Source organism: Cannabis sativa, chromosome 7 (assembly GCF_029168945.1).
Source record: "Cannabis sativa cultivar Pink pepper isolate KNU-18-1 chromosome 7, ASM2916894v1, whole genome shotgun sequence".
NCBI lineage: Eukaryota > Viridiplantae > Streptophyta > Magnoliopsida > Rosales > Cannabaceae > Cannabis > Cannabis sativa.
The window spans coordinates 46,133,894-46,205,982 of record NC_083607.1 but is presented as its reverse complement, the minus strand read 5'-3'; the positions used below and the strand labels follow the sequence as shown (position 1 = coordinate 46,205,982).

Genomic DNA, 72,089 nt, shown 5'->3' with positions numbered 1-72,089 from the left:
GAAATCTTCGAAGAAGAGCGGGAAGGGCATGGCCACTCTGGAGGAGGTTTCCCTGGGACCCGTTGCCCAGGAGGGGTACAAATCACGAGCGACCGGGTGGGAAGCGGCTGAGCTTCGTTCCACCCTAACTTGTCCTCACCAGCTCGAGAATATTATAGACGTTGCTGGGATCAAACCTTCCACTTCAGGGACTTATCACCGGCCACCTCGTGACTCGGAGACGCCTAATCACAATTATGACGGCTTCAAGGCTTGGAGTCAGACTCACCTGATGGCCGGTGCCATGCTCCCGCTTCAAGATTATTTTGTTAATTTCCTTGTATTTGTCGGCCTTGCGCCATACCAACTCATTCCTCAAGCTTATCGCCTGCTTTCAGGCTTATTTATTTTTTATACCGCCCGCGGATGGGGATCTCCCAGCCCGGCGGAAATTTTATATTTTTACGAACTTGTATCCGTCCCCAAGAAAGGGGACAAACTTAAGGACGGTTTCTACGGGTTCCGGATCCATCCCGCTAACGAGGGGGTGGTTCCGTATAATAGGCAGACTCACGTTAAGGAGTATCGCCATCGCTTTTTCTTTTCCTCCGGGTTCAGGGCTGTGGACCACCCGGAGCTTCTTACTGAGTGGGTGCGGATCCCACCTTACCAGCGGACGCCCCCTACTCAGACCTTCCTCCGGAGGGCCCAAGCCTTTGCCTCCTACGACCGCGCCGATCTCGATGTTGGGAGTTTAGTCACCACGGAGAACTGCAGGAAGGCCAAACTTATCCTTCCTCATCAATCCGTGGAGGACTCCAACCTCTCCCGGGTCATCTGTCCCAACGTGAGGGCGCCGGTTGCGGAGAAGGCCTTCTGGGATGAGCTCATTGCCACGGCTGAGAAAAAATACCAAGATTATCTCTACCGGAAGGCCCAGGAGAAAGCATACTCTCAGGCCCAGGCTGCCTCTGGGAGGGGACTTCGCGTGGGGAGTCCGGTGGTGAGAAGGAGCCAAGCAATTGCCGGGAAGTCCGAGGCTAAATTTTTTGACAAGATTCTTCAAGAAGAGATTGGGGATCGTCCTGCCAGGAGGCCCCTTCGTATTGAAGATTCTTCGGAGAAGCAAACTCCCCGGCCACAGCCTCCGGTCCCAGAACCAAACTCGGGGGCTCCTGGTGCTAGCACCTCCGGTGCCGGCGGTAAGTCTCCCTTGATAATTCGTTATGTTCCTTTCGTTGGTGAATACGCCAGTCATAGGCCTGTAGGGTTCGACGAGCGTCTTCGTAGGTTTAGGATGCCATCGACCCGGTGGGGGGATCGTTTGAAGGAATTTTATTTTTCGAACTTAGGAGATTACCTAGGTCGGTCCCGGATGGGCTCCGGCCCTCCGAAACCCATTCCCTTAGGTCCTTCAGCTTACATAACGTCCAGCTGGTTCCGGCCCTCGGACGGTTATCTCGGAGATGACGCTGCCAGCATTAAAGTTCAGGACTTTGCTAGGGCCGAATTAGGAAGTTCGGGTAGGAGTAGCTTATTTGTTGTATCTTGTATAAGTGGTTCCTCACGGACATCTAACACTTGCTTATTTTGTGAAACAGGTGTCTCCATGGATGCCATTTTGGAACAGTTTGCCGGAGTTCATACTCCCGTGGCTCCTCCGGCCTTTACCTCTTCTCCCTCGGCCCCTTCCCTGAAGGTTTCTTCCAGCGCTCCCCCCGACACTATTGACTTAGTGGATGACGAGGAGGTACTTCCGGGAGAAGGCCAAGGGAAGCGGTGGGACTTCTCGGAGGAAGTCGCTGAGGGTGCGGGAGAGCCCCGAGCCCTTCCGGAGGAAGCTGAGGAAGGCAAAGAGGAGCCTGAGGTGGCTCTGATTCGTAAGCGCAAGGGCAAAATGATTGCCCAGGATGAGCCCAAGAAGCCTCGGAGAGCCGACACTCCTGCTCATGGTCTGGACGGCGGGGTCTCCCCCATGGAAGAAAATCCTGCTCCTCCCAACATCGTGCTTACCCCGGTTCCGGGGGACGAGGTGAGGCGAGAGCTTCGGATAGCCAAGCATAACTATGCTCTGGACGAGTACTCCCGGGGGTATGCCGAAGTGGAAGCCCTTAGGAGGATTCTGCGGGCGGAGGTTGAGGCGAGCAACAACCACCCGGAGTACCAGGATCCGTGGGACCTTAATCTGGACCCCTTATCGGACTGGTTCCGTCGCTTCCTAGGGCCCACCTTGGCTCCTTTTGCCGCGGAGATGACCGGCGAGTTCGCTTCTCAGCTCACCCGATGCGCGCCTAAGCGGTTCGCCACTTGTGCTTCCCTGAACTCCATCTTCCAGGTCCAGGACCTCAGTCATTCTCTCACGGTGGTAAGTACTTCGCAATTTTTGCTTTTCCTTTTATTGTTTATATTTTTTTTCTTTGAGAAACTTCTCCTTCTTACCCTTGCATTATGGTTCAGCTTGCTGCTGAGGCTGGCCGCCTTTCCAAGAACATCATAAATCATGGCTTCGTTCTGTCCGACTTTGGGGACATGAACGATGTCAGGAAGGTCCTTCAGGACCTCACAGCGGAGAGGCAGATCTACCAGGAGGCTGCCGAGCGCCAGGAGGTGGCTGCCAAGGCCAAGGAAGAGGAGGCCAAACGGAGGGAGGCTCAGGCAGAAGCCATGATCCGGGACGAGGCCCAGCGGAGGGACAGGATGGAGGCCCAACACCAGGAGGAACTGAGGGCTCAAAGCGAGGCTGCTGATAAGGCCAGGCGAGACCTCCGGGAGGCCAGGGAGGCTTTGGATGAAATGGTCGCCAAGGTGAGATGTTTGGAGGAAACTCACCAGGCGAACATAGAGTCCAAAGCCGCTCTAGCTGCGGAGCTGAAGGAGCTTAGGGACTTCAAAGAACAATCCACCAAGAAGGCCAAAAGAGCCGAGCTCCTCTCTCCTGTTTCCTGCGCCCGGTGTCCGAAGCGCTTTGATGATGGAGTCTACATGGCTTGGTCCACCAACGACCAAAATATCAAGCTTACTTTTTATCCCAAACCCGAGGAAATGATTGCCAAATTTCGGGAAAAGAAGAAGAAGCTTGATGCCGTGCTAGATGCACGTATCGGACCTCGCCTTCCTCCGCGGCCGACCGAGCCGCCGTACAACCGGACCCAGTATGACCAAGATTCCACCCGGTTCTTTTATTATTCTTCTTTCTTTTTTTTTTTGTACATATTTGCTGCTGCCTTAGAACAATATATATATATAGGTAGTAGCTTTTATTCGAAGGGGAGACAATTATATTTTAAGGCCTGTCCCCGGGCCATTTATATGTATATGACCTGCCCTTTGGGCCAGGATATTTTTTATGTGATCTTTCTTTTGTCACACTTATGTTTTTTTAACCTGTCCTTTGGATCAGGATTTTTATGCTTATGCTTTTTATTTCTGTGCATACTTTCTGACCTGCCCTTTGGGTCAGGATATTTTACTTAGTTTGTTTTTCTGTTTGTCCGTGCAGTATACCCTAGTACCCCCTGAGTGGCATAGAAACTTTGTTTTTAAGGCACTCAGTTTTATTTAATATAGAGGAGGTATACATTTGGACGATACAAACCCTTTGAACAAAGTCTAAGTTTTATTTCGCTACTGGTAATATTTTCTGAGGTGATCAGCATTCCAGGCTCTTGGGACGGTGGTTCCGTCCATTCTTTTTAGTTTGTAAGTGCCGGAACCGATCTCGTCCTCGATCTCATATGGTCCTTCCCAATTTGGTCCAAGTACCCCTACTCCGGGTTCTTGGGTGGCTGGGAAAACCCTTCTTAGGACCATATCCCCAATAGCGAATTTTCTGTTTTTAACCTTAGAGTTAAAATACTTGGTCACCTTCTTTTGATAAGCAGCCATCCGTATTTGAGACTCATCCCGGAGCTCTTCGACTTGATCCAAAGCTTCTTGGAGCAGTGCCTGATTAGTGGCAGGATCGTAAGTCGTCCTCCTGTGGGATGGGAATAATGTTTCTACCGGGACCATTGCTTCACAACCGTACGCCATTGAGAAGGGCGAGTGGCCGGTTGTGGTTCTGGGGGTCGTCCGGTAGGCCCATAATACCCTTGGCAATTCTTCAGGCCAGTTATTTTTGCAGGCCAGCAGCTTCTTTTTCAAGGTGACCTTTAGGATTTTATTGACCGCTTCCGCCTGGCCGTTTGTTTGAGGCCTGGCTACCGCGGAGAAGCTTTTTACTACTCCGTGTTGGTTGCAGAAGTCAGTAAATTCCTCGCAATCAAATTGCTTTCCATTGTCTGAGACTATTTTGTGAGGCAAGCCGTATCGACACACTATGTTTTTGATAACAAAGTCCAATGCCTTCTTGGCAGTTATTGTCTTCATAGGCTCAGCCTCTGTCCATTTGGTGAAGTAGTCTACTGCTACTATTGCATACTTTACCCCTCCTTTCCCTGTAGGTAGAGACCCGATGAGATCTATTCCCCAGACCGAGAAGGGCCAGGGACTGGTCATCAGGGTGATCTCGTTTGGAGGAGCTCTCGGTATGTTCGCGTACCTTTGGCACGAGTCACACTTTTGGACATAGTCTATACAATCTTTTTTCATTGTTGGCCAAAAGTACCCTTGCCTCAATATTTTCTTTGAGAGGTTGGGCCCTCCCGTATGATCTCCACAGAACCCTTCATGGATCTCTAGCATGATTTGTCTAGCTTCAGGGTCTGATACACACCTTAAATAAGGCATGCTGAGTCCTCTTCGGTAGAGAATCTGGTCCATCATTACATAACGATGAGCCTGATACTGAATCTTTCGAGACAGTGCCCTCTCTTGGGGCAACTCACCTGTGGTTATGTATTTTATGATGGGGACCATCCAGCTGGGTTCTTGCCCAACCGTTAGTGTGGTCTCTTTTATTTTGATGCTTGGCTCTGCCAAGCGTTCCACTGGTACTACCCCCAGCTCTTCGATTTCGCTATCTGAGGCTAACTTAGCCAGACAGTCCGCGTGAGCGTTCTTTTCTCGGGGGATCCTTTCTATTTTATAGTCCGTGGACTCGTGGAGCAGTTCTCGGACTATTGTTACGTACGCGGCCATCCGCTCGCCGCGAGTTTGGTATTCTCCGGAAACCTGGTTTACAACCAGTTGAGAGTCACTGTAGACTTCTACTCTTTTGGCTCCTACAGCTTTTGCCAATTTCGGTCCTGCTATCAAGGCTTCATATTCGGCCTCATTGTTTGAAGCTGTAAAGTTAAATCGGAGTGCTGCCTGGAGCCGCAGTCCAGTTGGTGATATCATAGCCACTCCGGCTCCCGAACCGTTCTCATTAGAAGCTCCGTCTACAAATACCCTCCAGGTGGGGATTGGTGGTACCGGTGCATTAGCTGTTGCCTCGGCTTCATTGCATTCGGTAATGAAGTCTGACAAGGCTTGGCCTTTTATGGAAATTCGGGGGACGTAGTGTAAGTCGAATTGACTTAGCTCCATTGCCCACTTGAGGAGTCTTCCGGATGCTTCAGGCTTCTGGAGAACTTGCCGGAGCGGATGATTGGTTAAGATTTTGATCGGATGGGCTTGGAAGTATGGCCTCAGCTTCCTTGATGCCATCAGGAGGCAGAATACTAATTTTTCAATGACCGGGTACCTTGTCTCGGCCCCTATCATGCGCTTACTGACATAGTACACGGGGTGCTGAATTTTTTTCTTCCTCCCGGACTAGGGCAGCGCTGACCGCGTGCTCGGAGACGGCCAAGTAAAGGAACAAGTCTTCTCCAAGGACGGGTTTCGACAGGATAGGAGGTTTGGCCATGTGGTCTTTTAACCTCTTGAATGCCTCCTCGCATTCATCCGACCATTCAAACTTTTGGCATTTCTTTAGTATGTTGAAGAAGGGTATGCACTTGTCCGTGGATCGTGAGATAAAGCGGCTCAGTGCGGCTACCTTTTCGGTCAGGCTCTGCACGTCTTTATGCTTCTTGGGGGATGGCATGTCCAGGAGAGCTTGGATTTTCTCCGGGTTTGCTTCGATCGCCCTTTGGCTGACTATGAAGCCCAGGAATTTTCCTGACTTGACCCCAAAGGTGCACTTTTTTGGGTTGAGCTTCATACCGTATCTCCGGACGACTTCGAAACATTCTTCTAAGTCGCTTGCATGGCTGTTGCATGCTTTGGATTTGACGAGCATGTCGTCCACATATACCTCCATGTTTCGTCCCAGGAGGCTTTTAAACATCCGGTTAACCATTCTTTGATAGGTTGCTCCGGCGTTTTCGATCCGAAAGGCATGACTAGGTAGCAGTATACCCCCTTATCGGTCCTGAAGCTAGTGCACTCCTGGTCTGCCGTATGCATTTTTATTTGGTTGTACCCAGCATAGGCATCCATGAAAGACAGCAGTTTAAATCCGGACGTGGCGTCTACCATCTGGTCGATCCTGGGTAGCGGGAAGCAGTCCTTTGGACAAGCTTTGTTTAGATCTGTGAAGTCTATACAAACTCGCCAAGTCCCGTTCGGCTTGGGCACCAGGACCAGATTGGCCAGCCATTCCGGATAGTATACATCGCGGATCATGCCGCTGGACAAAAGTTTGTCCACCTCTTTCTCTAAGGCCTCGGCTTTCACCGAGTCGAGCGGGCGTCTCTTTTGCTGTACAGGGGGCATGTCCGGGTTGACATTGAGTACATGTGTGATGACATGAGGGCTTATGCCGGTCATGTCTTCTTGGCGCCATGCAAAGATGTCGATGGCGCCCTTCAGTGTTTTTATTATTTTGTCCTTTTCCTCCGGATCCAGGCTCTTCCCTATCCGGAGTACTTTGGTGGAGTCGTCGTCGCACACTGGTATTTCTTCGACGTCCTCCATTGGTTCCACGACCCTTTCGGATCCTATGCGAGGATCCAACTCATCCTCTTCAGCCTTCTCTATCTCAGGAGACTCCCGGACCATGAGTACAGGTAGGTGGGTGGCAACATTGTAACATTGCCTGGCTTCTCCTTGATTTCCCCTCACAGTTCCGACTCCGACTTCCTGGGTAGGGAATTTTAGGCACAAGTGTCGGATTGAAGTAATTGCACCAAATTCCACTAGGGCCGGCCGGCCAAGGATCGCGTTGTAGGCTGTCGGACAGTCTACCACCACGAAGGTGCAATATTTAAATGTGCTTTGGGGGTATCCGGGCACAGGGTAATCGGGAGCCTTACTTTTCCCATTGGGATAAGCGTCGTCCCGTTAAACCTTGTGAGCTGTGACCCACTAGGCGAGAGGTCCCGGTCGGTCAACCCTATCGCAGTGAAGGCCTCTTTGAAGAGCAGGTTCACGGAACTCCCATTGTCAATTAAGACCCTAGCCACCACTTTATTTGCGATGGGAGTCTCTATGACCAGCGGGTCGTGGTGAGGAAAACGCACCGTCTTGGCGTCTTCTTCCGTGAACGTGATGGGTTGGTCCATTAGCCGAGGCCTTTGAGCTGGGAGTTGAGTAACTTCCCATACCTCGTCGTGCTTCGCGGCCTCGGCGTATCGTTTTCGCTCCTTGCGAGTGTTCCCTCCGATATGGGGACCTCCGGAGATCATGGCTACCCGCCCATTAGGCCGGGGCGGTAGCCCGGGAATATGCTGGGCGTCACCTGCGGGAGCAGCTGGAGCCAATACTCCTGCTGTACCCCCTGGTGTTCCTGGAGGCATACCCCCGGCCGCCTGCCCTGGATTAAGGTGGGGCAACCTATTTTTGATCCACTCATAGAGGTGGCCCAAACAGATTAGATTTTCAATCTCGTCTTTGAGATTCTTACACTCATTGGTGCTATGACCAATGTCGTTGTGGTACTCGCATCTTTTGTTCGGATCTCTCCGGGAGCTGTCTTTGTACAATGGCTGTGGTCTCCGGTAGTGCGTATTTTGCCTAGTGGCGAAGTACACACGTTCCTGGGAGTCCGATAGCTCCGTGTACTGAGTATATTGGGGCGTGTACCCCTTCTTCTAGCGCTTCTCTCCCGTTCGGGTGCTGCCCTTGGAGGACCTTTTGCTCCTCGACCCCTGGGTAGGGCCTGTTAAGCTAGCAGTCGGGGCAGCCTGTGAAGTAGCTTGTCCATTCACTCCGGACGGGCTGCCATAATGGGAAGATGCTGGCGCCAAGGGCTGGCCCTGGCTGTACCCGGGGGTAGCAGAGAACTGTATGTCACTCACTTGTGGAGTTGCGGCCGGGGTAGTACCCGAGGGCGACACTCCTGGCATGTACCCTGCTATCCCGGTGGGATAATAGCCTCCATAAGCCACGATCTGGGCTTCTTCGAGGTTAATATACTTTTGGACTCTTTTCTGGAAGTCCTGGAGGCTAGCAGCACCTTCTTGCTGCAACTCATTCCAGAAGGGAGTCCCAGTGCGGATTCCTGCTAGGAGAAGTGCAAGCTGTTGTCCGTCATCAACCTTCTTGGTCTTCGAGGGTTCCTCTCGGAACCTCTTGATGTAATTCTTCAAGGTCTCCGTGGGCAGTTGCTTGATGTTGGTCAAGGCACTAACCTCCAAGTTAACCTTTCTGGCGGCGACAAACTGTCTCCGGAAGTTGGTTTGGAGTTTGTTCCAACAGCCCACGGATCCTGGTTCCAGCTTTTTGAACCATTCCTCCGCTGATCCGCTCAGAGTGAGGGGGAAGCATAGGCATTTGGCATCATTGCTGACCCGCATGACTGTCATGACACGGTTGAACCGTGGCAGGTGGTCACTGGGATCGGAGTTCCCGGTATATGCCGCCATTTCGGGCATCTTGAAATTTTTAGGGAGCTCCGCCTCCAGGATGTGCTTGGCACATGGCTCCCGATCCTCGCTGTCCGAGTCGGAGTCGTCTCCCTTCTGCCTCCAGGAGACTCGAGCAATGTCTTTTCGAAGTATGGCGAGTTCCGCCATGATCCCTTCGTTTAACGTACCCGAGGAAACCACGGGCCTGTATCTTTTTTGGTCAAGGTGATCATGGAGGTCACCTTGATTCCCATTGATTTGATTTCTCAGATCAATGGGAGGACATCTCTGTCCTCTTCTTCCTCTACCCCCTGGTTCCTGGTGCACAGAAACGCTTTTTCGGTCCCCTCGATCCTGAGGGCCAAGACTCCCTTTTTGGGGCTTGCCCCTCTGCGGACCTTTCCCTTTAGGGAAATCCGAGCGGACCCTTCGCGGATCCTGCACCTTTTTCTTTCGCCCAGGGGTAGAAGTAGGGTTTTTTTGTTTGATTTTCCTCAGCAGGGTACCGTATAAGGCTAGGTTCCCTAGATTTTTGCTGCTGGGAATTAGGCGAAGACGTCGCTGGCTCTCTGTTGAGCCCAGCGGGCATTGCCTTGGGGTGCACGTGAATACCAGCTGCCTCCATGGCTTTCTGCATGGCTAGCATCACTTCCTGCATTTTTTGGTTTTGCGCTTTCTGAGCTTCGATCTCGGCTTCATGATCGATAGCTTTTTGTCTGAGGAGCACCAGCTCTGAGTAACTTCCTTCGTCATAGGCATACTCGTCGAGGTTCCCCTCGTAGTCCTCGTCGGGGACTATTTCTTCTTCTTCCTCGGACTCCTCTGCCGCTCTTGAGGCCACATCTTGAGCATCTTCTAGAGGGCGAGGATGACGTGTACTTCTTGTCTCCACCATTCTTGTGAAGTCAAATGCTTGTTATGTAGCAGCTTTCCTCAGCTCTCAATGAAAGCACCAAAATGTTGACCGAGATTTTCGGCAACTATTAAAATATGATTATAGTAGTGAGCTGTAAGGAAGCGAGATGAGGATTTTTTACGTGGTTGGGGCGTTAATGAGCCTTAGTCCACGAGTCTTTGTTATTAATGGATGTATTTAATACAGATTCCACACTTGAGGGAATGTTGTCCTCATAAATACAGAGAATGTTCTTGGTGAGTCTTTGCTCTTCTTGCTTATATGCAACCCAAGATTCTCGACCCCATTAAATGAGCTTTGAGGGGGTATTTATAGTGTTTTGGCGGGGTAATCCCTAGAACTGTTCTTACAAATGTATCTGTAAGTATCCATAAAGTTGGGTATTCCCAATGAATATACCATGGGTGATGCATGGTCAAATCCCTAGGTGCTGTAGGATTTTTATGAGGAATGTCCTTTTTGCCTTGTGATTGACGTGACTCTTCGCAGAGTAGCCGTCGCTAGACTTAAATGATCATTACTGTGGCGCTGCTGTTTGGGGGTTGTCTTGAGTCGGACTTTATTGCGTGTTACAGTCCCAACACGCTTCCTCCCATGCGGCATTAAATGCGACTTGATTGCTCAGGAGAGGCCTGACACATCCCGGAGAGGCTTCATGCTATGCGAGCTTCCGGGAGTACCTTGTACTCCGGGTGCCTCCTCCGGGACCTATGCCCAGGGTGCTTCCTTGTGGCGTACAAAGACTTATCAAATATTTACAAGTTATCTGATCCACGTGTCCCTATTCGACTGGTCCACGTATTTTGGGCGAATTCAGGGGCAACAACCCTCTAATAGATGATCTACATTGAAAAGGCACTAAGTTACCATTACACCTTCAATGTATTTTATCCTTAAAATACTTAGCTCCGTATAAATGATATTTCAACAAAGTGAAATGAGATCTCCACCATTTATCTCTGTTTAGCCAAGCTCGAAGGATATCATCGTTTCACTTCTAAATTCCTATAGAAGTTATAGATTCCATATTTATGGTAGCACTCCCACTCAATTATACTATCATGTTCCCAAAATGTACGTACCACCCTGACCCAAAAGTAGGCTTAACTAAAAAATCAAAGAACATGTATAGTACTCTTGAGATCGAACCTAACCATATCAGGATTAAGATCATTTGATCTAGGATCAACAGGTGATATTGAATTGAATAGATATTACGGTAAATTTTAATATATCTAATCAAAGTTTAATATCGGTCACTTCCGATGTATACTCCATACATCCGATACTGGTAAACTTTGCCAATGTCCTGGAAAGGACATAACACTTTTCCAAGGTGTAAGAATACCTATCGCTGATTATACCATGTCAGTCTAAATCCAGTGTTCTGACAAATCAGGGAATAAACTTTCGAACATATAATTAAGATTATATTCCACTGTGCTGACAACACTATAATCATTAACAAATTCATATGTTCTGGACTTAAATAGAATTCATACATTATATATATATAATCATGAAATAAATCATGTGAACCATGCAACATAAAATGTTATTTCTGATTTTTATTAATAAGTAAATCTGATTATATTGAAATGGGTTTTATTTAGGGCACAAAATTCAACAACCCTAGGTGTTCCTTTACAATTATTAAGTAGTATTTTGGGATAAACACTTATTGGTTTATCATCGTTATGACATAGGGCCGGGATGATCGATCGTTCTCCAAGCAGGTCAACCAACGTATGTTGGATTTTGTGCCCTAAATAAAAACCATTTCAAAATAATCAGATTTGCTAATTAATAAAGATCATAAATAATTTTTTGTTGCATGGTTCACATGATTTGTTTCATGATTATATTTAATGTATATATTCTATTAGGTCCAGAACATATGTATTTGTTCATGATTATAGTTAGGGGTGGGCATCATCCAATCCAATCCAATTAAACCGAACCGATCCAATCTAATCCAATTACAAAAAGTTGGATATCCAATTACAATTGGATTGGATTGGATGCTAAAAGTTGGATTCGAATTGGATTGGATCGGTTATTGGATGTCAATCTAAAAATCCAATTAAAAACCGATCCAATCCAATTACATTTATATATTATTAAAAAATTATTTATATAATAAAAAATATTGAAAAATATAATAAATATTTATTATATTTTTATTAGATTTTTTTTGTATGTTGAATTTGTAACACTTGATATTTTGGTGTATTTATTTTCATGATGTTTTGTTCTATTTTAATACTTAGAAATGTTGTTGTTTTAATTATTTAAAACTTTTAACTACAATACACTTGTAAGAATATTATGTTTATGAAGTATTAAACTTAAATAAAAAGTACTTACCAAAAAAAAAAACTTAAATAAAAAGTGATACTTAGTTTTTTACATATTTTTCTTTATATTTTTAAGCTAAATATTGAAATTTAAGTGTGTAATTGGATATCCAATTAAAAAACCGATCCAATCCAATTAGTAATTGGATTGGATTTTGAGGTCTAATTGGATTGGATCGGATGAGGAACAAAAGGTTAGATTGGATCAGATGTCCACCCCTAATTATAGTGTTGTCAGCACAGTGGAATATAATCATAATTATATGTTCGAAAGTTTAATTCCCTGATTTGTCAGTTCACTGGATTTAGACTGGCATGACACTTAGCGATAGGTATTCTTACACCTTTCATAAGTGTTATGTCATTTCCAGGGCATTGGCAAAGTTTACTAGTATCGGATGTATGGAGTATACATTGGAAGGGACAGATATTGAACTTTGATTAGATATGATAAATTTACTGTAATATCTATTCAATTCAATATCACCTAGTTGATCCTAGATCAAATGATCTTAATCCTAACATGGTTAGGTTCGATCTCAAGAGTGTTATTCATGTTCTTTGATTTGTTAGTTAAGCCTACTTTTTGGTCAGGGTGATACGTACATTTTGGGAACATGGTAGTACAATTGAGTGGGAGCGCTAAACATAGATATGGAATCTATAACTTCTATAGGTATTTAGAAGTTAAACGATGATTTCCTTCGAGCTTTCTAAATAGAGATAAATGATTGAGATCTCATTTTAGTGATTATTTTATTACACTAAAATATTATTTATAGGTGGCCAAGTGTTTTAAGGATAAAATACATTGAAAGGGTGTAACGGTAATTTTATCCCTATGCAATGTAGATCATCTATAGAGGATCATTGATTATTGGGATTATAAAAATGGATAATTGATAACGTATCTATATCGTGAAACATATAGAGCGTTCTATATGACTGAGAGTGCAATTTCAAGTTCTATGTGTGGATGCAACAAGGAATTAATATGTCAGTGAATTTACTTGATAAATTCTGGGTCTGCTTATTGGAAGCTCGGTTCTATAGGCCCATGGTCCCCATACTAGTTGAAATCATGCTTCTTGTAAGACTCAGTTAATTGATTTTAGTTAATAAATTATAATTCTAAAATTAGACTATGTCTACTTTATGAATTTTCACTAAGCAAGGGCAAAATTGTGAAGAAAAGAGATTCTAGGTTTTATTTATTAATTAAGAGACTTTGATTAGTCTAATTAATAAATATATTAAATGACAATATTATTTAATAATAAATTTTTAGTTATTAAATAATTAGAATTGGCATTTAAGTGGTTAAATTGGAAAATTGGCGTTTTTGAGAAAATAAGATGGAAAAATGACAAAATGGCAAAATTGCAAAGTGGGGCCCAATAAAAATCCATGGTCGGCCACACTAGTGTAATTTACCACTTATTTTTCAATTATTTTAATGCTAATTAAATCTAACCTAAACCTAGGTGGTTACCTATAAATAGATAGTGATGGCTCAGACTTAAAGATGGATGAAATTTTACTTTCAGAAAACTTTCCTAAGCCTTCTTCCTCTCAGGCCAAAACCACCTTCTCTTCTTTTCTTCTTCAAATTTTTTATACCTTGAGTGATAGAGTGAGTGTCCACACACATCAAGTGGTATCTCAATCATAGTGTCGAAGACTGTGAAGAATCCAATCAACAAGAAGGAGAATCAGGCTCAAGAAGGAGAGAAAGAGATCCAGGTTCAGATCTTGATAATGCTCTACTACATAAAGGAATCATGGGCTAGAGATCTGAACGGAATGAGTCATTATATTCCGCTGCACTCAATGTAAGGTTTCTTAAACTTTATACGTGTTTATTTACATTGTTTTAAAAATTCATACTAGGATGTTAATGAAACATACTTGTTAGTAAATCTAGATCCTGGTAAAATAATTCCAACAACATGCCTAAATCAGAACTTGAGGTAAGAAAAGTGTTAACCCTATTAATTGTTAATGATATGATTGTTATGGTCTCGATTATGATCGAGATCTCGATATGTATTTGTTGTGACTCAATCTTGAACGAGATTAATAATATGTATTTGTTGTGACTCGATGGTAATCAAGGTAATGATGTGAAGCGATTATTGTCGTTTATGAATTGTTTATAAATGAGGGAAAAATAAGGTTATCACTGTTGTTGTGAATGAATTAAGATACGGTCATTACCGTTATGAGTAATTACTCTTGAAACTGTAGATAGGTTTCTTACTTATCGTTTGCTTTACCGGACAACGATAGTGACATACGCAGCTCGTGGATCACGAGTGGTGAGGATCGGTAACGGTCATTACCGTTATGAGTAATTATTCTTGAAACCGCGGATAGGTTTCTTACTTATCGTTTGCTTTACCGGGCAACAATAGTGACATACGCAGCTCGTGGATAACGAGTGGTGAGAATTGGTAACGGTCATTACCGTTATGAATAATTATTCTTGAAACTGCGGATAGGTTTCTTACTGACTATTTGCTGTATCGGGCGACGATAGTGACATAAGTAGCTCGTGGTTAACGAGTGGTAAGGGTACTCTATAAAGTACCAGGATTGTGTGATTATGAAGTTGTGAAATGACTTAAGTATATTATTATGTGATGAGTTTTAATCGGATACATCTTTGTTATAATGTGAATGAATAGATTTTATATTACTTAAGAAATTAGTTTCTTTTCTTGTAGAGTCTTAGTGACACACGGAATGTAAGAAATCGTGTTTATAGAGATGTAAGATTAGAGTGCTTTATGAAGCACTGAGATTATGTGGTTATGGTAATGTGTGAATTAGAGTGTTTTATGAAGCACTGAAGGTGAGTATTTATAATGATGTATGTTTAGGGTGTTGTATGAAACACAGATATTGTTGATTATGAATAGCTATAAATATTCTTGATTATGTAATAAGTGTGCTCTCATAGACGTGAAGTTATTTATGCACCTTGAATGTGTATGACCTATTGGTATGTATATTACATTGTAATGAAATTTACTAGCACTTTCTATAATTTTATTTAGTAGCTTTTCTTGCTGAGTCATTGTGACTCACGGGTGCTTCGTGGTGCAAGTAAGGAAGTTAGAAGCTGTGTTCGGCCATGAGTCAGAGGTCTTCCAGCGATGTACATATCAGCCATGGTGTCTTAGCTTCTGGGAAGCAGGATCGAATTCTTTTCTATGTTTGGAAATGTAACCTATTGTAAAAGAATTTTTATAAACAAGGGATCCCCGTATTATGGTGTATTTAGTATATAAGTTTTATTTCAATTTAATCAAGGAAAAAGTTTTTAATTAAACCACACTTTTTCTAAACTAATAGATTAGTATGAAATAAGTTTGTAAAAGCACACACATGGCATCCCTGAGGGTCAGGGCGTTACAAGAGCAGTGTGATGCCGAATTTCAAAAGAGAAGCTGTGATAATTATTTATTGTGTGAAGGAACAAAGAGAAGAAAAATATGATGATAAATAATAATGGCAGTAGACTAAGGAGCTATATAATTTTTTTACGTTCATTTTAGTTTTTTATTTGACTTTTTATTTAATGAAAATCCTATTCTTACGTTGATGTAGGTGATGGAATATTTGAGTTCCACCTTTTTTTAAGGAGTGAATATTACACCCTTTCAGGGTAGTTAGAATACCACCGTATAAGTATTAATGGGTTTAAAAAATTTAAAACTTCATAACAAACAGGGTAATATTTAAGATTACCTTTGCCCTCCTAATATTACTCTATTCCAAACACCCATTTAGTTCTTTGCCTGCATTAGATATTTTACATGTAGTAACCATCTATATTTTAAAATTAGGTGTATAAAACATGATATTAAAAGAAGAATATCTTTTATTTTGCTAAAAAAAGTAAAACAACAGAATTTAGCATGTATAGACAAATTGTAGAAGATATATGTCAATGTACATTAAAACATTAGCTAAACAACTCAAGCCATCTTTCTTTGTTGGTACTGTCTAGTTCATAAATAAAATTTGTAACAATACAATTTCTAATTTATCAAAAAAAGAGAGAAGAAATAATAAATAATTAATAAAAAGAATCTTAATGTATGAAAAAAAAAACATTAAATTCATCTTGTCACAGTAAAAATTATTTTTTAATTTTTTTTAACAAAAAAAAGTAAAATTATTAGTCACAAAGTAAAAAAATAAATTAAAAAAAAAATTATAAAAAATTTAATGATAAAAAATAAAACTCTTACCAAGAGTATGTTTAGTATTGTAATGGTCTTCAAGGAGCTTGGGATCACCAAAGAAAACATCAGATAAAATGGATTGAGCACATGATTCAAACTTTATATAATAAGAATTTAAAATAAATACATAATGAATATATATTATTGCAAGTCATGATTATATATTAAAATCTCTCATAATAAAAACTAAAGATATGTGTATGTTATGTGTATCTTTTTGAGAAAAAAAAAGTACTAAAAATAATTATATAGAAAGGAAATATAATAAAGTTTAGAAAGTATCACATGAGAATGAGAAAGAAAAAATTTCAATAACCTTTTAATTACTTTTCATGAATGTCTATAATTAAAAAAATAACTTTTTCTACATTAAATAATTCATGCTAATGAGCAAATCATGAATAATTTGAAATTATCGATGACAGCAAAGTTATCGACATAAAAAAAAATTATGTCTAAATAATTATGGAGAAATATTTTAATGAGTGAGAAAAAAATATCTATCTATCTATATTTATATATAAATAGAAAGAAAAAACAAAGAAATAGAGTGAATATTGACAATACCAATTAAAAATTGAGGTCTTAATGATATGAACATTAAAAATACTATTGTTGAATAAAACATTAACATAGCATGCTCTCTCCACTTTATAATGCTAATCCTTTGATCAAATTATGAATAAAAATCAACCAAAGCATAGCAAAACATCATCATCATTATCTGTTAGACATTTAAATGTATAATATAAAATATATGTATGTGTATATAACATGCGGAATAAATAAACATATACACTATATGAATATAAGGATCGAAATACCTCCAGCCATTGATTCTTTGAGTATTAATCCCACATAAGCTTGATCTGCAAAAGAAACCGATTGATGTGGGTAATCGGGCTTCCTCGCTCTCTCAACTCTCTTTAGATGGAATTTTGCTGTTATGAACAGAATGAGTGAGGAGCTCGGGGACCGAGACCCTATATTTATAGGTGAGATACTCCATCAGTATCTGCGCCACATTAATTGTCAGAATATTTTGATAATTAATTTAGGAAATCAAATCAGGTAATGAATATAGAAATCTGACCATATATAGAATATTACATAATTGATTTTGTCAAGATTTAATGAATATAAAATATTCATTTAACAGAAAATCAACTATTTATTTATTTCCTTAAATAGAAAATCATTTCCTTAATTAGAAAATAATTTCCATAAATAAAATATTCTAATATTCTCCCACTTGGTCAGCATTTAAACTAAAATATTCAAACCTAACGTTGCTCATTATATAATAAACATACGAATCATAGCGACATGTCCTCATTATGAATCGAGTATTATCTTCCATGTATTACGATATATTTATTATATAACAATGTAATTTATGTGGCAATGTACTTAAGTGAATAAACCCTAACCCTTATGTTTATTCAGGTCCTCTTACGATAATTTTCTCAGATGAAATTAAGGTGCACATAATATGAGAAAATATCGAAATTAGAGTTTCATTAAATAATTTTTGATTGTACAAATAAAAAAAAAAAACTGCATATGGGTTAACTGAATCCCATATTTACTTTATGATCCTTGAATTTGTGTTGCGGCATGCCTTTAGTCAAGGATCTATGCGATCACCCAATTCAGTTTGCGTGATTAATGACCACTTATCACGCCTTTTTATGGCTAAATACTTAATGTCGATATGCTAGCTTCGACTAGTACTCTTAGAGTTATTAGCCATAAATATTGTAGCTGAATTTATCGCAAAATTTTCTTAATGGCCTAATGAAACTGTAATTCTGAACTCTAGGCCTACTATGAAACTCTATAATACATCATACGAGATGTATCCTCAAAACAATAAATGAATTTGACTTCTATAGTGGAAATAACAATCAAGATTCTCTACAATATAACTTACTGGTAATCTTAAGGATGTAATAAAATATTGACTTACGTGAATCAATATAACCAGTGAAGTGTGTTAGAATCTAATTGGTTAACTATATTTCCAGATGGTCAATTCATCTTAACAAAATATGTATGAATATAATTTTAGTATCTTAAAGACACCTCATCACTTTGTATGAAGAATAAAGTGGTCTTAACTTTAGTTATTCTGATACTACTTAACGATCCTGAAACAAATGTAATGCAAAGTCTTATTCAGACTCTTAGGCATACATTAGGCTTCTAAAATAGAAGCAAATGAATGTTCTTAATTTATTCTCACTCCAGATCATTTTTCAGATGCTGGTTCGAGTTGAATTTATCACACTTAAAGATAAAGTTATATCTGATGAATAATACATAATTTTATTTAATCAGAGATGCTGTGGCTACTCTCTAATTAATTAAAATTATATATATTATTTATATTCCTTATCTCAAAATAATAATTTGAGATATGAATTATTTCAACTTATATAGAAAACTTTTATCATCATTTGCAAGTAACATATTGTCTACGTATAAAACAAATATTACTCCCACTGACCTTCTGGTATATAATTATTTCCATAATTCTCTTTTCAAGTCTAAATGAAAAGATGATATAATACCAATTTGTGAGATGTTTGTTTTAATCTATAGGTAGACACCTTAAGCTTGCATATGTTCACCACTATTAGAGGAGAATCTTTATGGCAATCTGTATATTCTCCTCTAGTTCACTGTTTGGAACTGATTAATGAATTGAAACGAGCAACAAATGCCAAGGTCTATAATAGAATCATTTATAAAAACAAGTGAGAATGTAAATCTCTTTTGTTATTGATTCTTAGTTCAAAATGAACTTCTTAGCAATGAATATTCTTTTATATCTTTATGTTTCTCAATGTTGCCTAATGAATATTATTGGTGAAAAAACTTATGCTTAATTAATGTTCTCCACCCCATTAGGCAACTTTACTAAAGATAAATTTTATTGCTCTTTAAGATATTCATTTCTTCATTCATGGCATGTTGTACTACAACTTCAATTCTTTATCATCCTATAATTTAATTTGTGTCTCAAATTAATATTGTAGTTGAACTCTTATTGTACAAAATGTAATCACTAGAAAACATTGATCTTACTGTTCTAATAAGTCATCTTAAGGATGGACCAACAAACTCTTAAAAGAGCAAATGGTTCAATATGCATGTTATTTTAAAAATTGTTAGCAATTACTAAATAACATAACTTATTAGAATTTTATCAATGACTTGTAGATTATTAATGATTAGTTATGAATTCTCAATAACCATTAATCTTAAGGGTTGTTGTGAATCATAATTAATCTAACACTTGAGGTGAAAGTTTGAGAAAATATGAATGATCTTTCTCAGAAACTAGGTTCCTAGATTGATCACTCCCACTGATCAAGTCAATTCTTAATTCCACAGTTCTAGTGTTGTGAGATGGATAATAAAATATGTAACCCTTAAACCTTATAGCTTTTCAAATGAAATATGCTCATATATGGTTTTGGGCCCAGATCTTTTCTTTGACAATTTTACTCTAACTATATATGGGTATTTATAAAATGTGTACATGTCATCAAGTCGGTTTTTAACCTTATCACAACTCAAAATATGTTTGAGAAACAACTTTGGTTAGAACACGATTCGATATGTACACCCCATTGAAGAGTATCAATAGAGAAAGATTTAGGAAAGTTTGGAGTTTGCTATGTAGGCTCCACCCCATGTCCAAAAATGCTTAGTTTCTTAAATTTGTCACACACTATGATTTAGGTGTACCAGGCATATGTATTGGGCAATGAACCCATGCTTTTAAAGAAACTTTGCAAATGGACTGGGAGTTTATCCATACTCATGAATTTTAATGTAGTATTCTCCATTTTATAATTGATCTCACTATCTTAATATGCAAAATGCACTATTTCTCTACTTAAGATTTAAATGTCTTTGAAACATATAAATCTATACTTTTGTAGAAAAATAATTTATGTGAGTAATCGTTAAAAATGAGATGCAAAATTTGAGTCCATGTCTTCAAAATTAATTGACTTGTATGATTTCTAATATGATAGAATTCTAATATGCACCGATTTTAACTTGTTGGAATACATATTCTTAATGAATTTCACACAAGTTCTAAATAAAGTTAGTAAAATCAGTGTAATGAATATCCCCACCATTTACTAACATTTATTCTATTAATGGATATATGTTCCATAATTTTTGGTGCTATAATATAGAAGAATTCTTATTAACAACACAATTTTTATTGTCAGATTGAACTTGCATATCTTTATGAGTGACATCATTTTGTAGTAAAGACCTTTAAATGTGTCTAAATCAAGTTTCAAAAGAATCTTGGAACATAAAGGTCTTTGTCAATTTTAAAACAAAGTCACTACTATATTGCTTGTTCCTTAAACTTCTAAATGTGAGAACTTATCTTGTCTGTGGATAAGATTTGCTCACAGTTACTGACTTTCTCAGGTTTATTTGTAAACCTTGCAAGAAATTATGAATGTGGAATAACAATCTAAAATAATCCACTGTGTGTTAATAATCACATTAACTATATTAGAATGTATTCATACACAATAAATTAAAATTTATTGGTGATAATAAAGTGTGATTTATTTTTCTTAATTATACAGTAAAAACTGTACATTTTGGATGAAGTTATCAGAATAAATCTTGGAAATTTCTACTGGTATAGAAGAAATTTATGAATAGTGATGTAATAAAATTACATATATAGTTTTGAGGTTTAAATGAATCATGTTTTTACCAATGAATAAACATGCTTAAATATGAAATCTTATTAAACAAAAAATGCCTGTGGGCTAAATTTTTAATTTAATAAGATTAGATTTAGATGTAGATTATGATAGATTTACACAATTTATGAAAAACTTAAAGTTTAATATTTCTATCTCAATGAAAGGTATGAAACACTTAATTATTTATAAATGTTTCAAAATTTTATACTTTATGATAAAATTATTAAATTAAATCTACATAATTTCCTGTGGGATAAATTAAGAGAATTTAATTTAACATATTAATTATGTAAAAATAATAAAATCCCTGTAGGGTAAGATTATTATGTTCACATAATTCATGTCCATTATGTGATCTTAATCCACTTAATATATATAATTTTATATAATTAAGGATGCTGTGGCTACTCCCTAATTATTTAAAATTATGTGGTTCACTAGACACCAAAGTATAAACTGAAGATTAAAATTTTACTAAATCTAAAATTGCATGTGGGCTAAATTTTAAATTTAATAAAATTAGATAAACTTTATGATAGATTTAATTAAACAATTAGTTTTGAAAAATGAAGGTTTATTATCTATCTTTAATTAAATTTGTGATAACACTATTAAATTAAATCCCCATAACTCCCTGTGGGGTAAATTAAGAGAATTTAATTTAACATATTATCCTAATTAATTATACAAATATAATAAAATCCCTGTGGGGTAAAATTATTATACTTATATAATAAATTACAAGTTATGTCCATTAAGGTGAATTTTAATTAATATATAATTTTATACAAATAAGGATGCTGTGGCTACTCCCTAATTATATAAAATTATATTTTCACTTTGACATTAGGTATTGGGCTCTACCTAAAAGTAATTTCGTTATTAACATAGTAGACAATCACTGAGATTAGTGCTCCTAGTGTGGTCGTCCGAAGATCATTAAAAAACGTTCTAGATATGAGCATTTGTCCCAAGTTCATGTTTTCTTATGTCAAACCATAAAATTACTTACATTTTATTCATCTTTTATCCATTTTAGGAAGTTTTATGAATATTTTATGAATTTTTATGAAACTTAATGTGCTATATAAAATATTCAACCTATCTTAATGTTTGAATATTTCTAAATATATCTAGCACTATAAAAGGAATTTATGTATAACATTTAAATCATACAAATCTAAATTAATTGCATTAAACATAAATTTGCCAAATAAATACAAATTAGTACAATTATTGTATGATAAGAAATTAAATGCTTAATTCCATAATATATAATTAATTATGCATTTATGACCATATAATATCTTAAATATTTATACTAATAATTAATTTGTATAAATAAGGTAAATATACAAATTAGTACAATTAATTATATGAAATGAATTAAATGCAAAATTAAAGAATGTACTTAATGGCAGATTATCAATTAATTCAATCAGTAAATTACATAATTGGTAAATAAATATAATAATTGCGCACTTAATTGTAGAATAATCAAATATTGACATTCTTAAAATATCACAATTATTGTAATTACATGTAAAAATAAAGCATGTAATTAATTTACCAAGTTAAAAACTCTCCATAATAACTTATTACTAAATAACATATAATATATGAAGATATATGTTAAATAAGAATGAAAAGTTTAAACAAATGTAATTTAATTGATTAAATCAATAAAAATAAGGAAATAAAATAAAATTCCAAAAATAAATTAAAATAATAAAATTTCGGAATTTTCTTAAATTTTCTTAATTTTCCTTTTTTTTTTTTTTTTTTTTTTTTTGAAAAATGCGCACGAAAAACGACACGTCGTTTTTAGCTATATGAAAAACGACACGTCGTTTTTACTAAAATGAAGGCTGGCTGCTCACACGAAAAAACGACACGTCGTTTTCCACAAGAAGGAAAACGACACGTCGTTTTATGAATCTGAAGACTGCTTCAGAAGACGAAAAACGACATGTCGTTTTCCACAGGGGGAAAACGACATGTCGTTTAAACAAACGACAGCAGCAACAATACTTGAAAAAACGACACGTCATTTTCCACAAGGGAAAAACGACATGTCGTTTAAGTAAACGACAGCAGCCAAAAAAACTTAAAAACGACATGTCGTTTTCGAGAAACGACACGTCGTTTGGGTCGTCTTCTTCAGCCAACCCGGGTCATTTTGACCCGTTTTTCTGCACGTGGGTCCGACGGACCCGACCCAAACCCGATCGGTGAAGAGAATTTTGACAACCAAATTACGTGTTTTTAATCCCGAAATGATCCAAATGAAAAAATAAAGAGATCTATGTGGATTTTATGCATCTAAAACACGTAAAAGCCGATTTTAATTCCAATGAAGATGAGTTGGGTCCAAAGGTGTTCTTCAAAAAAAAATTTCCAGATTTTGATGTTTATTCAAATCTTTTTCATGCACGAAATCACTCTATAATTTTATATGAATGTGATATTGCAATAAAGATTTAAAATATACACCCAAAAAAGATATATATAAATATATATTTTTTTTTTTTAACGAAGAACGAAACTTAAAACTTTATGTATATATACATATATACGTATACAATACATATCACATAAAATTATCAATCTAATATGAAATATATATAATGAAAATATATATAATTATACATAAATATATAAATATATATATATGAAAAATGTATATATATATATGAATAACTTTTATGCATATGGATATATATGTATGTATATGAAAATATATATATATGAACTGAATATGAATATATATATATATTAAAACTGAATGTATATATAAACTGAATGTATATGAATATATATATAAACTGAATGTATATAAGTATATACGTATGAAAATATATATACAATATGAATATATATATATATATATGAATGTATATACGAAGAACAAATATATAATATATATATGAATATCGAGTGTATATACGTGTGTATATATATATATGAAACTCAAATACAATCAAGACAGAGATAAAACCGCTCTGATACCAACTGTTAGACATTTAAATGTATAATATAAAATATATGTATGTGTATATAACATGCGGAATAAATAAACATATACACTATATGAATATAAGGATCGAAATACCTCCAGCCATTGATTCTTTGAGTATTAATCCCACATAAGCTTGATCTGCAAAAGAAACCGATTGATGTGGGTAATCGGGCTTCCTCGCTCTCTCAACTCTCTTTAGATGGAATTTTGCTGTTATGAACAGAATGAGTGAGGAGCTCGGGGACCGAGACCCTATATTTATAGGTGAGATACTCCATCAGTATCTGCACCACATTAATTGTCAGAATATTTTGATAATTAATTCAGGAAATCAAATCAGGTAATGAATATAGAAATCTGACCATATATAGAATATTACATAATTGATTTTGTCCAGATTTAATAAATATAAAATATTCATTTAACAGAAAATCAACTATTTATTTATTTCCTTAAATAGAAAATCATTTCCTTAATTAGAAAATAATTTCTATAAATAAAATATTCTAATACACTATCATCATAAATAATAAATTAGATTCTATATCCAATACCAATTTAACAAACATTTGGTATACAAAAAATATCATTCAAATATTAAAGGAACGTACCTGGTGTCAAATCGAAACTTTCCAAAAAAAAAAAAAAATAGGCTATAAATATATAGATTTAGATTTACATGTATTTAAAGAATTAAAGAAAGTTTATCCGTTAGATATTTAAGTTTTTTAAAAATACTAGTGGAGTCCCGCGTGGCTCTGAAAAATATCTAAGCACAATTATTTTAAAAAAATAATTAATATTTTATTTACGAAATTTATAATATTATTAAATTGTATCCTCTAAAATATACATCATGGTGACAAAATTTTGTAAACTCTAGAAATATAGTACTTTTGTTAACTTTTGTTCTTTTTTGTCGTTTCACAGTTTATGTATCGTTGTAAATTAATTATTTTTCTCATAAACATTGACCACTACTAAATTATGTCTCTTCTTAAAAAATTAATTAATTTTTTTCTAATAATTAAAAAAAGCGAACCTAAAATATATTATTGTTGATTTAGATAAGAAATTTGCACATTCATTTCTTATGTTTTGAGAATAGCAATTTAGTACTATGTAAAGAATATGAATATGATTGGTAATATGAAGAAACTTAAATCTGATTTGTTTAAGTGAACTTAATTTTTTAAAGAAAGAATTTTAAATAAAAGATTACAAAATAATTTTTTATTTTTTATAAAAATATATTAATTCTTAAAATAATAGTTATTAGTTATTGATATCAAAAAATTATTTTTAGTCTTACATTTTAATTAATGATATAATAGTATTATTTTTAAAATTTAATATTATTTCTAATACTAAAAGGGAATATATGGTTTTTTTAAAAAAAAAAGAATAATCCTAAATCACAAAATATATATATGTTATCTCAATTTAATTATATATACACATAATTCTCTTTTATTATATTGTATGCTTATTAATATATATATAGGCATGGTTATATTAATAATAATTATTAGTAAAATTAGCTTAAAAAAATAAAGAAGCATTATTTATTTTAAAATATACTTATTGATAGCAATCCAAAAAAAATATAAGACAAAATGATCATTTTTACAAATATTCACAAAAGATAAAATGTTAATTAGAGGGGAAGCTTAGTTTAGAAGAAAAAGAAATAAGTAGTGTACATGTTTCAATTGCTTAGTTTAAATTTTTTATAATTGAATATACAGTGAGGGCTAATTGTGTAATTCAATTAGTGAAAGCCCAAAAAGCTATTCTCACTTTTATATAGGTTATAGATATATAGAGAGAAAATAAAAAATTTATTATTGATATTTATAAATCTAATAAAAAAATAAAAAAGTGAAAAAATTAAAAAGAGAATAGATAGAATTATTTAAAACAATTTTAAAGTGTCATGTCCCTTATGATATTTTTAAATATCACTTAAAAAAAGAATATATATATATATATATATATAAATATGGGTGACTATTCAATGGTTACATTTTTATTGTAACCATATGGTTACATTTTTCTTTAACCTGTAATAGCAGGTTACTAATAGGTAGACTTTCCTTTTTTAGATTTAATGAATTATAATTAACTATATTCTTAAAATAATTAATTAAATAGACATTCCTTTTTTAGAATTATTTAATTATAATTAACTATTTTCTTAAAATAATTAATTAAATATTTAACAAGACCTCTTTTAGTAATTAATATTTATATTTAAATCCTTACTAGAATTATTTTAATAATTAAGCCATTTAATTATAATATTTACAAAAAAAATTATTTTTTTTTACAAAAATTAAACTTCTTTTGACACAAATTAAAATTCTCTTCTTATAATAAATTTTTAAATAATTAATTATTTTTAAATGATATTTAATTATTTTGCTACAATTATATGAACTAAGTATGATGCCTCAAGCTAATCAATCGATAACAAGTGTAGCCATTTTTTTTCTAAAAAAATCCTTCAACTCATTTCATTTTTTACTTTTTAAATATTTAAATAAAAAAATTAAATAATTATGTGTAATAATTTAAAATTAAGATTACAAGTATAATAAAATTTAAATTATGAAATTATATGTATATAATTTTAAATTATAAAAAACTTTGCTATAAAATTTTAAATAATTTAAGTATACAAAATAAATTGCTAAAAGATCCTTATATAGTAATAAATTGCAAAAAATTAATTAATAATTATAATTAATTTAATTTTAAAATATAATTAATCTTAATTAAAGTTTTATAAGGAAATAAATGATTAGGTTACTTTCAGGTTACAAGTTATTTTTTATTTATTTTTATTTAATTTCCAAATCAATCACAACCATTGAATAGTAATCCAATGACTTAAAAAAAATGTAACCATCATGGTTACAATAAAAATGTAACCATTAAAACCTCTTCCATATAAATATATAGATATTATTCATGCTCTAAATTTATTTTAATGATTGTTTTTTTAATTTTTTTTATGGGAATATATAGAAATATTAACATTATATATTTAGAATAAATAAAATATATTAAATTTAAAAAAAAAATTACTGATATATCTTAAAAAAAATTAATACATAGTGTAATATAAAAATATAATACAAAATACAAAAAAAGTAAAAGTAAAATTTTAGTGATTTATTTTAAAATATGGAGTAGAGAAGATAGTACTCTTATTTATTTATTTTCAATGCACCCGATTAAACTACCCTTATTTTAACTGCTTAGCTACTTTAACCAAAATGTAACTAAAAGATAGTCCTAGGAGATACTCTTTAAGTGATTAATGCTTCTTGTATCATGTAGCGAATCTCCACTAATAAAATGGTACAATCAGAGAAGACAAGTAAATTATAAAATCTCAAGTGCTAATAATATTAGTATAGATAAAATTGTACACCTGATGAGTGAAGAGACATCCTGTAAAATGCACACTTGTGCCTCTAACATTTATTCTAGTTCCGAAACAAAGAAAGAAACTAAAAAAAAAAGCCTGAGAATGTTCATATAAAATAAACTAAGAATCTGTGGATGTTGTCGCATCATCTTTGTGCTTAATCATACCAGAATCCACAAGAATGGGAATCTCAGCTGCCAGCCATGGGGCAAGTCCCAAGCAGAGTGCATGTGCTATACCAAATCTGGGACTGCATGGCAAAAGGAACAATTTATTAGCCAACAAAGCACTAACTCCATATTCCAAAGGGAACAAAAGAAAAACAGAGATAAAGAAGTTGAGAAAACAACTCTCAGCTCAAGTTAGTATAGTCAAGACAAGGTACTCAACTCGCAACTACCATTTTTCATTTTTATTTAGTAGTGAAATCACAGCATTGTTTCAATGCACAACATCGATGAACCCAACCCGGTAAAAGCATTAATGGCTAAACCGTTTATGATTTTATAATAGGCTCATGAAGTAAATGACACCAATGCATTTCAAAGTTCTTCCAAGAGGCAAATGAAAGCCAATACAACCGAAGTAAAAATAAGTGTGATAACCAATCCATGCAAAACATCAACAAGTAGGTGTGGTAACTAATCCTATTCCTACTACAACATGTGACCACTGCATATCAAGTTCGGAAATCACTACTTGTGTCTAGTTCAAGTGTGTTGCTGTGAGGGGTCTGGACTCTGGTGCGTAAACAAACAACAGTAAGCAAATTTCAGTATTATAAGTAACAACTTTTTTTAACAAATACAAAAGGTTTCACAGATCAAAATGTAATCCCCAGACTCTAATTTCCATCGTTTTCTCTGTCAATCCATGATTCCAAGGAGAAAAACTCTGAATACCACAGAATACATACTTAAACTTTAAATGTAAACAGAAAAAGATAATTACCAATTCTTTGCCCAAAGAGGTTTGAAATGTACGGTCAAACAGATCTTACCCCCTCTATACATCTGATCAACCAAAGCCAACAAAAAAAAAAAACATTAGCAATCAAATTAATAAAACAAAATTATCATTATGAGATAGAATATTATGAACCTTTTGGGTTTTGCCGTCGATTTGAGGGAGCTCGAGCTCAGGTGCAGTGGTTGGGTAGGTAACAGGAATATCGAACTGAAGATCGAACTCATACTTGAGAAGATTGTGGACATACCAGCACTTGCCGGTCCAACGTGTCCCCTCGGGATTGGCTGCGGAGATGCGGAACCAATCATTGTCGTTGGACTTGTTCATCTGGGTGTAGGCAATCAATGCCTTATACTCCTCCTTCAGCCTCTGCGTCCAGGCAGCCCCATCCCTCGGCCCGGCCTTTATCGTCAGCAAAGGGATTTGGGTCAGTGTTGATTTCGTATTGGGATCCCAACCCTCCATTCTTCAACCACTTCCTCGTCTTCTTCAACCTCTCCTTTGCTGAGCCCTAACCCTGGACTATAATTGCATGAACCCAAAATTTAATTGAGGAATTAGAATAAAAAATAATTGCAATAACGAAAAAAAAATAAAAGAAACTGTGTCAAACTTTTTTAAAGAAATTTTCTTATTTCAGATCAGTTCATGCAAATTCCAAGTTTAAATAATTAATTTAGTGAAATTCTGGGCTTTTTTTAACATTAAATGGGAAAAAAAGTATAGTTATTTGGGACTTACAGGTTGAGGAATAGGGGAAAGATTGAGAGAAGGTATGTATCTTGTGTCGTGAGTCTGACTTCGACTCGGAGAGAACTAAAGAGAGATGCGATGCGTTCATGCGAAGCAGATGCGTTGTTTGTCTCTCCCCTAAGGAAATTTGATTTTCTATACTTAGAAAATCAAAAAACATTTTCCCTAAACCAAAAATTTAAAACCTAAAAAAACTATTACTTTTTTTTCAAAACCCCAAAAATACCCCCCTCACAATATTCTCTCTCTCTGCATCATCTCTCTCTCCCTCTATCTCACCCCAACCGCCCACCCTCACCCGAACCACCCTCACCCACCCACGTCAACCCCAACGCCGATCACCACCCTCACCCCCGTCGACCACGACCCCAACCCCTCCGACCCCAACCCCAACCCGAAAGAGCAACCCCAGTCTCTGAAACTTTTTTTTTTTTCCTGCGATTTGAGAGAGGGAAGAAGACAGAGGTCCGATGGTCGGACCTTGGGGGTCCGATGGGTCCGACCATCGGACCCCCAAGGTCCGACCGTCTTTTTAATTTTTTTTTTTCTGCGATTTTGGAGAGAGAGGAAGAAAGAGGTCCGATGGTCGGACCTTCGGGTCCGATGGGTCCGATGGTCGGACCCATCGGACCCCAAGGTCCGACCGCTTTTATTTTTTTATTTTTTTTTTCTGCGATTTGAGAGAGAGGGGAAGAGAGAGGTCCGATGGTCGGACCTTGGGGTCCGATGGGTCCGATTGGTCGGACCCCATCGGACCCCATGGTCCGACCATCGGACCTGGGGTGTGGGATTCTTGGGACCGGCTAGATAGAGAGAGAAAGAGAGATAGTTTTAGTTTGGGGTATTTTTGGGGTTTTGAAAAAAAAGGTATAGTTTTTTTAGGGTTTAAATTATTGGTTTAGAAATCAAATTTTTTAATTTTCTAAGTATAGAAAATCAAATTTCCCTATCATTTTAGGGACAAGATTTTGTCACTCGTATACTTTTACGGAATGTATTCAGTAGTATGTTAAATGGATCTCAGAATATATTAAATGGGTGTCAGGGTACATCGCCATTTTTTAACCCTAATAACCCCTAGATCAACCTCAGCCCTCAAATCAAATAACTCCCTCATCGAACGGCTGTCGTACATCACGGGATAAAATCGTGTCCCTATCATTTTATTCATCACAATCTATTACTTAAATATCTTCTATTTTAAATATATATATATATATAAATATATATATATATATAATTGATATATCTTGCCTTGTTATGTGCCATTTTCTTTGACTATTTGTTGTGTCTAGTTACTTTGTGTTGTTCGAGGAAATTAGACAATACCAAAATATGCGAGTATTCGAACAAAGTAAGAACACTTACTTACAGTAATGCGAGTACTCACTTAGAATAGTGAGTACTCAAAGTTTACACTGCGAAAATAAACAAAATAAGAACAGAAAAATAAAGGAGACAGAGAAATATAGTGGTTCAGTCAAAACTGGATTTGCTTAGTCCACTTTTGTAATAGTTTTCAGCTTAGTTTATTTGATTTAGATCACTCTTTTATATAGAAAGCAAGTGTCCTTTGATCTTACATAACCGATCAGATAGGATCGTTTATCACATTAATTACATAATTTAATTAATACAGTCGTTTAAAGAATAAATGTAAGAACAGTTTCATCTGTTCCTGATTAATTGCCCAATTGTTTGCAACTTGCAAAGTCGCATATTGACTATTCATATTCCAAACACACGAGCTCGCATGCTCTGTGGTGTTTTAATCGCATAATGGGCCTTCGGGCCTATTCGGTTTAATTTATGAATGCATATGATCGTACTTGATTGTATATCTGGACATCCCTTATGTTATACCCAAAATTTGGCTACCATTTCAGTGGAGGACACGTGTCAAGTTAAGGAAAATATGGATCGATGCATGTAACGGTAATAACTTTTAATGGAATAACTCATTAAATGCGGAAGTAACAGAGTATACTTGCAACTCGCTGACTATAAGGTCTTATGCGAGATAAAGATATACAAACTATTGCCTCATGTATTAACGAGAAACCATGCGGCATTGGATGCATAAGGCGAGACATCAGCTTCGTTACACCTAGGAAGACGAAAGTGATGCATATTGACTGTGAAAACACTTAGCGTATAATATACAAACTAAGTATAACAGTTGGGTGGACTCAAGACCTAATAAGCGAGGCGCCTATCTCGCTATAGGAAGACGCGCTCCTGTTACTTTCACCAATCAATTTCAGACATCTTTTAGTGAGACTTATAGTCTTGACAAGTCAGAAGCTGACATTCAAATATTTGCTGAAGTACTCTTTGTTAATAAGAACTGCGATTGTCAAAATGAAGTGTTAAGCCTTCAAACAAAGAAGCAACGAGGCATACATCGTCGACCTTAGAAAGATAGGGGAAAAAGCTTCAACTCGCTATCAAGGTCATTGGTACTGAGTTCCTATCGAGACATCCTAGAACGCTATGATTTAAAACGTGTTTAAATACATGATCATTTTGACCCAGTAAAAGCGGATTAATCACAACTGTGTGATTTTCGAATATTAACCTCATTTATACTACGTGATATGTAATCAAACCCCACGATTTTAGGGGATAAATGTTGTAAAGATTACAGTCAAATCTGTAATTAACTGCCTACTATGTGATTATAAATAGAGGCAAGTTAGATTAAAAAATGGACGAAAAAATCATAAGAGAAGAGGCCCTAAAAACCATCAGAAATCTAATAAGATTGACTCGTGGACTACGCAAAATTTTAACTGTAAAACCACGTAAAAAATTCTTTGTGTTCAAACTTTTTCCTTTACTGTTTTTATTTTTCTGTGTGAGATTATCACTCTTAGGCTCATATTTAGTTAACGAAAATCTGCGTTAACAGTTTGGCGCTTTCATTGAGAGCCTTCGTGAAAAAGCTCAGGAAAAAACCCTCCTTTTGTAAAAAAGAAAAACCATATCCTTCATGGCTGAAAACCCAAAAAATGTTAATACACCACCTAAAGAAACTCATCATCGTTTTGGGAAAGAGCCCATGGGCTCCAGAAGGTCTTCCAACCCATAGTCTAAACAGACCACCCGCTCCAGGAGGACTCAACCTGAGGGTGGCCCCAGCACTCGGACCACTTGATCCCCGAGGACCCAACCTGACGTTGGTCCAAGTACACGAAGGACGCGTTCGAGGAGAACTCAGCATGGGAGTGGCCGAAATCCTGGAATGAAGGATAAAGGATCCAATCGTGAAGGCGCTCAGCCTATGGGAGAGAGCACTTACGAAACGGAAAATTGCCACCTTAGACACTACCTGGAGCAGGCACAACGGTGGAACGCTGAATTGGAGTGTGATGCAGCAGTAGGTAGGACGGTACAGGGGACTAACACTCAAAATCAACCTAAACTTGGAGTGAGAAGACCACGGGGCAAACCTCGTGGTTCACGAACTAGGAGACAGGAAAATGCCCAAGAAGAACAACCTGGGGAAAATGAGATTCCCCTTGAAAATCCAAATGATTAGCCAGAACCCTCTTATAAAAATGAGAATGGGAGGCAACCAGAAACTAATGAACAAGAAATTCCTCATGGAAATGAGGAAGACCTTGGGACTCAACCTGGGGAACGTAGGTCACTTGCAAGGAATCACCAGTATTCTTCCCAAACCCATAGAGAGAGGGCGCGTACAAACCCTAGCGTGGGAAATATGACAAACCACACTCAGGGGTGAAAAACAGAGCGTGAAGAAGCAAGTGTGACCTCAGGGCGTTAAAGGACCCACAGCCGATCAACTCGAAGAGGAGAGGGTGCACAACGAGCTAATGATAGAGAAAGCATGGGAACTAGTAAATTCGCGAGTCACTCGAGTACAAGATCCATGAGCAAGACGAGGTCCATGAGTAGGACTCAGTCTGTGAGTAAAACAAGGTCTAATAGTAATTACTCCCAGCTGGATCTGCGAGAGCACTTGAATTAGAGAAAAACCTGATCTTCGCCAACAACTCGGTCCAAAGAAAGAGGATCCAATCCAATTGCGAATAGACGAGTTGGAGGACAAGTTCAAGAGATATCAAGTGAGGGAATTAGGGAGACAATCTGGATACGACTCAGACGAGGAGCTCGAGCCGTACCATCCAGATATCATGAATACTTCTTTTCCCCTAGGATTTAAAAACCCACATGTCTCATCGTATGATGAAACCACCGATCCAGTCTCGCATTTGAACAACTTCAACACAATAATGCGAGCTAGTAATGTGACAAACAATTTACGTTGTATTTTATTTCCCACCTCGCTAGTTGGAGCAGCAAGCAAATGGTTCAACAAGATTACTCACCATTCCATAACATCCTAGGAACAGCTGTCCAGGGATTTTAAGAAACAGTTCCTGTTGGAAATTATTTTACCAGGATCTTAGATCTACTCACAAGTATGTTGATTAACAACCTAAATATGAACTTCTAAAACGATTATAAATTAAACACATATAAAGTATGAGAAACCTTACATTGGGTGCAGCGGAATAATATGTCTCCTTCCACTCAGATCTCTAACCCTTGTATCCTTTCTATCGCAGAGTATTATCAAGATCTGAGCCCGAATGTCTTTCTTGTTGAATTTCTTTCTTCACGATTTTCCTCACTATGATTGAGGTACTACTTGTTGTGTGTGGGCACTACTCTATCACTAAGAGGTTCGAAATTTACAATGAAGAAGAAGGAGGGGAAGGTGGCGGCTAGGTATAGAGAGAAACGCTCAGGTTTTTCTCTGAAGGAAATAAGATGTGAAAGTCACTTTTTCCTGAAACCATCACTATCTATTTATTGTTGGAAATTATTTTACCAGGATCTTAGATCTACTCACAAGTATGTTGATTAACACCCTAAATATGAACTTTCTAAAACGATGAAATAAACACATATAAAGTTTAGGAAACCTTACATTGGGTGCAGCGGAATATAATGACTCCTTCCGTTCAGATATCTAGCCCTTGATTCCTTTCTGTAGCAGAGCATTATCAATATCTGAACCTGGATCTCTTTCTCTAAATCTTTGATGCTGAAACTCCTTTTGCTGAAAGTCTTTCTTCACGATCTTCCTCACTATGATTGAGGTATCACTTCCTGTGTGTGGGCACTACTCTCACACTAAGAATTTTGAAATTCAAGGAAGAAGAGAGAGAGAGAGTGGGGTCGGCCAAAGATAGGGAGAGAGAAGGCTCAGGTTTTTCTCTGAAGGAAAAAATAGAAAATTTTAAGTGTAAATTTCCTGAAGCCTTCACTATCTATTTATAGCATTCCACTAGGGTTAGGTTTGAATTATTTGGCATTAAAATAATGAAAATATCAGTTTAAATTCCCTACAAAAGTGGCCGGCCCTATACATGTGGATTTGGGCCTGACTTTTTGCAATTTTGCAGTTTTATCACTTTTGCATCTGATTTTCTCAAAAACGCCAATTTTCTAATTCAACCATTTAAATGCCAATTCTAACTATTTAATAACTATAAATAATTATTAAATAATACTGTCATTTATCATATTTATTAATTGAACCATACAAAGTATCATAATTAACAAATATGCTCCTAAAACTCTTTCTTTACAATTTCGCCCTTACTTAGTGAAAAATTCACAAATAAACATAGTCTAATTTGAGAATTGTAATTGATTAATCAAAACCAATTACATGAGTCTTACAAGCAATATTATCTCAACTAGTGCGGGGACCATGGGTCTATATAACCGAGCTTCCAATAAGTAGATCAAGAATTTATTACTAAAATTCACTAACTTATTAATTCTTCGTTGAATCACGCATAGAACTTAGAATTGCACTCTCAGTATATAGAATGCTCTATATGTTCCACCATATAGACACATCATTAGTTATTCATTGTTATAATCCTAATTTGATCAATGATCCTCTATATGAATGATCTACACTGTAAAGGGATTAGATTACCGTTACACCCTACAATGTATTTAATCCTTAAAACACTTAACCCCGTATAAATGATATTTCAGCTTATGTGAAATGAGATCTCCACCATTTATTTTCATTTGGTCAAGCTCGAAGGAGATCATCCTTTACTTACTATTTGCCAGATAGAAGCTATAGATTCCATGTTTATGTTAGCGCTCCCACTCAATTGCACTACCGTGTTCCCAAAATGTACGTATCACCCTGACCTAAAAGTAGGCTTAACTAACAAATCAAAGAACAGGAATAGCCTCCTGAGATTGAGCCTAATCATAACAGGATTAAGATCATTTGATCTAGGATCAACTAGGCGATATTGACTTGAATAGATATTACGGTAAGTTTAATAAATCTAAGTCAAAGTTCAATATTAGTCCCTTCCGATGCATACTCCATGCATCCAACCTGAGCTTTACTTTAACCAATGCTCTGGAAAGAACATAGCACTTCTCCAAATGCAAGTAAACTCTATTGTAGATTATCATATCAGTAAAACCCTATGTCTGATAAATCTAGGAATCTTTATTCACATAGTCATGTTTACTTTCCAATGTGTTGACAGCACAATAAACAGGATCAAGTATGTGAAAAGGGTTTCAGATGAATTTATACATTATGTACATATAATCATGAAATAAATCATGTGAACCATGCAACATTAAATGTTATTTCTGATCTATATTAATAAGTAAATCTGATTATATTGAAATGAGTTTTATTTAGGGCATAAAACCCAACAAACTCCCACTTGCACTAATATAAAACAAAATGTGCATTTCAAATAATCTCAACACCTTGATATACAAATCAAGTGTAGTAGTAGTAAACTCCTCGTAATAGGATCTGAAAGGTTGAATTAAACACAACCTTTTCTCCACTATTACTATTCCTTAATCACAAAATCATTGATAATGTGAAATTCCTCTCTATATGTCTACTCTCTTGGGATACTGGATTCTATACTTTTGGCAACTACTTTTGGTTAATAAGGAAATAACACTAGTAGTTTAGGCAATTTGGAATGGTGCCAAAAATGTATAGAACTTTCCTTAGACTGAATAAGTACCTTTCTTGTAACTTTAACATTCAGTCCCTTCCTGGTAGACCTAGAGACTTCAGATAGGTTGTTACACTTCTCCAAAATCACTATTCCACCCCAGAGTAATCACCATCTTATTAGAAAGATTTTCTAGCACAAAGGCAAATTTCGAAATCTGATGTGGTGTAGTCTAAGAGTTTTAAAGACACCCTTATAGACTAACATATAGTTCCTCTTCTTAATCTTAAGATTTACTTGATTGTCTTCCAATGTTCTTCTCCTGGATTAATCTGATACCTACTCATTACTCCCACTCAACAGCAGGTGTCTGGTCTAAGGCATACAAAAGCATATCTAAGACCTCTCGCTGTTGATATAAGAAATTCTTTCATGGCTTTATCTTTTCTGGAATAGTTGAGACTTTTCCTTAGATAAATAAAATCTATGCCTAAGAAGTTGTGAAACTTCTATAGATTGCCATTAGAAAGAAAATACTTCAGCATCTTACTAAAGTAAGTTGCTTGCATTAGAGTAAGTAATTACCAGGTATACCACAAGCCATAGGTTTAGATAAACTCAAACCTATAATACTAGGAACAGGAAGTTTTGTTAACTCCATTGAATAGACTTATAAATGAAAATTTCCTTTTATGTCCTTGTAATAGAAAGTTTAGGTTGCTCCATGTGAATGGATTAAACCATAGTTCTATTGGCTTTTCTTCTTAGTTTCTTATCTTGACAATCCATTACTTGTTTAAACTAACAATGGATTTTAAATCACTAGTGTCTCCCAAGTCATAAGAAGGTGAGTTCCTAGAAACTCTCCCACTACGACAAGGTACCGTGAATTATGTCTAAGAAAACTAAATGGTATTAACCTCTTTGGTTGTGACAAGACAACAGAGGCAGTGGGATCATCATATGTCAAATAAGATGATAGAACACTTTTAGAATCAAGAATTAAATATCTCCTTTATTTTCAGACTTAGACATTATCTTACAAAAGTAGTATTTGTTTAAATAAACACTTTCTTATCTATTGACTATGGGATGGTCCACCCCTAATCACTTAGAATAGCTAACAAACCATGGTTAACAGTTCTAGCTTTTCTTAAGATTTTGATTAGGTCATCCATGAATCTAGTAATGATTTACTTTAAGTATACAACCATTACATCATTCTGAAATTGTATTACCATAGAAGGATTTAGGCAACGACTAGTAACTAATCATCAACATGCAACTCGAAATTTCTGGGGAGGTAAGTTTGGATATAATTCAAAAATCAATTTAATGATCTTTGAACTACATATCTACTAACTATTTCTCCACCCCTATCCGTTCGCAAGATCTTTAACCACTTACCTTAATGGATTTAACCAATGCTAGAAATTTAAGAAAGTTTTCAAACTTTTCAAATTTCTTTGCATAAGGTATAATCTAGAGTTATCGTTTTAAGAATACAACGAAAAAAAAAAACTCATATCCACCCCTGAATGTACATCCATCTGCGAATGAGATGAACTACTTTCAGTGGATATAGGCATATTAACTCTTTGCAGAGATTGATCTTGTCAAATCCACTATGAATAAGATACAAATGCCATAGATTAAAAAAAAATGTGGTAGTGTCTTTTGATGACTTAGGTTTAGTTACATCAAAGAATTCTTAGAATAGTGCAAGTGGATCCTGGTCACAGAATATTTAACTCATATTCCATACAGTTTGAATCCATTAATAGAAGATGGATATTAAACACTTGAGAAAGTGCAACTGTATTGTATTCTGGAATTAGAAATATAAGAAAATTTCTGTTTGGAATCTAAAATTAAAGTCAAAGACTTAAATTTATACCAAATATTATGAGTAATTCTATCTTGGACCACCACTACTAATTTAACTCTAAGTCTGATTTGCCCATACAAGTAGGAGATTTCTAAGATTTAGGATTTATATCAATTGGGAATAGAATTTCGGGATTATAATCATATGCGTCATTTAATTTCTTAAGAGAAAATATAGAATGACATGAAATGATTTATAGACCATTCATCCAATGATATGTTATTGAGCTAATTCGAAATGAATAAGCTAAGACGAATTAGGATAATTTCGTTGTTTAAATAAGAATCCAACGATGCTTCGATTAGCGAAAGACAAAGTAATCTTATTTATATAATCTTCTTGTTTCATATTGTAAAAATACTAGTTTAAGGTGTCATCTATTGATGAACAGCTAGATGTTGCATATACAATATTTATCTTTCGAGATCTAACACTATTATGTATGTCTAATGGTGAAAATCCATTAGGGATTTATCTCATTAGATAAACAAACCAAGTTAGACCAACAATGAAGAATCGAAATTAAACTACAATTTAATAACAGAAAATAACATGGTTCAATATAAATTCATACACAATTAAGAAATTATTAAACATATAGGAAGTAGGAATGACAACTGAAAATACTAAAACATACAATCCTAAATAATTTCCAAGGTTTTCAACAAACTGATATCAGTGTCCCGTTTAGGCGAGAGTCAAAGCTACCATCCATTGAATAGAGTTGTCAGCTCATCTAAAATGTTAAACATTCTAGCAACCTTTTATTCGATCAAGATTGGAATTCAGCGTTGTCTCGTTTAGGCGAGAGTCAAGGCAATTCTATCTTATGAGCTTCCACCATTGTTTCGCAATTTGCAAGTCAAATATGGTTGCCACCATTAGGGTGATCCATACCATATAAAACACTTACAAACTACTTATCTTTCGAGATTAAACGGTGCGAAATTGCTAATGAACGTTCCTCCATTAGGGAGGATTACTCACTAAAACAAACGCGATGTAAAACCAACAATGGAGAGCGAATATCTTAATAATAAAGCTCATTATTTAAAGAGAGTTGTATTTTCTTTGATACTCTTTATTTAATCTATTTATTTTAAATATATATTTATTTAACTAAAATTTCCAATTTAGAATGAAAAATTCTAAATATAAATTTTAATTTAATAATTATAAATTTTACTTAGATGGATATGAAAATAATATGAGTCATTTTCATCTTAGTAATAATTTCCAATAAATATTTAGAAAAATATTCAATTTAAGTTGTTACAAAATTAATTTAAATTAATTTACAACTCAAATTTAATTTTCTATAAATATATATTGCATTTCGAAAAGTTAAAGTATTTAAGAATACAATTTTCGAAAATGCATGTTAAAATAAAAAAAATAAATCCTGGAAAAATTATTCTAATTTAATGTTGGCCCAAAATTAATTAATAAAATTAATTTACAACAAAAAATATAATTTTCCTATTTAATTAAATATATAAGAAAAATTTCAAATATTTAAGTATGATGATGAAAATCAAGTTAAATATTAATTTTCTATTTAGTTAAATACACTAGAAAAATACTTCAAGCAAAAATATCACCTATCTAGATTTTCCATTGACTAATTAATTCAATTTCTAATAATATATTTTAATTCATTTATTTTAAATCAATTAATGAAAAAATCATTGATTTAAGTTGGTCCAAAATTATAATAAATAATTTACAACTTTAATCTATTTTTCAAATAAAATTCAAAATTCCACCATTTAAGAAATGTAATTTCGAAATTTGATTAATAAAATAAAGAAAAAAAATATATATTTTTTGAAAATTATTTAAATTTAGTTGAAAAAATAAATTTCAACTAAAAATAATTTTCTATTTAATTAAGTGTCATGAAAAAGAAATATTTAAGTATCATGATCAAAATCAACTTAGATATTTAATTCTTAAATTAATTAAATGTATTAAATTCAAGAAATAAATAATTAAGTGTAGAGAAGGCTTACTTATTAATCTCTAGTTTAATACTAGGAAAAATATACTTAAAATAAATTGTACCAAAATTAATTATATAAATAATTAATTTCACAATGTATAATATTTTCCTATTTAATATTAGAAATAATAAGTAGTCTAGAAATAACTATCTAGAAAATATCTTATTTGACTAAGTATCTTTTCCACAAAATTTGAAAAAATATCTAATTTAGGTTGTATTAGAAAAAATCTAGAACTTAAATATTTTCAAATTTAAATTTAATTAAATATCAAAAATTAAGTTGTAACCACTTAATTTGAAAATATTCCATTTTAAGTTAATATTCGAAAAGATATTAACTTAAAAAATATCTAAAGAATCTTAGTAACCAATGCCTAAAATTCCTCAACTTAATTTTAAAATTTTAAATCCAAAAGATATTCAGATTTAAGTTGGTTAGTTATAGATAACTAAATATCAACTTAAAGAGGAATATTTAATGAAAAATTTAAATTAAGCTTTAGAAAGAATCTAGATGGTTATAATTCTATATTTAATTAAATACAAGAAAATACATATAGTTTAGCTTAGAATATAAAATTCTTTAAACTATGGTTTTCTTAGATTAATTTCAAAATAAATGAAATTAATTATGTTGCTAATCAATTTTATTAGGTTAAACTAGTTTAATTAGCCTAGTACAGTTATTCAAATCAGGCAAATGGGCCTTCACAATTGGGGTGGTTCATTTGAGGGGGTGCTGGGTTCAATATGTCGTACCCACTACTATGGCTCCCAACTCTCACACAAGGCCCAAAAGAGAGGAATTTAACTTTAAAATGAACAACTGTTATTTATTGAATAGGCCCAAAAACTAAATGGGCCTAAATAAAATCTATCAAAAACTATGATATTTTATTTAGCAACAACAATCTATATGCATCTATAATGAAATTAAACACATAGGCTCACACAGGCACACAATTTGGATGGATCCTATCATGTTGCTAGGTCTTACACAGATGAAAGAAGATGTAAATATACCTGTTACAAATTATTTACTTGACCAAGGGAGCCATGAGTTAAAATCAGATCATTGGATCTGTCAACAAGTTAACCATGGCTATTTGCAATCAAGCAATAATAGGTTTTGAAAACTTACAAACAAGCTAAAACACATACTCCTGCAACAAGGTTAGCTGGATAGTTGGATGTAGGATTTATTTAATTTTAATAAATGATTTCGAAAAATAAAATAATTAATTAAATAAAAAATTATTTTCGAAAATTTTAAAAAACTTTTAATTAAAAAAATTAAAATTCGAAATTAATAAAAAAAAAATATTTAAAATTAAACCTACAATTTTGAAAAATTAGGTTTCAACCAACCTAAATATCATTTCAAAATTTGCTAACTACTTTTAAATATTTAATGTTATTTTATAAATAAAAATTAAATAAAAAATTAAAAAAGATAAATGAATATCTTTTTCAGATTTTAAATGTAATTTAAATAAACAAAATAACAAAATTTAAAAGTTAGCAAAATATATTACATCTATTTAAAATTACATGATTATAGTTATCTTATTTTAAATTTAAATAAGGTCAATTTTTTTTAAAAAAAAAATTAATTTAAAAAATTTAATATCTTACCTTAAATTTAAAAATAAGATAAGATATAATCAAATTCAAAAATAAGATAGATAATTAAGCAAAAAAAAAAGATAGATATTTACTATTTTTAAAATTCAAATTACACTAATATCATGAATTAAATTTAAAAAATATTTAAAAATTTAATTATCATAATTAGAATTGAATTAGGAATAGTAAAAGTATAAATATAGAACTACACAAAAAATCGGAAGTTAATTCCATGAAAAAGCATGAACAAACGAAGAAAAACGAAAAAATTTCAAGCTGTACGGACGGGATGTTGTGCATACCCGTCCGCGCGCGCAAGGGGTGTTTGGGCGTGAAATCTCGGCACTGGTGGAAATCCGCATGATTTCCGCGCGCAGAATTCAGTTGCTCAATCCCGAAATTTTTTGAAACTTCAAAAAATCATAACTAATTCAAATTAAATCAAAATTGAGTTCTATAAAAAAGTAACTTGCTTAATTTTTTCCATACTATCCAATAAAAATAATTCCAGAAACAGATATCCAATTATTTTTCACGAAAATTCACAAACATCAATCAATCATCAAATAACACTCAATACAACATGATACCATTCAAAACATCAAACAATCGTTTTAAAGTCCAAATTTCTTGCAAGAAAATCAATTACCATGGCTCTCAGGCCAGTTGTTGAAAATTATTTTACCAGGATCTTAGATCTACTCACAAGTATGTTGATTAACACCCTAAATATGAACTTTCTAAAATGATGAAATAAACACATATAAAGTTTAGGAAACCTTACATTGGGTGCAGCGGAATATAATGACTCCTTCCGTTTAGATATCTAGCCCTTGATTCCTTTCTGTAGCAGAGCATTATCAATATCTGAACCTAGATCTCTTTCTCTGAATCTTTGATGCTGAAACTCCTTTTGTTGAAAGTCTTTCTTCACGATCTTCCTCACTATGATTGAGGTATCACTTGCTGTGTGTGGGCACTACTCTCACACTAAGAATTTCGAAATTCAAGGAAGAAGAGAGAGAGAGAGTGGGGTCGGCCAAAGATAGGGAGAGAGAAGGCTCAGGTTTTTCTCTGAAGGAAAAAATAGAAAATTTTAAGTGTAAATTTCCTGAAGCCTTCACTATCTATTTATAGCATTCCACTAGGGTTAGGTTTGAATTATTTGGCATTAAAATAATGAAAATATCAATTTGAATTCCCTACAAAAGTGGTCGGCCCTATACATGTGGATTTGGGCCTGACTTTTTGCAATTTTGCAGTTTTATCACTTTTGCATCTGATTTTCTCAAAATCGCCAATTTTCTAATTCAATCATTTAAATATTAATTCTAACTATTTAATAACTATAAATAATTATTAAATAATATTGTCATTTATCATATTTATTAATTGAACCATACAAAGTATCATAATTAACAAATATGCCCAAAAAACTCTTTCTTTACAATTTCGCCCTTACTTAGTGAAAAATTCACAAATAAACATAGTCTAATTTGAGAATTGTAATTGATTAATCAAAACCAATTACATGAGTCTTACAAGCACTATTATCTCAACTAGTGCGGGGACCATGGGTCTATATAACCGAGCTTCCAATAAGTAGATCAAGAATTTATTACTAAAATTCACTAACTTATTAATTCTTCGTTGAATCCACGCATAGAACTTAGATTTGCACTCTCAGTATATAGAATGCTCTATATGTTCTACCATATAGACACATCATTAGTTATCCATTGTTATAATCCTAATTTGATCAATGATCCTCTATATGAGTGATCTACACTGTAAAGGGATTAGATTACTGTTACACCCTACAATGTATTTAATCTTAAAACACTTAACCCCGTATAAATGATATTTCAGCTTATGTGAAATGAGATCTCCGCCATTTATTTTCGTTTGGTCAAGCTCGAAGGAGATCATCCTTTACTTACTATTTGCCAGATAGAAGCTATAGATTCCATGTTCATGTTAGCGCTCCCACTCAATTGCACTACCGTGTTCCCAAAATGTACGTATCACCCTGACCTAAAAGTAGGCTTAACTAACAAATCAAAGAACAGGAATAGCCTCCTGAGATTGAGCCTAATCATAACAGGATTAAGATCATTTTATCTAGGATCAACTAGGCGATATTGACTTGAATAGATATTACGGTAAGTTTAATAAATCTAAGTCAAAGTTCAATATCGGTCCCTTCCGATGCATACTCCATGCATCCAACCTGAGCTTTACTTTAACCAATGCTCTGGAAAGAACATAGCACTTCTCCAAATGCAAGTAAACTCTGTTGTAGATTATCATATCAGTAAAACCCTATGTCTGATAAATCTAGGAATCTTTATTCACATAGTCATGTTTACTTTCCAATGTGTTGACATCACAATAAACAGGATCAAGTATGTGAAAAGGATTTCAGATGAATTTATACATTATGCACATATAATCATGAAATAAATCATGTGAACCATGCAACATTAAATGTTATTTCTGATCTATATTAATAAGTAAATCTGATTATATTGAAATGAGTTTTATTTAGGGCATAAAACCCAACATTTATAGCATGCCACATAGGGTTAGGTTTGAATTATTTGGCATTAAAATAATGAAAATATTAAATGATAAACCCTACAAAGGTGGCCGACCATGGCTAGTGGATTTGGGCCTCACTTTTGCAATTTTGCTGTTTTATCATTTCTGCATCTCATTTTCTCAAAAACGCCAATTTTCAAATTCAACCATTTAAATGCCAATTCTAACTATTTCATAACTATAAATAATTATTAAATAATATTGTCATTTATCATATTTATTAATTGGACCATACAAAGTATCTTAATTAACAAATATGCCCTAAAAACTCTTTCTTTACAATTTTGCCCTTACTTAGTGAAAAATTCACCAATAGACATAGTCTAATTTGAGAATTATAATTGATTAATCAAATCCAATCAAATGAGTCTTACAAGTAATATTGTCTCAACTAGTGGGGGGACCATGGGTCTATATATCCGAGCTTCCAATAAGCAGATCAAGAATTTACAACCTAAATTCACTGACTTATTAATTCTTCGTTGAATCCACGCATAGAACTTAAAATTGCACTCTCAGTATATAGAACGCTCTATATGTTCCACCATATAGACACGTCATTAGTTATCCATTGTTATAATCCTAATTTGATCAATGATCCTCTATATAGATGATCTACACTGTAAAGGGATTAGATTACCGTGACACCCTACAATGTATTTTATCCTTAAAACACTTAACCCCGTATAAATGATATTTCAGCTAAGTGAAATGAGTACTCCACCATTTATTTTCGTTTGGTCAAGCTCGAAGGAAATCATCATTTACTTTCTATTTGCCAGATAGAAGCTATAGATTCCATATTTATGTTAGCGCTCCCACTCAATTGCACTACCGTGTTCCCAAAATGTACGTATCACCCTGACCCAAAAGTAGGCTTAACTAACAAATCAAAGAACACGAATAACACTCTTGAGATTGAACCTAATCATATCAGGATTAAGATCATTTGATCTAGGATCAACTAGGCGATATTGACTTGAATAGATATTACGGTAAGTTTAATAAATCTATGTCAAAGTTCAATATCGGTCCCTTCCGATGCATACTCCATGCACCCAACCCAAGCTTTACTTTAACCAATGCTCTGGAAAGAACATAGCAATTTTCTAAATGCAAGTAAACTCTGTTGTAGATTATCATATCAGTAAAACCCCGTGTTCTGATAAATCTAGGAATCTTTATTCACATAGTCATGTTTACTTTCCACTGTGTTGACAACACAGTAAACAGGATCAAGTATGTGAAAAGGGTTTGGATGAATTTATAAATCAAATAGACAAGCAATTGATAAGATGAACCAAAACATACAAATGAATGAAAAAATACTTCTGTTTCTTTATTGATATTGAATAAAATGGATTATATTGAAATGGAGTTTTATTTAAGGCATAAAACCCAACAGTTCTAGGCTGCAAGGGATAAACGACCCGAGGCAGCCTCGCTAACCAATATAAAGCAACAGCCCGGCGAAACACTAATGGCATACTTAAGTCGTTTTAGTACGGCTGCTGCAAGGGTTAGAAATTTGGATGATAGTACACAACTTACAGCCCTTCAGGCGAAGATTTCTACTGATCCATCAACCGCTGGGGGCAAACTGTGGGACAACTTATAGGGTTGCCCAGTAAAGAACATCACTGAGTTCAACGAAAGGGCTCGGGTGTTCGTTCGAAAAGAGGAAGCTTGAAAAGGGATGAATCTGTTGAAAACAGGCTCGGGAGGCAAACCCAGCAATGTTTCAACAAGTGTTGTCTATACTAGAGTTGATAACTCAGGGGCCTCTGGCTCAAAAAGAAAGGACGATTTTAAGGAATTGTCAAAGGACAAAAAGAAACAGAAGAATCACGATAAGTACGTGCCAGTGTATACTATTTATACCGAGCTTAATGAAATTAGGGAAAATATTTACCTCGCGCATGAGTAGAAGGTTGCCTTTGGTAAGCCCGAGCCCATGAGGCATGTGAGGCACAAAAGAGATCCTACAAAGTATTGCAAATACCATAAGGACATTGGGCACACAACCGACACATGCTGTCAGTTGAAAGATGAGATAGAAAGTCTCATCGCTCGGGGCCACTTCAAGCAGTATGTGAAGAGACAAGGCAATGGACACAACCAGCCCAGTCTACCTAACAACCCAAACAACCAGGGGTTACAACCTCCTCCTGTTGAAGGAGAGGACATCCTGGTTATTTCGGGAGGGCCGCATATCGTAGGGGAGAGCAACAACACCCAAAAAAAGATATGTGAAAGAAATAAAAAACGAGCAGTCGGCGTTTTCCCTGGAACCTTTCAAGAAGGTAAAAATTGGAGAACCTCCAATAATATTCACAGAGGAAGATGAGATAAACGTGAGATATCCTCACGTTGATCCATTGGTGATTACCATTCAGCTCACCAATAAAAGGATAAAGAGGGTGTTAATAGATAACGGAAGCTCAGTAAACATCCTTTATAAGGAAATGTTGAGGATGATGGGGCTCAAAAAAGCCAAATTGAGGCCTTGTATGGTAAATCTTTACAGCTTCATTGGTGACAGTATTGCCAGTCTAGGCATAATCGAGCTCGCATTGACCTTCGGTGAGGCACCCCTATGCGCCACATTTATGCAAGACTTTTTAGTTGTTGACCTGCCATCGGCTTACAATATATTGTTAGGTCGTCTAGCATTGATCGGACTACGGGGTCAGTTCGATGAAGCATTTATCCTTGATATTTCAAACACCAGAGGGTGTGGGAGTGGTGCTAGCTCGGGACTGCTATCGCATAGAGCTATAACATAGAAAAGTCGGTCATCAGCTAATGGCGGTCTTGACAGAAGAAAGCGAAAAGAAGGACGAGGATCTTGACCCCCGGGTTCAAGATGAAAGAAACTTATTAAAGCCAATTAAAGAATTGGAAGAAGTTATTCTCGACCCAGGAAATCCCACAAAGTGTGTTTACATTGGGAAGAACCTGGACGAGCAGCTTAAATAGTAGCTAATAAGTTTCTTAAGGGTGAATCAGGATCAGTTCGCCTGAAGCCATGGAGATATGGTAGGGATTGACCCTAGTATTATCTGTCATAATTTAAATGTCGATCCAAACTACCCAGCAAAAAGGCAAAAAAGGAGACCCTTGGATTCCGAGAGGCAATGGGCACTAAAACAGGAAGTGGACAAGTTATTGGTCAATGACTTTATACGCGAGGTGTTTCATCCTTTGTGGATAGCCAATCTTGTTCTCGTCCCGTAACCTAACAGAACTTGGAGAACTTGTATTGATTTTTCTGATCTGAATAAGGCGTGCCCAAAAGACTGTTTCCCACTACCCATGATCGACCAGTTGGTGGATGCAACTGCTGGGCACGAGCTATGTCATTTATGGATGCAGACTCTGGATATAACCAGATAAAAATGTATGTCCCAGATCAGGAACATACGAGTTTCGTAACTAACATGGGACTCTACTGCTACAAAGTCATGTCGTTTGGGCTGAAGAACTTTGGGGCAACATATCAACGATTGGTGAACGAGATGTTTGCAAATCAGATCGGACGGAACATGGAAGTTTACGTCAATGATATGTTAGTAAAGTTAGTAAAAAATGGGAGTCATACCACAAACCTCGCGAAATGCTTCAAAATATTAAAGAAGTACAATATGAAGTTAAATCCAAAAAAAATGCTCCTTTGGGGTATCCTCAGGGAAATTTGTGGGATTCATAGTCAACGCAAGGGGCATCGAAGCTAACCCTAATAAAATTAAGGAATTGATAGATATGCCATCACCAACAAAGCCTAAAGAAGTACAAGCCTTAACGGGAAGGATGGCTGCATTCAACAGATTCATTTCGAAGTCAACTGATAAGTGTTTGCCATTCTTCAATGTATTGCGAGGCAATAAGAAATTCAAGTGGACAGAAGAGTGTGAAGAGGCCTTTCAGAACATAAAAAGGCATCTAGCGACGCCTCCAATTTCGGCGAAACCAATAACTGGAGAAATGTTACTTCTCTATTTGGCTATCTCGGAAGATGCGATTAGTGTAGCTATAGTGCGAGAAGAGGGTAAGCACCAGCAACCTATTTACTATGTAAGTAAGAGGTTACTAGGGGCAGAGTATAGATATCCCCCTCTCAAAAAACTCGCTTTGTGCCTAGTCCACGCATCTCGCAAACTTCGGCCGTACTTTCAGGCACACCCCATAAAAGTATTAACCGACCAGCCCTTGAGACAAGTTTTATCAAAACCAGATGCTTCTGGAAGATTGATAAAATGGTCAATCGAACTGGGGCAGTTCGACATAACATACCACCCTCGAACATTCATCAAGGGCCAAGCCTTGGCAGACTTCATAATAGAAGGCATAACTCCAAAAGAAATTATGCCTGTTCACCGAGACGCGGACACTTGGAAGTTATATGGGATGGCGCATCCAACGAGTAGGGCTCGAGTGCAAGGGTAATATTAATCTCACCAGAAGGCTTTAAGTTTCATTATGCTTTGAGATTTCAATTTGACGCATCAAACAATGAGGCCGAATATGAAACCTTGATCACTGGCATTAAGATAGCCGAGGCGTTGAAAGTCAAAAATCTCATCTGCCATTGTGACTCACAGCTGATTGTAAACCACGTTCTCAGGGAATACCAAGCCAAGGGCCTGAAAATGGCTAAGTATTTAGAGAAGGTTCGGAAGAACTTGGAAGTATTCGATTACTTTAAAATTGAGCAAATTCTAAGAGAACAAAACTGTAACGCTAATGCCTTGGCAAGACTGGCCTCGCAGAATGACTTGGATGAATTGAACTTGGTTCCGGTGAGGATACTTAGCGAGCCAAGTATATGTGAAAAGGAAGACGTATAGATGATAGACAGCTCTCCTACATGGATGACTCTTATAATCAACTATCTACTCGATGGACAACTTCCAACTGACAAAAATAAGGCGCAAAAACTCTTGTACTCAGTGCCTCGCTACACAATAATTGAAGGCAAACTATACAGAAGAGGTTATTCGATGCCTCTACTTCGGTGTGTTCTCCCTACAGCAGCAAACGATATCATCAGAGAAATTCATGAAGGCTTTTGTGGGGATCATGCAGGTTGGCAAAGCCTATCTAAAAGATCATTAGGCAAGGATATTACTGGCCAACGATCAATAAGGACACCCATGAGTTTGTCAAAAAATGTGATAAGTGTTAAAGGTTTTCACATATACCTCGCGTGCCGCCAACGAAACTAAGGATGATGACCTCGCCTTACCCATTTGCTATATGGGGAATTGATCTAATTGGGGCATTACCCGCTAGGCGAGGAGGAGCCAAGTACGCGGTAGTAGCAGTTGACTTCTTCACTAAATAGACTGAGGTCGAGCCTCTTGTTTCCATAATCTGCAAGAAAGTCCTTGACTTTGTCGTCAAGAACATTGTCTGTAGGTTTGGAATTCCCATGAAGATAGTATCTGATAACGGAACCCAGTTTGATGGTGACTTGTTCATTGAGTTCTGCGAGAGGAACAAAATAAGTAAGAGCTTCTCATCAGTATCCAGGCCTCAGGTAAATGGACAAGTAGAAGCTGTTAATAAAACCTTGAAGGATACTATCAAGAAGAAGTTAGACGTTGCCAAAGGCAGGTGGGTCGATGAGCTACCTCAAGTACTCTAGGCTCACAAAGCTACCGAGAAGATGGCAACGGGACACACTCCTTTCTTGCTAGCATTCGGCTCGGAAGTAATGCTACCTGTTAAACTAAACATATCGACTCACAGACAAGAGTTTTATAATCAAGAAGAAAACCAAGAACTTCTAAAATTATCCTTGGATTTGCTTGATGAAAAACAAACTGAGTCGCAAATCACTAATGCAGCATATCAACACCGAGTTACAAGATACTTCAACAAAAGAGTCAAGAAAAGACTATTCAATGTTGGAGACTTGGTGCTAAGGCGAGTATTTACAAACACGAGAGATGCATCTACAGGAGTTTTCAACTTGAACTAGGAGGGTCCATATGTAATCAAAGCAATAGTTGGAATTGGAGTTTACAAATTAGCTCGGCTAAATGGCTTGCTAATGAAGAACTAATAGAACATGGAACATTTGCGACCCTACTACCAATAAATAAATGATGTAACTCACATTGCTGATGTAATATTTTAACTTCAGTTATGAATAAAAAGAGAATCATTTCTGTTATTTAAGTAATTGCAAAGCTTTACTCTTTAAAATTACTTAAGGGACATTTGTGTATGATTAACTGGGATTCCTCTAGAAATACATTATATAATGCAAACCCATAACTTTTAAAATTTTTAAAGTTTTTTATCAAACCTTTCTGATGAGAAAGGGATCAAACTACCATAACTTTTTTATTTAAACCTGTCAGACGAGAAAGGAAAATTAAAAAGTTATAACTGTTGGAATTTATTTTACCAGGATCTTAGATCTACTCACAAATATGTTGTTTAAACACCCTAAATATGAACTTTCTAAAACGATAAATTAAACACATATAAAGTTAAGAAAACCTTACATTGATGCAGCGGAATTAATGTCTCCTTCCACTCAGATCTCTAACCCTCGTATCCTTTCTGTAGCAGAGTATAATCAAGATCTGAGCCCGAATGTCCTTCTTCTTCAATTTTGATCCTTCACAGTCTTCCAATCTATGATTGAGTTACTGCTTGCTGTGTGTGGGCACTCACTTTCACTAGGGTCACGAAATTGATGAAAAGAGAAGAGATGGATGATTTCGGCCAGGTATAGAAAGTAGGGAAGGCTCAGTTTTTTGAAGAGAGAAATTTCTGTCAGAAAGGCTTATGAAAACTTGTGATTTGACTGAGCCATCACTTTCTATTTATAGGCAACTACTAGGTTTAGGTTAGGAATTATTTGGCATTAAAATAATGAAAAAATTAATTTGGAATCCCACAATAAGTGGCCGGCCATGGTTTAGTTAGTGGACCCCACTTGATTTTGCAGTTTTATCAAATTTTATTTATATTTTCTCAAAAATGCCAACTTTCCAATTCTAAACTTTTAAATGCCAAAACTAACTATTTAATAACTAAAATAGATTATTAAATAATATTGTCATTTAATTTAATTATTAATTAGACATATAAAGTCCATTAATAAATAAATAAACCTAGAATCTCTTTTCTTTACAATTTCACCCCTGCTTAGGGAAAATTCATAAAATTAGACATAGTCTAACTTTAGAATTATAATTGATCAATCACGAATCAATTAATGAGTCTTACAAGCAGAATGTTCTCAACTAGAATGGGGACCATGGATCTATATAACTAATAAATGGATAGATAATATAACTATTCATACAAGAAATCAAAAATATACAAAGTGATAAAATCATTAAAAGTATATTCAAGTTTGCTTAAGGCAGATTATAATTGTCATTGCGAGGCAAAATTGACTACTGCTCGAAAATCAAAAGTTCGGTAGATAACTAACTACTTAAACAGGAAAATTACGAGCAATGGAAAAACCCAAAAAACTTTACATTTGATCAAAATATAGTTGTTTACATTGTGAAAAAAAACGCAAGCAAACACAGTTATATTAAGTTCGAACGACAAAAGTACAAGGCATTTAAGATAAGAGAAAACCCAAATTGGTTTACAAACTTATCTTTACAAAAATGTCACTAGGGGCAAACCATTAAGCCATTTTCATAAACAAAGAATACAAGGTTATTTATGGGGGGTTGATGAAGTCAAAAAAGACCATCTACACGTAGCTCGAGAAAGACCGTCTACACGTAAAAGGTCTTGACCTTTGCATAGACCTCATTCTCTGTATCAGGCAGCCTATTACTAACATTAGCACTTAAAATTTAACCAGTTGACGTCAACGACAGCATAGCCAAGGGAGTATCATATGAAGGCAAAGGAGAAGATGATTTTCCATGCAAAAACACGTGACCTGTAGAAGAGAGCACGTGGTCACTTAAAGACATTGACCCAGAAAAAGAGTTGGGCCCAACAGTAACTGGCCCATCATCACAAGTCCAAAATTTCTTAAAAATAGCTCTTTCATCACAATTAAGATCAATATTAGTCAAATTAGGAGCACTTTCCTTACCTGGAAAAAATCTAGAGGAGGAAACATTAATGGAATTAAAGGTGGTGTTGTCATTGTTTCCCATGCTAGAGATGTGCATTGAGCTATAAGTTGGTGATCAAGAATTACCAAAATATTTGAGATAGTTGGCAAGGAATCAATACTCTTTCCCTTTCAACCATATTTCATTTATTATTCATTACACCCACAGAAATCGGAGAAGTAAAAACCTTAGCTAGAGCTTTCTCACCCTTGGTCAAACTAACCGGAACACGAGAAAAAGTTGGTGACACAACCATTGAATTTCTACCAGCCACCGTTTTCCAAGTGTCATAGCTACCATCGAACCCGACAACCCACCATGCAATAATTCCTTACCCCGACCTAGCTTACCCGCATCCTTGCGAGTCCATTTAGATGACCTAAGCGAGCGTTGAATTGGGCAAGTCCTTAAAAAATCACCATACTTTCACTTATGGCCTCTCCAAACCAATTCTGGCAATAAAACACACTCCCTCAAAGGGTGTCCAATAACCACAACAAAAGCGAAATTCTAGCAACCTTTCATATTTGAGAGGAATTTTTGATTTCTCCTCTCCTTTAATCAAACTAACCTTTATAAGTTTAGGAAGAGGTTTGGAGATATTGATGCCGACACGAACCCACAAAAACCCTTTTAGGCAATTCTTGGAAGAATTCTCATCCACTTCAGTCACTCATCCAAGAAAGCCACCAAGTTCTCTACCCATATCGACCGTCATGCACGAAATCGAGACAAGATGAATCTGGACCCAAATTTTGACTCTATTAAATGCCAAAGAATTGTAATCACCAACACCCGTAGGAACTTTGATAGCCAAAAGTTGACATTCTAAAAGCCATGGACCGCCACCATAAACTTTACATTTATCGTTGAGATTCAAAAATCGAAATAAAAATATATTATTACCAACTGCCTTGACAGTCACATTACCATTAATCTTTCAAAATAAATCATCACTTTGTGGCATATGCTCCCTAGAAAATACCTTTGAAGAAATCAATGTCCCCACTAAAGTTCTCTCAACACTATCTTTATCAACATCAACAAAAGCCACCTCAAGATCTCCCTCAATAACATCCTCATCACTATCATCGTAGTCAAACGAATCGTTTAAAGTTGCTCATTCATCACGATCCATGATGAATAAAACAAACAACTCTAATAGCCAAACTTCTCCACCAAGAGTTTCAAAAAAAAAAAAAAAAAAAAACACATTAATTCAAAACCCTGAAAAGAAAATAGATTTTTTTTTTTTAAAAAAAAAACATCTTCTACTATATTATAGTAGTAGTTTACGCTAGTAAATAATTAGCATTTCCAAAACTTTTGTCACTATCAGATTATGTGCCTTAAAATATATTGCTTCTAAATTTTTTTCCTTACTTACATAACCATTTCCTTTTTCTTAAGTTCCAAATTAAATAATAAATAATATATATTTTTTAGGGCCAGTTTTGCACAACCATGTTGTGGAGAAAAGCAGATGTAGCTATACTGTGAGGAAACATAGTTGTAACATAATTGTAGAAAAAAGATGAATTGAGTATTTGGTAAATAATAAATTTTAAAGTGCTACGAGTTGTTAAGATTCTATTATATTAATGATAATATTTTAATTTAGTTAATTATAATCACAAATATATATATAAATATCTTATATAAAATTTTTATTTTTTTTATATATTTTTAATTATTTTTTTTCTATAGTATAAATTTATATGTATTTGATAAAAATAATTTTTAATATTTTTAAATTATATTTTAAAAGCTTGTAAAAGAAAAAATTATAGTTTATAAGAACGTTAAGTTGATATTGTTTGTTAATAATAAAAATATAAATATAAATATAAAATATTTTTTAAAGAAAAATAAAAACTTAAAAACTCAAATGTTGTTTATTTTAAATATTTTTTCCTTCAAAAAAAATATTTTTATTTTTTGTAATATATAATAAATAATTAAATAAATTTTTAGTAAAAAATAATTTATTATAGAGTCTTTTAATCCAAACAGTTTTTTCTTAAAGTTGGGTTGTGCCAACTTTAATTTTTAGCTACTTTATTGAAAAGTAGCTTTTAACTTTTTCAAAAGGTGTGCCAAACAAGCCCTTAATCTTCTCAATTTTCATCAGCACCAAATTATTAAATACATTTATATTATAAAAAATAAAAAAATGGATAGTATTTTTTTTTATTGAAAACATAATAAATTATAATTTTTTATTAGTTCTTAAAAAATAAAAATATATCAAAAATCTAATAAAATTTTAAAATATTAAAAATTAAATAAATTATAATTAAAAAAAAGGTAAATACTATTTTGGACCCTGTGTTTTGCAAAAGTTACTGATTAGACCATCTGTTTTGTTAAATGACAAAATGGACTCTGTATTTTCTAAAATGGTACAAATAGGACCCTGAACTAATTTTTTGTCAAAATAAAATTTAATAATAATCCAATCTAAATGTGTTATGACAAAACCGTTTACATTTTTTGTATCTGTTCGTGTTAGGAATTGCTTCAAGTTGATTATTTTAAAAAAAAAAATTCAAAAATTAAGCTCAGGGTTCTATTTTTACCATTTTAAAAATACAAGGTTTATTTTATCATTTAACAAAATATAAGGTCAAATCTATAACTTTCGTAAAACACAGAGTACAAAATAATATTTACCCTAAAAAATATTATTTTCAACAAACCTGCATTTATTCATAGAAAAAAAAAACAGGAGAGATTCAAGCTTTAATATATTCGAAACACATACTTGAAAAAAATATTAGAAAAATTATTAATTTTTTTTTTTGAAATATTAAAATGATTTCTATTATAAAAAATAAAATGATTTGGGGAGCTTGCTTAGGTGAATGTGTGTGTTGAGCATAATTGATCGGTGTGTGGAGTTTTTGGTTGGAAAGAGAAAACTTCCTTAATCGTTGATCACCATAGCTAGCCATCGGATTCTACTTTCTTCGTTATTTTCCAACCCCAATCCAGCATTTCAAATTTTTCTTTGGAAAAAATCATTTTCTCTAAAGAATCACAATCAAATTATCCAACCTCACTTGTCAGTAATGGAGTGTGAGGGGATCTCTCGAAGCTTTCGCAACTATGTCGACAATAAATCAACCGACACTATTGTTAAGACTAAGCGTACAGAGGTACATAATTTCTGGGTTTACTATCTGTATTTATTTATTTTCATCTATAAATGTACCATCTTTGTTTTCAAAAATGGCAGAGTTTGTGTAATGAGTGTGGGTATGCACTAGGCAGATTCTTGAGAAGAAGAAGGCCATTGATGATGTGATTAAAGCTGCCTCTGCCCATAAGGACCCTTTATCGGCTTTCCCTGCTTTTCGGTTTTACAGCAGGCATGGTAAGGTTCTTCCTCCATTAATATATATCTTTTTAAAGATTTTGTCCTTTAGATTAAGAATTCATATTTCATACTTCTTGAGCACCGTTCTGGCTAGTGTTTCAGAAGTGAGTTCTATCCAAGCTGTAACAGATTTAAACTCATCCTCTCTCTTCACCTCCCACACACACACATATCACATAACCCTTGAATCTTAACTAATAAATGCTAGCCTTAATTTGCTTATTGTATGAAGTTAAATTTATTTGTGTCATATCTTTTGGGCTGTTTGTTGTGTTTTGCTCTCTAATATAAACGTTTCATGTTCTTTTCAACATTTTCTGAGTTCTTGACACTGTTTAGAAATGAAGTTTATCAGTAATTCAGTCTTTGGCTTCAATTCCATTTTTCATTCAATGGTTACTCCGCTTGGCACTGTGATAAATGTGTGTTCTTTGTCTTATCACTACCGCATTTTATCAGCTAACTATTGTTATTTATCCAACCTTTTTAGGCATGTCTATGTATTTGGAATCTGGACGTGGTGATAAGCTCTCCGCTCCTGTGAAGAAATACATCCAAAACCTACTCAAGGTATTACATTAAGATGGCTTCTTTTAATTGTTTTTCAAATTATAGTATGGATGGTGCTTTGTGATATTCTTCCTTTTGTTTGTTTTTCTTTTTGGTCTAGGCGATTCAGTTTGCTAAGTTCTTGAATATCTACAGGTCAATATGGAAAGACACTATGGTTCTCAGTGGCCATTGGAAGAAAAGGTTAAGCGCAGGGAAATGGCTGCACCTGAAGCACGATATATATTTGTTTACGAGGTTCCAAATGGAAGTCCTTGTGAGACATCAAAAACCTCTGATGGGAAAAGGACTATAACTAATTGTCTGGTAGATAGGGGGACTATGGTTGGATTTGCTCATTTTCGATTTGTCAGGGAGGAAGGCATACCGGTTCTTTATGTTTATGAACTGCAGCTGGAAGCTCGTGTGCGAGGCATGGGACTAGGAAAGTTCTTGATGCAATTACTTGAGAATATTGCTCAAAAGGTGCTTTTGTTTTCCTTCCATTTTTATGATGTTACTTTATGGAAAGAACTTTAGTTTGCGGAAGGAAACTTTTTCGAGAACTTTATACCAAAATAGAATGTTTTAACATTTGCAGTTTCTAATTTATAGTTAATATTAGAGATTGTATAACCTGTATTTCCCTTGTTTGTTTTTTTAATGACATAACATGCAAATTGTTTATTGCGGAATTTAGGCACTAATAAAACATATCCTTCTTCTGTAGAGCGATATGGGTGCTGTGATGCTGACTGTTCAGAAATCGAACTTCGGTGCTATAAATTTCTACACTAGTGTTTTAAGGTTTTTTTTTTCTTTTCTTTTTCAAACAGTATTTTCTATCTGTGAATAGAATGGGTTGAATGACAAAATTAATTGCTTTTGTGTATTGTGTCAATGTTATAGCTTTTACCCATGGTTTGTTCTCCACTACTTTTTCATAAACCTCAGACTTGTATTAACATAATGGGACTAAATACCAGGAAAAGCAAAAGTGAGTGACAAAATTTCATATAAAATAGTGGCCACAACAAAAATAAAAAAACAGAAAAATTTACTAACTGCTACAAATAAACTGCCAGTCTCTGATGAAATCATAGAAAGAGGTACCCTTGAAATATTTAACATCATATGATCAAATGGCTACCCACTGCTTAATCTTATCCCAAATGTAGTTAACAGTTCTCTCTCCATCTTCAAAGAATCTATTGTTTCTTTCCTTCCACGAAGTCCAGAAAGTAGGCCTTTACTGCAGTTACCCAATTTGTTTATCTTTGCCTCCTTTTCGTGGAAAGTCAATAAATCTGTGAAATGAGGAGAGGTGCACCGACAAAAGCTAGATTCCTTTATTAGTTTAACCCTAAATTTACCATGTAGAAACAAATTATCTGGTGTTTCTTAATGCTGTTTGCACAATGTGCACCAGCCAGGTGAGATAACAGGTGAGGGTCTTCTGCCTTGAAGGTCCAGGATGTCAGTTTCTCTACTAAAGCCATCTATACCTACCCATCCAACCCAGAAAATAGAAGAGATTATAAACAAATAAAAAAACTTTTGCCTTGTACTTTTAAGGACCGTTGTGAAGTATTTGAGGAATAATATATGCTACAATGCTAAGCATGTGTACAAAATATCTGTATATATGTATGTATGTGCCCTTCTGTAAGAAACTTAACAAACTGAATATGCAGATGGAATGAAAAACTGTATTTCGTTGTACGTAAACAGTTTTTAAAGGAGTAGTTTTAGGGTACTACCAAGTGTTTGAAATTATAAAAGATGTATGCTTATGGCCTTTTGTAAGAAACTTACCAAACTGAATATTCAGATGAAGTAGAAAACTGTATTTTGCTGTATGTAAACACTCTTTGAAGGAGTAGTTTTTGGGTACTACCAAGTGTTTGAAATTGCCAGACCTCGACAATGCTTTTACATTTTGTTACACAGTTATCACCCATTTTTTGTTTATTAACTTTAAGTCCTTAATCCCTGATCTCAATTGGTTAGCTTTATTATTATATTTATTATTTTTCTACAGATATATGTTATCAATGACGTCACCATCAAGAATTGAGCCACTGGTAAGGGATTTAATAAATCTTTTTAGGAATTCTATTGAGAATGTTTTCTTGGTTATGTTTTAAAATGAAGTAACTAATTGTGCAGGTGGGAATTGAGAAAAGTTATATAATCCTTTGCAAAACATTTAATCAAGAGGCAGCCAAAGCTATCTTAGCTGAAGAAAATGCTTGAAAGAATTTAGTCCAACCTCGAGGTATGTGGCTTCATAAAGTGTAGTTCTACTTTAGTTTTTGCTAGTGATATCATGTTAATTGTATTCTTCATGATGATCCTTGAGAGAGTAAACTAACAGAAATTGACTTACATGACTAGGTTTAAGGCGCATCAAGCATTTTGGAGTGGGGGATATCTTTCACATTTTTTATTTCTAAGATACAAGGTATGTGGAATCCCACTTTCAGTGTACAAGAATATTATGTATAAGGTCTTATATGATATTGAATAAATATATGATCAACTTAATCTTCATAAGCTATCTATATCCTATGCATAAGTGCTTACAACTTACAAGGTATGGTTTCAAAGAACGAAGTTTGTGTAATGTGGTTCCTATTTTGCGATTGAATCGGGACAAGGGACGTGGTAGGGAATTGTGTACTTCAAATGGTGTTTTAGTCGCACACGCCCACACACACACATAAAAGAAAGAATACCCACCATGTTTGTTGTTATTGTAAATGTAATAAACTTTCTCAAAGATATTACGGGTAAATAAAATTGCTTGATGGTAGGATTATACTCATTTAGTTCTTGTGATGCAGGTGATGGAGGAGAAAAATAAAATAAAAGGTAGTTCATGAGCCAAATTTGAACTAAAGAACGTTTTTTTTTCCTTTAGGTACATGTATATGAACTTATGTGTGAGTGGATATTGCATGTGATGTAAATACTTTCACATGTTTTTAGTACAAAATGCTTATTAAAGGATAAAGATTAACACTAACATATTTTAGTTTCATCACTTTACTAGTTATTAGAATAGTGTTTTTAGATGGAAGATGTTACACCTTTATCGACATATATTGCCTACATATCTAGTACAAGTTCCCATCCAACTTACCCAACCATTAATCTTGATTGCATGTTGTGCTACAATATTTCCAATAAAGTGCTATAAATGTAGTGTATAACTAAATTTTTGCATATTTTGACAAAATGATGCTCCATCTGTAATGCAAAATATGTTAAATTCGGTATACTAAAAGGTTGAATTTGACACAAAATATAAAATTTATACTTAAATAACAATTACTTTTTTTATATTTATTCTTTTGCGACTAATTAATGTTATTGAAATTAATTCAAAGTATTTAATATTATATTTATTTAATAATATTTTTATTTATTGTTTATAAAATTTAAATGATTTTATTGACTTTTAATTTTATTAGTGTGAAAGAAGAAGAAGAGAGAAAAAACAGAGTCTCTGTTATTATTGATGATCAATTACCAAATACATGAAGCTACATTTATATAGCTCTAGAATAAGTAGGAAGAGCTAACTGATTTGTAACTGAATAACAGAAAATGCCAGTTGACTAAAAAAAATTAACCAAGTGTTGTGTACCGAAAGTAGTACGTTTTACATTTATCAATTCGCAAGTTTACGAATTTTTATTGTAGTATGGAGATTGTGAAGAACGAGGTTAAATCCATGGGAATTGCGTGAAATTGAAGAAAATACTTATTTAATCTAGCTAATAAAACTCTAACCTAGTTCCAAAAATGGTAGGTTTTTAGTAACAAATTAAAATAAAGTGTTTAAACGTTAAAAATATATTTTTCAGTGATATTTGAAGATATTATTAAGGGTTCAGAATCCACTTAAGTGTATATAAAAATATTTATGTTTATATTGATTCTCATAATTTAATCATTAATAAAACCAATTATTTTCTAACAAAAAATAGATTTTCTTTCGCTTTGAAATTATAACTTCTAAGCATTAAATGTGAAACAATTTAATGTAAATACAAAAAATCAAAGAATATTATTTTTTACAAAATGTGCAACCAAGCATAAATAATTTCTAACTATCAAAAATACGTGATATGAAAGATGAAAGAAATTATTTTAAGAAGCGAAAATCATAAGCATATATTGTATTGAGAATCAAAATAAAAATAAATACTTAATTAAATACATTAGGTTTCATCGTCCGCCTTAATAATAAGGAAACTTAGAAACCCGTAAGAAAATTAACTAAGAAAGCGGTAAACTAACACTGAGTGTTTTCTCTAAACCTAAGCTTCTATTCATAGAAAGCTAAAAAAACTAAGGGCGCGTTTGGAAAGCCACCTGGGAATTGGAATTAGATGTAATTGGAGGTAATTACACAGTTTGACGTGTTTGTGTGGCCACGTAATTACATAGTAACCGTGTAATTAGAGGTAATTGGGAGGCCTCAATTACTCTCTTCAATTCTCATACCCCCCATGAGAATTGGGTGTAATTACACAGTGTAATTACATACCAAAAATAAATTCAAATTATTTTAATTAAATGATATGATATTTTAATTATTTTTAATATATTGACTTTCCCTTTTTCTATCAATCATCAAACACGTATACATTCCCATATACAACCTTTCATCAACCTATTTTCTATATATTCCATATCTCTCAAATAAAGAAGAAAATCCTATCAATAAATATAATATTGTTATAGTGTAGGCATGATAATTTGTTTCTTATAATGTTCATGAATCTAATGAATATAATATTTAAAATTGTAGGAAAATATTATGTGGTTGATGCAGGCTATGCAAATACAAAAGGTTTTCTAGCACCATATCGTGGAACACGATATCATTTGAGAGAGTGGAGTCAAACACAAGCACCACAGACAACTCGTGAATTGTTCAATTTAAGGCATTCAAAGCTTCAAAATGTGGTTGAAAGGACATTTGCTGTTTTGAAAAAAAGGTTTCCCATACTAACAATAGCTCCTCAATACACCATTAAAAAACAAGGTTGGATTGTATTAGCATGTTGTGTACTTCACAACTTTATTCGCAAGTGGAATTGGGATGATGAATTTTTCGAAGAGGACATGGAAAATGAAATAGGAAACTGTGAAAGTTTGAACAATATTGATTTTGATTCAGATTCAGATGAAGAACTTGGTGACGGGCCAACAGATGATGACAAGCAATATATGTTTAATTTTAGAGATATAATAGCTTAAAATATATGGAACGCAAGAGCAATTGGATAGTCTTTAAAAAAATTATTTTAAATATTTGGTACTAAATTGTTATAGTTCTGACTTTATTTTATGAAGAAATTATTATTTATTTATATATTATTAATTGATGAAATTTATTTTAAATATTATAATATTAATTTACTGTGTAATTACTAACTATCATGCCAAACATGATATTAAGAATTCACATGTAATTACCACTTGATATCCAAACACACCTGTATTTTAAAATACAATGTAAGAACTATACAGTTGTTTCCAAACAGACCCTAATATGCAATTAAACTTATTACAAATTGCATGTGGGTAAAAAATGTAAATACATAAAGTTAATATCGGAGTGCCACGTGTCGCATTTTGATTGGCTGACTTGGGCAAGCGGTGCCACGTGGCAAGCTTCTGTTGGCTGAAAAAATAGTAAATTGGGCCTTTGAGTGACTCTTGGTGCATGCAGAAAAGAGGAGAAAGTTTCCTTTTTGAAGCTTGGTGACCAAGGTGGGACGAGGCCCACTCGCGTGCCCGGGAATTGGCACGCACGCACGACCCAGGAGGGGAGTGGACCGCACGCACGCGTGGCTGGCGGAGGGGAACAAGAGGCTGCTGCTCCTTTTTGGTTTTTGTCGCACGAATCACAGCCCGCCACGTCAAGAAAGGGCTGACTTGGGCCTTTGTGTTATGGGATTTTTGCAATGGGTTTTCTTACTTGCAAAAATACTTTTTTCTCATATTTTGGGCTTCATTTTTATCATCTTTTCTTTTCTTTTAATAATGATATTTTTTCAATCAAACACAAACAATATTAAATCCAAACAAAATATTTTCAACATGAAATATATCATAATAATCTTAATGAAAATATTTATTTAAAATCTAATTAATTTGTATTTCTTTAAATAAAAACAATGCATTTTCTTAACTTTATATTTTTTTTTTCTATTATGCCATAAATACTAATTAGTATTTATAAACAAAGATAAAATTAATCTTAAATAAAATATTTTCAATATAAAATATATTGCATTAATTTCATTAAAATATTATAGAGAATTAATATTATTTTGTATTTTTACACTATAAAATATGTAATATTTTGGCATTTAACACCAAGACACTAACTCAGAACATAGCCTAACACTCCCCCTCAAGATGGAGTGTATATACTTATCAATTCAATCTTGTCTTTCAAGGCTTTGAACTGAGTTGGAAACAAGGGCTTGGTTAGGATGTCTGCAACCTTCTCTTTAGTTTAGACATGTGCCGTTTTGATTACTCCTTGTTGAACATTTTCACGCACAAGGTGACAATCGATTTCTATGTGTTTCATTCTTTCATAAAACCCTGGATTTGAGGCTATGTGTTGTGCTGCTCGATTGTCACAATACAATATAGCTGATGCCTTGTGTTCGATTTTTAATTCCTGGAGCAAGGAAAGTAACCACAGGACTTCACAAGTCGTATAAGCCATGGCTCTATACTCCGCTTAAGCAGAGGATCTAGACACCGTTTGTTGCTTTTTGCTCTTCCATGAGACTATGGAATCACCAATGAAAATACAGAAACTAGTTGTGGACCTTCTTGTATCGATGGATGCTGCCCAATCCAAATCTGTATAAGCCTTTAGTTGCACCTTAGATGGTGTAGCAAAGAACAGTCCCTCTCCTGGGGGAAGATTTAACATACTGTAATATTCTTTGTGCAGCCACCAAGTGTGTTGATATAGGAGTGGCAAGAAATTGGCTCAACTTGTTAACCGAGTAGGCTATATCGGGTCTTGTAATAGTCAAGTATTGTAGCTTACCAATGATTGTTTTATACAATTTAGGATCAGCTAGAGAATCTTTACCATTGTCCCACAACTTTATATTAGCCTCCATTGGTGTACTTGCTGGTTTGCATCCCAAGTGACCAAGGTCTTCCAATAATTGAAGAGCATAGCCTCTTTGTGACATAAAAATTCCTTTATTGGATCTAGCTATTTCAAGACCAAGGAAATACTTCAAACCTCCCAGGTCTTTGAGCTTGAACCTGCTGTCCAATCTCGTTTTTAAAGTCTGCATCTCAGCCAAATTTTTGCTCACAACAATCGCATCATCCACATACAACAATAACAAGATAAAACTTGTACCAAAGTGTTTTATAAAGAGAGAATGATTTGTGGCCGAGTGTTTGAAACCTTCTTCAACCATGGAATTAGAGAATTTCTCAAACCATTGCGTAGAAGCCTGTTTCAACCCATAAAGAGACTTTTTAAGTTTGCAAACGACATTAGCTGGTAGAGTGTGCCCCTTAGGACAATACCCTGGAGGTAGTGTCATATAAACATCTTCATGGAGATCACCATGAAGAAAAACGTTGTTAACATCAAGCTGATGGAGAAACCAATCATGAATGGCAGCCAAGGCAATAATCAATTTGATAGTAACCATCTTAGCAACTGGTGCAAAAGAGTGAAATATCATTACAAACATGATGAGTGGCACCTGTATCAATAATCCAGCTAGCTTTAGAATTAGAATGGGGAAAAGATTTACCATTGAAGTGTGAAACCAGAGGAGGACAATCATCTTGACTCCTTATGGCAACATCAGAGGTTCTTTGAGATAGCATTGCCAAGATTTGTTGATACTGCATGGACAACCGATTGACCAAGTCCTGATTGTCATCTATGTTTTCCCCAGATTTCTACTTAAGGTTGCTGATAGTGTTGGCAGCTGATGGTTTTCCCCCATTGTTGCTACTTTGGCATTAGGTTTTTCAACAGGTGCAACATTTCTGTTAGGAAATCTACCATACAAACGATGTCCTGGTGGATACTGTTGGAAATATTTTATCAGGATCTAGATTTACTACCAAGTATGTTTGATTAACATCCTAATATGAATTCTAAAAAAATGAAATAAACACATAAGAGTTTAAGAAAACCTTACATTGGGTGCAGCGGAATATAATGACTCATTCCATTCAAATCTCTAGCCCTTGATTCCTTTCTGTAGCAGAGCATTATCAAGATCTGAATCTGCATCTCTTTCTCTCCTTCTTTGATGCTGATTTTCCATAGTCTTACACACTATGATTGAGGTACCACTTGATGTGTGTGGGCACTACTCATTCACTCAAGGATTTTCGAAATTTAAGAGAGGAAAAGAGAGAGAGGGGCGGCTCGGCTTTTTGTGAAAGAAACAATGTGCAAAGTCATGAGTTTCCTGAAGCCAATACTTTCTATTTATAGAATGCCTTCTAGGTTTAGGTTAGAATTGTATGGCATTAAAATAATGGAAAAAATAAATGGTAAAGGGCTTGCATAGTGGGCGGCCATATAAGGAAATTGGGCCTCACTTTGCAACTTTCCCATTTTGTTATTTTTCATTCCTATTTTCTCAAAAATGCCAATTTTCTAATTTAACCTTTTAAATGTCAATTCTAATTATTTAATAACTTAAAATAATTATTAAATAATATTTCTATTTAATATATTTATTAATTTAGACATATAAAGTATCTTAATTAATAAATAAACCTAGAATCTCTTTTCTTTACAATTTCGCCCTTGCTTAGTGAAAATTCATAAACTAGACATAGTCTAACTTTAGAATTATAATTGATTAATCAAAATCAATTAACTAAGTCTTACAAGCAGTATGGTCTCAACTAGTATGGGGACCATGGGCCTATATAACCGAGCTTCCAATAAGTCGAGCCGAATTTACCAAGTAAATTTCCTAACTTATTAATTCCTTATTGAATCCACACTCAGAACTTGGAATTGCACTCTCAGTCATATAGAACGCTCTATATGTTCCACGATATAGATACGTCATTAGTTATCCATTGTTATAATCCTAATGTGATCAATGACCCTCTAATAGACGATCTACATTGAATAGGCACTAAGTTACCGTTACACCTTCAATGTATTTTATCCTTAAAACACTTAGCTCCGTATAAATGATATTTCAGCGAAGTGAAATGAGATCTCCACCATTTATCTCTATTTAGCCAAGCTCGAAGGATATCATCGTTTCACTTCTAAATTCCTATAGAAGTTATAGACTCCATATTTATGGTAGCGCTCCCACTCAATTATACTATCATGTTCCCAAAATGTACGTATCACCCTAACCCAAAGGTAGGCTTAACTAACAAATCAAAGAACATGTATAGTACTCTTGAGATCGAACCTAACCATATCAGGATTAAGATCATTTGATCTAGGATCAACGGGTGATATTGAATTGACTAGATATTACGGTAAATTTTAATATATCTAATCAAAGTTCAATATCTGTAATGGCCGCTTTAGTAATTTGGATTAGTAAAGGCAATTAGCACTAATTTTTATTATTTTATTATTATTTGTGAATTAATTTAATTGTGGACCCCAATATTTAGAAATAAATATTAGAGTTATAATTTCTCAATTCCGGAGATTTTATTAGACTCTAGGGGTATTATTTAGCTTATATGTAAAATATGTTATTTTTGTAATTTTTGCTCGGTGACAACGGAAAATGCGATGGATGGCTAGATTGATCATATGGGTAAGTTTAGAACCTTATTTGTTAGTGGGAAATATTTTAGAGAAAATAAATTATCGGGATTGAGCGGGGTTATGGAATTTGACCATTTTACCCCTAGCTTTTGAAAAATCTTAGTATTGGACTAAAGGGCATTTTAGTCATTTCCTTGGTGGGAGATAGGTGGCTTCCTTAGAATGTGACACCTAGCTATTTTTGGGCAGCAAGGTTTAATCAAAATTCTTTTCCAATTTCGGAAAATAAAAAATAGAAAGAAAAAGGAAATTAAAAGGAAAAATCATTTTTCCTCTTGAACTCTCTCTCTCTTTCTTTCGGCTGGGGCAAACCAAGAACAAGAACCAGATTTTCCTTCCATTTCTTTGAATTTAAGCAAGGATTCAAAGCTATTGCAAGTGAGGTAAAACCCTAGACCATTGGTTATATGTTTTTAAAGCTTTTTCTTCGGTTTGAGTATGTGAAATTGTAAATCAGTGGCTGTTGGGTTTTGAAATGCTTAGGGTTCGAATTTTAGAGGTTATTTGAGTTGATTTTAGGTCCTAGCTGCTGGTTTTGTTAATTGGTTTAAGTTTTGTGCAACTTTGAATATTGAGTTCAAAGCTTTAAGCTTTAATGGCAATTTGAGATTTAGTGATTTGTTCTGTGAAATACTGGCTGGGTTTTATTGTTTATGCATTGAATAGGAGCTCTGGAAGGTTTCATTGTATTTGGAGGAAAATTGAGCAAGAAATGAAGGTTTTGGGAAAGCTGGTGCAAACCGGCTAGCCGGTTTGCAGTGCCACAAAAACCGGCTAGCCGATTTTGGCAGGGTTCCCTGGGCCTTTCATTTTCTCAATTTTTGCCATTTCGATGCCTCGGTTGAGTGTTTCCCCATTTCCAGAGTTAGAATAACCCATTAAGAGCATAGCAGAACCTAGAGTTTTAATCATGTAACTTACCCGGTTTCAAAATGTGATTAGGGCATCCATCTAGCACGAGATTTCCGTTTAGGTCGCCCAGCACACTTGAATTCGGAAAACAGGTAAGAACTGAATATAATATGTGATGTGATTATCTGAATATGTGTATATGTGTTTGTATATGCATGCTTAAATTTTGATTTGCACTACCAACACTTGTATGGATATGATACTGAGTGCATTGGTATAGTGAGTATTGTTGTTGTGAGTACGATGCAGTGATACCAACATGGGTACGGGAAAGTGCAAAGGTGTGTGGTATATCACTCAGTGGTACTCAGGGTACGGAGAAAACCCTACCAACACTCGTACAGTGAGGTACGTTGTGTATGTGGTATAGTGGTTGTACCCTAGTATTGAACGTTCATACTCATCTGTTAAGCTCTGTAAATAGGTGTATGGGCGCCTATTTACAGGTCGGAAACTATATGATATATTATATGCATTTCTTACTGAGACTGTCGACTCACAGTTCTGCTTCCATGTGTAGGTAAAGGAAAGGCGAAGGCTGAACAGGAGTGAACCTGAGCTCGGGTGGGATTGTACATGTCTAAGCAGCGCGACCTGGAGTGTTCGGTCTCGGGACATCTGGGAAATTATATTTTGGTAGTCGCTGTGCGACCTGTAATAAATGTATATTTTGGATTGTTAATTTTATAAAGTTTAAAAACGGGATCCCGGCATTTGTAAATATTTTATTAACTTATAAAGTTTAGTATTTAATATGAAAATTTTAATTTGACACGTTTTTCAAGAAAATTCTTTGATTAGCAAAGATTGCACTATAATTGATAAAGCACTGTAGTGTGCCTTAGCATTAGGGCGTTACAATATCGGTCCCTTCCGATGTATACTCCATACATCTGATACTGGTAAACCTTGCCAATGTCCTGGAAAGGACATAATACTTTTCCAAGGTGTAAGAATACCTATCGCTGATTATACCATGCCAGTCTAAATCCAGTGTTCTGACAAATCAGGGAATAAACTTTCGAACATATAATTAAGATTATATTCCACTGTGCTGACAACACTATAATCATTAACAAATTCACATGTTCTTGATTTAAATAGAATTCATACATTATATATAAAATCATGAAATAAATCATGTGAACCATGCAACATAAAATGTTATTTTTGATCTTTATTAATAAGTAAATCTGATTATATTGAAATGGGTTTTATTTAGGGCACAAAACCCAACAAACTCCCACTTGCACTAATATAAAACAAAATGTGCATTTCAAATAATCTCAACACCTTGATATACAAATCAAGTGTACTAGTAGTAAACTCCTCGTAATAGGATCTAACAGGTTGGATTAACCACAACCTTTTCTCCACCATTACTCTTCCTTAATCACAAAATCCTTTATATTGTGAAATTCCTCTCTATATGTCTACTCTTTTGGGATACTGGATTCTATACTTTTGGCAACTACTTTTTGGTTAATCAGGAAAATAACACTAATAGTTAAGATAAGTTGGAACGGTGCCACAAATGCATAGAACTTTCCTTAGAGTGAATAAGTACCTTTCCTGCAACTTTAACATTCAGTCTCTCTCTAGTAGACTTAGAGACTTCAGATAGGTTTTTACACTTCTCCCAAATCACTACTCCACCCCCAGAGTAATCTCCATCTTATCAGCAGACTTTCTAGCACAAAGGCAAGTCTCGAAATCTGATGTGGTGTAGTCTAAGAGTTTTAAACACACCCTTATTGACTAACATATAGTTCCTCTCCTTAATCTTAAGATTTACTTGATTGTCTTCCAATGTTCCTCTCCTGGATTAATCTGATACCTACTCATTACTCCCACTCAACAGCAGGTGTCTGGTCTAAGGCATACTAAAGCATATATGAGACCTCTCACTGTTGATTTAAGAAATTCTTTCATGGCTTTATCTTTTCTGGAATAGTTAAGACTTTTCCTTAGATAAATAAAATCTATGTCTAGAAGTTGTGAAGCTTCTATAGATTGCCATTGGAAAGAAAATACTTCAGCATCTTACTAAACTAAGTTGCTTGCATTAGAGTAAGTAATTATCAGGTATACCACAAGCCACAGGTTTAGATAAACTCAAACCTATAATACTAGGAACAAGAAGTTTTGTTAAGTCCATTATATAGACTTATTAACGAAAATTTCCTTTTATGTCCTTGTAATAGAAAACTTTAGGTTATTCCATGTGAAAGGATTAAACCATAGTTCCCTTGGCTTTTCTTCTTAGTTTCTTATCTTGACAATCCATTACTTGTTTAAACTCACAATGGATTTTAATCACTAGTGTCTTCCAAGTCATAATAAGGTGAGTTCCTAGAAACCCTCCCACTACGACAAGGTACCGTGAATTATGTCTAAGAAAACTAAATGGTATTAACCTCTTCGGTTGTGTCAAGACAACTGAGGCAGTGGGATCATCATGTAAAGATGATAGAACACTTTTGGAATCAAGAAAAATTATCTCCTTTATTTGCTACTTTATTTTCAGACTTAGTCATTTTCTTAGAAAAGTAGTATTTGTTTAAACAAACACTTTCTTATCTAATGACTATGGGATGGTCCACTCCTAATCACTTAGAATAGCTAACAAACATGCAAACCATGGTTAACAGTTCTAGCTTTTCTTAAGATTTTGATTAGGTCATCCATGAATCTAGTAATGATTTACATTAAGTATACAACCATTGCATCATTTTGAAATTATATTACCATAGAAGGATGTAGGCAACAATCATCAATATGCAAATCGAATTTCTGGGGAGGTAAGTTTGGATATAATTCAAAAAATCAATTTAATGATCTTTCAACTACATATCTACTAACTATTTCTCCACCCCTATCAGTGTTGGGTTTTATGCCCTAAATAAAACTCATTTCAATATAATCAGATTTACTTATTAATATAGATCAGAAATAACAAGGGACCGATATTGAACTTTGACTTAGATTTAATTAAACTTACCGTAAAATCGATTCAAGTCAATATCGCCAAGTTGATCCTAGATCAAATGTTCTTAATCCTGTTATGATTAGGCTCAATCTTGAAAGGCTATTCGTGTTCTTTGATTTGTTAGTTAAGCCTACTTTTAGGTCAGGGTGATACGTACATTTTGGGAACACGGTAGTGCAATTGAGTGGGAGCGCTATCATAAACATGGAATCTATAGCTTCTATCTGGCGAATAGTAAGCAAAGGATGATCTCCTTCGAGCTTGACCAAACGAAAATTAATGGTGGAGATCTCATTTCACATAAGCTGAAATATCATTTATACGGGGTCAAGTGTTTTAAGGATAAAATACATAGTAGGGTGTTACGGTAATTTAATCCCTTTACTGTGTAGATCATTCATATAGAGGATAATTGATCAAATTAGGATTATAACAATGGATAACTAATGATGTGTCTATATGGTAGAACATATAGAGCATTCTATATACTGAGAGTGCAATTCTAAGTTCTATGCGTGGATTCAACGAAGAATTAATAAGTTAGTGAATTTTAGTGCTAAATTCTTGATCTACTTATTGGAAGCTCGGTTATATAGACCCATGGTCCCCCCACTAGTTGAGATAATATTGCTTGTAAGACTCATGTAATTGGTTTTGATTAATCAATTATAATTCACAAGTTAGACTATGTCTATTTGTGAATTTTTCACTAAGTAAGGGCGAAATTGTAAAGAAAGAGTTTTAGGGGCATATTTGTTAATTATGATACTTTGTATGGTTCAATTAATAAATATGATAAATGACAATATTATTTAATAATTATTTATAGTTATTAAATAGTTAGAATTGGCATTTAAATGGTTGAATTAGGAAATTGGCATTTTTGAGAAAATCAGATACAAAAGGTGTTAAAATTGCAAAATTGCAAAAAGCAAGGCCCAATCCACTAAGTGTATGGCCGGCCACCTATGTAGGTATTTTAAGTTGATTTTTTCATTATTTTAATGCCATATAATTCAAATCTAACCCTAGTGGAATGCTATAAATAGATAGTGAAGGCTTCAGGAAAAACACTTCTTCTGATTCAGAAAAACTGAGCCTCTCTCTCTCCCTATCTTTACCTACCACTTCTTCTTTCTCTTCCTTTGAATTTCGAACTACCTTAGTGTATGAGTAGTGCCCACACACATCAAGTGATACTTCAATCATAGTGAGGAAGATCGTGAAGAAAGATCATCAGCAAAGGAGTTTCAGCATCAAAGATTCAGAGAAAGAGATCCAGGTTCAGATATTGATAATGCTCTGCTACAGAAAGGAATCAAGGGCTAGATATCTGAACGGAAGGAGTCATATTATTCCGCTGCAACCAATGTAAGGTTTCTTAAACTTTATATGTGTTTATTTTATCGTTTTAGAAAGTTCTTATTTAGGATGTTAATAAACATACTTGTGAGTAGATCTAAGATCCTGGTAAAATAATTTCCAACAACTGGTATCAGAGCCATGGTAATTGATTTACTTGCAAGAAATTTGGACTTTAAAACGATTGTTTGTATGTTCTTTGGATGGTATCATGTTGTATTGAGTGTTATTTGATGATTGATTGATGTTTGTAAATTTTCGTGAAAAATAATTGCGATTCTGTTTCTGGAATTATTTTTATTGGATAGTATGGAAAAAATTAAGCAAGTTAGCCTTTTACATAACTCAATTTCGATTTTATTTGAATTAGTTATGAATTTTTGAAGATTTGAAAAAATCGGGGCTGTGCTGATATTTTCCTGCGATCGCAAATCTGTCCGTACAGTTCACAATTTTTTCGCTTTTCTTCGATTTTTCATGCTTTTTCATGGAATTAACTTCCGATTTTTGGTATAGTTTTGTATTTATACTATTACTATTCCTAATTCAATTCTAATTATCATTTTGAATTAATTTAATATTTTTTTAAATCTAATTCAAGATATTAGTGTAATTTGAATTTGAATAGAATTAGTATCTATCTTCTTGCTTAAAAATCTATCTTATTTTAAAATTTGA

At 34.5% G+C, this 72,089-nt stretch overlaps 4 protein-coding genes across 6 annotated transcripts; 3 read left to right on the top strand and 1 right to left on the bottom strand.

Annotated features, from left to right (window-relative positions):
* Positions 1–27,382: 27,382 nt before the first annotated feature.
* On the bottom strand, positions 27,383–29,312 carry LOC115698058 (ubiquitin-fold modifier-conjugating enzyme 1). Its single transcript, XM_030625241.2, has 4 exons — positions 29,139–29,312; positions 28,530–28,919; positions 28,380–28,441; positions 27,383–27,678 (listed from the first exon to the last, which is right to left on the bottom strand). Exons 2-4 carry the CDS (start codon positions 28,860–28,862, stop codon positions 27,549–27,551), a joined length of 525 nt encoding a protein of 174 aa, XP_030481101.1. The 5' UTR covers positions 28,863–28,919; positions 29,139–29,312; the 3' UTR covers positions 27,383–27,548.
* A 16,910-nt stretch (positions 29,313–46,222) lies between these two features.
* Positions 46,223–47,054, top strand: LOC115696572 (uncharacterized). Its single transcript, XM_030623466.1, has 2 exons — positions 46,223–46,459; positions 46,542–47,054. The coding sequence occupies exons 1-2, from the start codon at positions 46,223–46,225 to the stop codon at positions 47,052–47,054; spliced, it is 750 nt and encodes a 249-aa protein (XP_030479326.1).
* An 8,144-nt stretch (positions 47,055–55,198) lies between these two features.
* LOC115696213 (uncharacterized) lies at positions 55,199–59,329 on the top strand. Of its 3 annotated transcripts, none has more exons than XR_004007766.2 (9): positions 55,199–55,534; positions 55,646–55,752; positions 56,246–56,325; positions 56,461–56,790; positions 57,035–57,111; positions 58,346–58,388; positions 58,474–58,582; positions 58,702–58,768; positions 59,151–59,329. XR_004007766.2 is itself a non-coding variant. In XM_030623116.2 (8 exons), exons 1-7 carry the CDS (start codon positions 55,448–55,450, stop codon positions 58,558–58,560), a joined length of 807 nt encoding a protein of 268 aa, XP_030478976.1. In that variant the 5' UTR covers positions 55,200–55,447; the 3' UTR covers positions 58,561–58,582; positions 58,702–58,855. The 3 variants fall into 3 exon arrangements, 1 of the variants encoding a protein (XP_030478976.1); XR_004007765.2 differs by having other exon boundaries at positions 55,200–55,534; positions 55,650–55,752; XM_030623116.2 differs by lacking the exon at positions 59,151–59,329 and having other exon boundaries at positions 55,200–55,534; positions 55,650–55,752; positions 58,702–58,855.
* A 1,757-nt stretch (positions 59,330–61,086) lies between these two features.
* On the top strand, positions 61,087–61,578 carry LOC115696571 (uncharacterized). The gene has a single exon (XM_030623465.1). The coding sequence runs from the start codon at positions 61,087–61,089 to the stop codon at positions 61,576–61,578; it is 492 nt and encodes a 163-aa protein (XP_030479325.1).
* Positions 61,579–72,089: the final 10,511 nt, after the last annotated feature.

Bases quoted from the DNA above. Each gene is read 5' to 3' on its own strand.
- LOC115696571 (XM_030623465.1), top strand. From the start codon at position 61,087: ATGTTCATGAATCTAATGAATATAATATTTAAAATTGTAGGAAAATAT.
- LOC115696213 (XM_030623116.2), top strand. From the start codon at position 55,448: ATGGAGTGTGAGGGGATCTCTCGAAGCTTTCGCAACTATGTCGACAAT. The intron at 55,535-55,649 runs GTACATAATTTC...TGCACTAGGCAG, and splicing joins TTAAGACTAAGCGTACAGAG to ATTCTTGAGAAGAAGAAGGC. The intron at 55,753-56,245 runs GTAAGGTTCTTC...CAACCTTTTTAG, and splicing joins TCGGTTTTACAGCAGGCATG to GCATGTCTATGTATTTGGAA.
- LOC115698058 (XM_030625241.2), bottom strand. From the start codon at position 28,862: ATGGAGGGTTGGGATCCCAATACGAAATCAACACTGACCCAAATCCCT. The intron at 28,442-28,529 runs GTTCATAATATT...TTGGTTGATCAG, and splicing joins TCGACGGCAAAACCCAAAAG to ATGTATAGAGGGGGTAAGAT. The intron at 27,679-28,379 runs GTAATTATCTTT...TTTGCCATGCAG, and splicing joins CCTCTTTGGGCAAAGAATTG to TCCCAGATTTGGTATAGCAC.
- LOC115696572 (XM_030623466.1), top strand. From the start codon at position 46,223: ATGAGGCATGTGAGGCACAAAAGAGATCCTACAAAGTATTGCAAATAC. The intron at 46,460-46,541 runs GTTATTTCGGGA...AAAAACGAGCAG, and splicing joins TTGAAGGAGAGGACATCCTG to TCGGCGTTTTCCCTGGAACC.